Source organism: Somniosus microcephalus, chromosome 1 (genome assembly GCF_052327205.1).
Source record: "Somniosus microcephalus isolate GS21.2 chromosome 1, FLI_Smic_1.0, whole genome shotgun sequence".
Lineage (NCBI taxonomy): Eukaryota > Metazoa > Chordata > Chondrichthyes > Squaliformes > Somniosidae > Somniosus > Somniosus microcephalus.
The window spans coordinates 405,125,017-405,197,105 of record NC_140987.1 but is presented as its reverse complement, the minus strand read 5'-3'; positions in this window follow the sequence as shown (position 1 = coordinate 405,197,105).

Sequence of the window (72,089 nt, the reverse complement as noted above, 5' to 3'; positions counted from 1 at the left end):
ATGATCGGTTAGTAGAGTAAATTTTTGACCGTGCAGGTAGTGATTGAACTTCTTCACCCCCCACACTAGGCTGAGGGCCTCTCTGTCAATCTGAGCGTAGTTACGCTCGGCAGAAGTTAACGAGCGTGACGCAAAAGCTATCGGCCTCTCTAACCCATCAAGGAACTTATGTGACAGTAGCGCCCCAATGCCGTAGGGAGACGCATCACACGCCAGTCTGATCGGCAGTGCTGGGTTGTAGTGAGCCAATACTTCCCTTGAAGTGATTAAGTCCTTACTCTTCTGAAAAGCACGCTTACAATCATCGCTCTATTTCCATGCTACCCCCGTTCGTAGCAGGGCGTTCAGTGGGTGCAAAATTGTCGACAAATTCGGCAAAAACTTATGATAGTAATTCACCAATCCGAGGAATGACCTCAGTTGCGACACATTTTCAGGTGCTGGGGCCTTAACAACCGCTTCAATTTTGTCAGGGGACTTATGTAACCCCTCTTCATCAATCACGTGGCCACAATACGATATCTGTTTCTTAAAAAATTCGCACTTGGGGCGGTTGGCTCGCAGCCCATGTTCCCGTAGTCTAGTGAGCACCTGTTCTAGGTTGTTAAGGTGTTCACTGTCATCTTCACCTGTTACAAGGATGTCGTCCAAGTAACACTGAGTCCCCGGAATCCCTTGCAGGACTTGTTCCATCGCTCTTTGCCATATCGCCGGAGCCGATGCTACTCCGAATACCAATCGATGATACTGGTAAAGACCTTTGTGAGTGTTTATCGTGAGATACTTCCTAGAGGACTCTTCAACCTCCATCTGCAAATATGCTTGTGCTAGGTCAATTTTTGTAAAACGCTTCCCTCCAGACAGTGAGGCGAAGATGTCTTCTATCCTTGGAAGAGGATATTGTACTGTGTGAAGGACAGGGTTCACCATCACCTTGAAATCCCCACAGATGCGAATCTTACTTGGCTCTCCGGACTTATTGCTTAACGTTTTCTTCATGACAGGAACGATGGGTGTCACCCACTCGCTCCAGTCGACCTTAGACAACACGCCCGCCTTCTCCAGATTCTCCAGCTCTGCCTCGACGGCTGGGCGAATTGCATATGGTACCGGTCTTGCTTTGAAAAACTTGGGAACTGCATTCTCTTCTATTTTTAGCGAGGCGGTTACGCCTTTAAGCGTGCCCAGTTCTTGTTGAAATACCTCTTTGGCGTTAGCTAAGATTGTTGACAATCGGCCAGGAGTAACGTCTTCATCTTTTTTACCGTCCACCGTCATTGCATGAATGGAATGCCAATCCAAGTTTATCTTCCTGATCCATTCCCGTCCCAATAACGGTGGTCCACCATTTGGCAGTATGTAGAGATACAATTTCCATATTTTCTTGCCATTGTATTCGACAGGCACCCTTATTTTTCCTCTGGGGTATACTTTTTGCCCCGTATACGTCGTCAAGACGATGGATGTCTCTCTCAAGGGTATGTGTGAAAATAGCCGCTCGTAGTCTCGTCGATTCATGACGGTTAGCGCTGATCCTGTATCCAATTCCATTTTAACTTGGGACCCTGCTATCGTGAGGGTGACCCAAATGGTTCGGTGATCCTCTTTTGCGATTACATTGTGAAGTTTGAGACAGCTTAGTCTCCTGTTCTCGGATTCACTATCGCTCATCTGGTCTTCGGAACTACTGTCCGTCATCTTTTGTACTTTCTTGTACGGTTCCTTAGTAGCCTTTTTGTTGTCGCTGGTCTTCTTCCCAGACCTGCAAACTCATGCAATGTGTCCAATCTTCCCGCATTGTCTGCATATTTTGTCTTTGGACCAGCAGTCCTTCTGGTCATGGTTAGTTCTGCCGCAGCGATAACATTTTGCAAATCCCCGTGTCATTTCGTGGGTGCCGTATTCCTGTGGTTTTTGTTGAATTTCTGCAGCTCTCCTGGCTGCTGCTTCATACGATACTGCCACGCTGAAAGCCTTATCTAGCGTCAGCTCTTTTTCTGAGAGTAACTTCTTCTGTGTTCCTTCACTCAGGAGTCCACAGACAAATTTGTCCCGTAGGGTATCTGCCAGTCCTGCTCCGAACTGGCAGTGCTTTGATAGCTTGCGTAGTTCCGTAAGATACTCAGCATTGCTCTCATCTTTGTGCTGAGTTCTCCTGTGGAATTTAAATCTTTCTGCTATCAACAGCGGTGCAGGGTTTAAGTGTTCCTGTAGGACAGCAACAATTTCGTTAAAACTCTTCGCCTTCGGTTTGGCTGGAGTAATCAGGTCCCGCAATAGGCCGTATGTTCTAGCGCCCATTAAGTTTAGCAATATCGATGCCTTTTTCCCCTCCGCTATTTCGTTTGCCTCGAAATATACCTCGACTCTTTCCACATACGTGGTCCAGTCCTCTAATGTATTATCAAAAGCAGTGATACAGCCAGTCTTCGGCATCTTGCAAATCTAAAATGGTGCCTCCCGCGCTTTGCCTTCTTCCCCGATTTAACAAAATGGCGCCTCCCGCGCTTTGCCTTCTTCCCCGCTGTTGTTAGCACTGCTTTCCACGGTTTCTTGCGCGTTAAATATTGATTCTTTTTCTTTTATTATTTTCCCGTCGTGGAGCGGACCCTCTGGGACACTTCCCTCCCTCTTCTTAGGTCCGAACGCTGCCCGGCTTCGAAGCACCAGCCGCGCCCTGTGTGCTCCACCCTCTCTCTCTCTCTTTGCCTCCCGACTCGCTGCCTGGCTCTGTTGAAAAGCCACCCGATCGAGCCTCAGCCCGCCGCAGCCCAGGAAGGATCAGAGCACTACCTGCCACCAGCCCGACTAGCTGGGAAACCACAGACTGGTGAACCGAACCTGGCTCTTGACAGTCTCTCCTGCAAGTTTTCAAACCGATGATTGATGGTCGACGCCCGTTTCTCGAGCTACTTTGGACTCAATTTTTTTTTTTTTCTTTCTTCTTGCTCCGACCTTCAACAACGTCGTCTGAGGTGCTGCCGAGTTGCAGGTAAGTTTGTTTCTTACTCGTCGCCAGTGTTAAGTCCGTGAATGATTGAGACACGGACCAGCAGGAGTGAAAACAAACAAGTCTTTACTGGTGGAAGTCAATAGTGAAAACTAACAAACAGAGGCTCTCTAGCGCCTTTTATACAGGGGTGGTCACTGCCGGTACTGCAGTCTGAGACCAGTTATTCTCTTAAAGGTACATACACAACAATATGGAGCAGTGAAGTGTTATTGCTGCGGCAGAACAACACATGACCATAAGGATTGTTGGTTCAAGGACCAAGTGTGCAGACAGTGTGGAAAAGTAGGACACATAGCAAGAGTTTGCAGGTCGGGAAAGAAAACCAGCAGCAAGAAATCTCCACAGGAGAAGTACAAAAAGGTACATAAGGTGACGGACAGTAGTTCAGACGAACAGAAAAGTGATACAGACTCCGGAAGCAAGGAGCTGGGTTGTCTGAAACTACATAATGTAATCAAAATGGAGGATCACCAAACTATCTGGGTCACGCTCAAGATAGACGGAGTCCAAGTAAAAATGGAATTGGACACAAGATCAGCCCTAACAGTCATAAACCGAACGGACTACAAGCGGCTAGTCTCACATATACCCTTGAGAGATACAGAGATTGTCTTGAAGACGTACACGGGGCAAAAAGTCTACCCCAAAGGAAAAATAAGGGTGAACGTTATATACAACGGCAAGGAAACACCAAAAATGGACCTATATGTATTGCCAGATGGAGGACCACCACTACTAGGATGTGAATGGATCCGGAAGATACAGCTAGATTGGCATTCCATACAAGCACTGACTGTAGATGCCAAAAAGGATGACGACGTCACACCTGGACGACTGTCAAAAATGCTAACTGACGCACAAGAAGTGTTCCAGGAGAGACTCGGAACACTAAAAGGCATAACAGCGACGATCAAAATAGAGGAAAATGCAAGCCCAAAGTTTTTTAAGGCCAGACCGGTGCCTTATGCGATCCGCCCAGCCATCGAAGCAGAGCTGGAAGGTTTGGAACGTTCTGGAGTACTGTCCAAAGTGCACTGGAGCAAGTGGGCTACACCCATCGTTCCTGTAATGAAGAGGTCGTTGAGTAATACGCCTGGGGAACCAAAGAAGGTTCGCATCTGTGGGGACTTTAAGGTGACAGTGAACCCAGTCCTTCACACGGTACAATATCCGCTTCTGCGGATTGAAGATATTTTCGCCTCGCTATCTGGAGGAAAACGCTTCACTAAGATTGATCTGGCTCAGGCGTACCTGCAAATGGAGGTAGAAGAAGCCTTGAAATAGTACCTCACGATCAACACTCATAAAGGTCTCTACCAATAAAACCGGCTGGTGTTCGGGGTAGCATCAGCTCCGGCTATTTGGCAAAGGGCAATGGATCAAGTCCTGCAAGGGATTCCAGGGACCCAGTGTTATTTGGACGACATCCTGGTCACGAGCGAAAATGACAGTGATCACCTCGCCAACCTGGAGCAGGTGCTCACTAGATTGAAGGAATATGGGCTCCGAGCTAATCGCCACAAATGCGAGTTCTTCCAGAAGCAGATCTCGTATTGTGGCCACGTTATTGATGAAGAGGGGTTACATAAGTCCCCTGAAAAGATTGAGGCAGTAGTCAAGGCTCCAGCACCGGAAAATGTGTCACAACTGAGGTCGTTCCTCCGGCTGGTGAACTACTACCATAAGTTCTTGCCGAATTTGTCTACAGTACTACACCCACTGAACACCCTACTGCAAACGGGGGTACCATGGAAGTGGAATGACGAATGTAAACGAGCTTTCCATAAGTGCAAAGAATTGATCACATCAAAAGAGGTGTTGGCTCATTTCACCCAGCACTACCAATTCGGTTGGCGTGTGATGCATCACCCTATGGTATTGGAGCGGTGCTGTCGCACAAATTCCCGGACGGCTCGGTGAGGCCAGTAACCTTTGCGTCTCGGTCACTAACCTCAGCCGAGCGCAACTACGCCCAGATTGACAGGGAGGCCCTCAGCCTAGTGTGGGGAGTGAAAAAGTTCAACCACTATCTGCACGGGCAGAAGTTCACCTTGCTGACTGACCACCAACCACTTGTCTCCATCTTTAATCCTAAGAAGGGCGTTCCGGTGATGACTGCGCAACGGCTACAAAGATGGTCACTTTTTCTAGGGGCGAACCAATATGAAATAGAGTATAAGGGCACAAAACAGCATGGAAACGCTGATGGGCTATCACGCCTGCCACTGCCTACTGCGGAGGAAGCACCAGCAGTGGACCCTGTCGAAATATTTTATTCGACTATAATTGAACGCTTGCCAGTAACTAACGCGGATATAGAGAAGGAGACCCGAAATGACCCGACACTGTCTCGGGTATATGACTTGACGGTGAAGGGATGGCCAACACATGGCGACTCACTGTTGCCAGCATTCTCATCCAGAAGAGAACAGCTGTCAGTATGCCAGGGGACCTTGATGTGTGGATCCCGAGTGGTAATTCCACCCAAGTTAAGGGAGAGAGTGCTCAATGAGCATCACGAAGGCCATCTGGGAGGGGTGAAAATGAAAAGCCTTGCTAGGGCTTATGTGTGGTGGCCGGGGATCGATCAGCAAATCGAGGACCTGACAAAGAGCTGCTCAGGATGCCAGAAGGTCCAAAATGCACCACCACATGCCCCTCTACACCCATGGGAGTGGCCCTCCTCTCCATGGCAATGGGTGCATATTGATTTTGCTGATCCATTCATGGACTCAATGTTTTTAATAGCCGTGGATGCGCACTCAAAATGGCCTGAGGTGATCAAAATGTCCTCCACCACCATGGAGAAAACGATTACAGTCCTACGGACCATATTTGCCAGGAACGGCTTGCCAGAGCAGATTTGCTCTGATAACGGACCCCAGTTTGTGTCCGAAGAGTTTCAGAAATTTATGAAAAGGAATGGGGTAAGGCATTACACATCCGCCCCGTATCATCCAGCCACAAATGGATTGGCTGAGAGGTTCGTACAAACCTTTACAAAGGCAGTAAGGACCATGTGCGATGACGACATTCCACTGCAGCATAAGATGGACAATTTCCTGTTAGCCTACAGAAATGCGACACGTGCAGTCACCAACCAGACCCCGGCCATGATGTTCTTTAACCGAAGGTTGAGATCTCGTCTAGATTTGCTCAGACCAAATGTACGAAGAGATGTTGAGAATAAGCAATTCCAGCACATCAATGAGAAGCCGACAAGGAGCTTCAATGTAGGGCAACCAGTCTTGGCCCGCGACTACCGAACAGAGAAATGGCAACCAGGAACGATATGCACACGGCAGGGGCCACTAATGTACACAGTGGATGTTGGGGAGAACATTGTGAGACGCCATGTCGACCAGATCCTAGAGTCACAGGAACGAGTCAACCCCATGTCTCGCGTACCTGGTGATGAACCCGACATACAGGTAGCATCTACCCCAGAAACAGTAGCATCGGAAGTTGATGAACCAACCGACGACAGGGGGCCAGAATCGCCTCCGCACCAAGAGCAAGACACTCAGGAAAGGCGCTATCCAGAAAGGATCAGGAAGCCGCCCCAAAGACTGAATTTATAAATGGACTATTTTCAGTTAATGTTGCATGTTAAAAGTGTTAATTGTTAAATGAATGTTATGGTACTGTTAATCTAAAAGGGGAGAAATTGTAGTGTATGTACCTTTAAGGGGAGAACTACTTTTTACAGCTCCTGTATACTGTAGTACCGGCACTGACCACACCTGTATATAAACCCTGAGTAGGGATCTGTACTGTTAGTTTTAGAGTAACCCTCATCCAGTAAACACCTGTTGATTGTTCCTCTGCAGTCTCTGTCTATTTATTGAAGGACACCATACATCAAGATTCACGGATTTAACAAAGTCGAGGATTTTGTGGACCATATTGGTATTCTTGTCTTCCTGTGAAAACTTGCTAGTAGTACAATTCTGGCTTATTACATTGTGGAAGACCAGATGCACAAGACTGCAAAAGGGAGCATCAAGGGCACAGTCAATTCATTCACGTACCTGCCCACCACTCCAGGCTAAAAAACATTTGTGCAAGGACCTGCTCAGCCCGAGCAAAGATGCGGTCACTGAGTCATTTCACTTGGTGCAAGATGATCTTCAGCCACAGTCAGCAGATAGTGCCTGTAATGTATTATCACATGGTGTGTCACATGGTTTAGTATGAGCATGCTCAGTTCGTTCTGGCCTAGTAAACAAGCACCTTGACTAGCAACTCATCCTGTCTCTGTCCTTCATTTGTTCTACCCACATATATTACATTTTTGGTGACGAGAATGGGATCCCAAAGCCATTTTTAGGAATCATGGAAGGACACAGTGTTCAACTTTAAGAGGGAAAAGTTAAAGGTGAATTTGTGACACCTAAACTGAATTTTTGCGATGTTTTACTGTTAATGCTGATGCAGAATCATTTATGGTTCACCTTTGCGTGTATGTATTCACAGCAACTGCGGCATTGATTCTCACATGTACACAGGTAGCGTGCTGAGTCACTTTTCAATGGGATCGGGACAATCATGGCCACACCTATGGGATTCATCAGAAGCTTCGGCATGTCTGACCGAGCTCGCGAACCATTCAGTTCTTACATTGTGCAGATGGAGATGTTTTTTAAGGCCAATAACATTATTGAGACCGAAGGTGCAGATGAGAATGTTCAAGCTCAAAATAAAGTAATTCATGAATGTAAAAAAGCAATTTTCCTAATGAAGATCGGGCCAGATGTCCACGGAACGTTAGCAAACCTCCTCGTGCCAGGGAAAGCAAAGGATGTGTTGTTTGAAGACATTGTTGAGAAACTTGAGGACCATTTCGAGTCAAAGCTATTAGAAATAGTAGAGAGCTATAATTTTGGTACCAGAAACTAAAAGCAAAGTGAAACCATCAGTGAGTACATTGTAGCTCTTAAGAACCTGTCTTTGCATTGTTACTTCAGCACATTTTTGGATCGTGCGTTGCAAGATAAGTTTGTATGTGGACTGGTAGATGAGCGCACACAGTCCAAGTAACTGAACACTCCGAACCTAACATTTGACATAGCGTGCAAAATTGCACTATCTTTGGAGATGGCATCTAAGAATGCTAGAGAGCTCTGTCCAAATCAAGTGACTCGTCCAGCTGAGGTCTACAGTCACAAAGCCACCACCAAACCTAAAGTTATGAGACCAAGTCAAAAGCCTGTCAGAGAGAGCAGTTCAGTGAATTGTTATCGCTGCAATGGAAATCACTAACCACAGTCCTGCCAATACAGAAGTGCAAAGTGTTTTCACTGCCAGAAGCAAGGCCATATTTCAATAGCTTGCAGAGCTGGATCAAAAGGAGGAAGTAAGAACCATTCTATGGCAATGCAAAGCAGCGACAACAAAAGGGAGGAATTCACAATATTGAAGTGAACACACCTGATGTTGAAGAACTAGGCATCTACAGTATCTATGCCACTAGCGGCAATGCTAGCAGTCATGAGAAAGACTTCTGTACAAAACCTTTGATCACTGACCAATATATTGATACGTGTATTGACATGGTGGCAGACTGCTCTATCATGAGCAAGGACACATATGAGAGTAAGTTTAATCAAATACCACTTACAAAGAGCACCATAGAGTTAAAAATCTACTCCAGAGAATTCCTAGAGACATGTGGGCAAATGGAATGTACAGTTCAGCACAATGGCCAGTCAGTAAAGCTGCCTATTATTGTAGAGCAATAGGGCAACCCTCATGGGCAAAAACTGGTTGAGAAAGTTAAAACTAGACTAGAAAAACATCTTTAGCGTAGATGCTTCAAAGAAGCGACTCGACACAATGTTGAATAAGCACAAAAGCATGTTCACAGACAGTAATGAGGGTATCACTGGGTATGACGTGCATATCCGCATCAAGTCCAACGCAAAGCCTGTCTATTGTAAGGCAAGGCCGGTACCCTATGTGTTGAAAAGTCAGGTGGAGGAAGAGCTAGCGAAGCTGAGAGAGAATGAAGTGCTAGTAAAAACTGACAAAAGTGAATGTGCTACTCCGATTGTGGTAGTGCCCAAAGCAGACAAAACTGTACGCTTGTGTGGTGAGCACAAAGTTACTATCAACCAAGCAGTTGATGATGAGCAGTACCCATTACCTACATTGCAAGATTTGTATGCAGCACTCTCTGGGTCAAAGGTTTTCTCTAAGCTTGACCTAATGCAAGCTTACACTCAGCTGAATGTTGACAAAGAGAGTCAACAGTATCGCACCATCAACACACACAAGGGACTCTACTCATACACCAAGTTGCCAAATGGTGTAAAGACCTCCCCAAAATCTTCCAGGCTATGATGGATAAGATTTTGCAAGGAATTCCAAATTGCTTATGCAATCAAGACAATGTGCTGATCGCAACAAGTAGCAAGGAAGAAAATCTAGAAGTGTTGGATTTAGTGCTTCAAAGGTTGAATATCTACAATGCCAAATTGAAAAGGAGCAAATGTGCTTTTGTGCAGCCCAAGGTTGTGGAACTTGGTCTGAAAGTTGATGCAAATGGCTTGCAACCAGTTAAGGAAAAGGTTGATGCTGTCACCAATGCTCCAAAACCACAGAATGTGTCTGAGTTAAGATCTTTCCTTGGAATGGTCCAGTACTATGCACGTTTCTTACCTGAGTTAGTGACCATGTTAGCTCCATTGTACAAGCTCCTCAAGTAGGTTGTCCAGTGGCGTGGACAAAAGTACAATAGGAAGCTTACGACACTTGTAAGAGAAGTCTCTCTAGCGATGCTCTACTTGTGCACTACAACACAGAGCATGAGCTTAAGTTAGCGTGTGATGCTTGTAGCTATGGTGTGGGAGCTGTCATAAACCATGTAATGGATGAGGGCCAAGAGAAACCAATCACGTTCGCATCACGAACCCTCACAAAGAGCGAAAGAAACTATGTGCAAATTGAAAAGGAAGCACTTGCCATAGTGTTTGGAATCACGAAATTCCAACAGTTCTTGATTGGCAGAAAGTTTACGCTGATAACCGATCACAAACTGTTCCTAGCAATATTGGGGCCCAAATCTGCCATCCCTGCAATGGCTGCATCAAGAATGCAACCTTGGGCTGTGCTGTTGTCACAATATGACTATACGATTGAATATCGCACTTCAAAGCAAAACATAATCGCAGATGCATTGTCTAGGTTGCCACATGAAGACTCGTGTTGGGAATGAAGGTGAGATTTTCATGCAGGGTGCAGTTGACAAAGATTTTCCCGTGAATGCAACTGAGATTGCAAATGAAACCCAAAAGGACTCAGTACTGAAAAGAATGTATGAAACACTTTGAATGGATGGACTGATTAGTGTGTGGACACAGAATTGAAACCATTCCATAACCGTCGTACTGAATTGTCTTGTGAACAAAGTTGTATCAAGTAGGGAAACAGAGTGGTGGTACCTTCTTCTTTGAGTTCGGAACCAGAACAAAACAGCCCGAAAATTGGTTCAACACCAAAACCTTTTGTAAGGAGATCAGGAAGGCTCCACAAACCGGTTATTAAACTGGATTTGTAATTCATTTTGTAGACTTTGTAGTTAATTTAAAAGAAAAAAAAGCCAGGAGTTTTTGTTATGTGGTACATGTAATGCTGGGAAAGGTAGGACCATAGTTTTGTTGTATTTGATTGGAGAATACATACTTTTTTTGAAGGGGAAAGCAGTGTAATGTATTGTCACATGGTGTGTCACATTTAGTATGAGCATGGCCTAGTAAACAAGTACCTTGACTAGCAACTCACCGTGTCTCTGTCCTTCATTTGTTCTACCCCCGTATATTACAGTGCCATTAGGTGGAAATCAAGATAACAACTACTTTGAACATCTTTACTACCTTCAGCTTGTCACATGACGCTTGACCATTATGTGATAACTGCTGCATTTATGATGTGACTGATGCTATTTACAAGAAGATACATTCATTCACACAGATCTGCATGGACCACCGGCAGCAAGAGAAAGGACAGTTTGGTCTCATTTCCCAGAAGTTCAGGTTATTGCTGAATGCACACATGCAGCTGTTTGTGCATCTGCTCATCAGTGGACTGAACATGAACAGGATGATCTTATACTCTCTCAATGTGCAGATAGTTTGCTCAAAAACATATTCTAGGCCTTGGCATCTCCATGTCTTATATTCCAAAAAGCATGTGCCAGTCATTATATTATCTCAACATCATCCGACAAAGCAGTCTGCTTAATTGGCACCCCATCCACTAGCTTAAACATCCATTTCCTCCATCATTGGCATACAGTGGCTGCAGTGTGTACTGTTTACAAGATGCACTGCAGCAAGTCTTCAAGGCTTCTGTGGCACCTTCCAAACCTGCGACCTCCAACACCTAGATGGACAGCAGGTGCATGGGATCACCATCACCTTCATGTTCCCTTCAAAATCCTGGCACTCCCTACCTAATAGCACTGTGTGAGTATGTTCACCACTTGACTGCAGTGATTCAAGAAGAAGGTTCACCACCACCTTCTCAAGGGCAACTACAGATGTACAGTAAATTCTGGCCTTTCCAGCGATGCCCATATCCCAAGAATTAATTTACAAAATCCCAGACTGGGAGTACTTGATGTTAACACTGAGTGACAAAAATGGAAAAAGTCCTCCATTTCACAACATTGACATCTCTCCCCTTGACAAACCAAAATATAGCACAATTAATATGACAAGAAACACCTCAAGTTCCTGAAATACTTTGACAGCTTGTGTCAGCTCCTGGATACAAGCGGGATCAGAGGAGAGCTACAGAGCAAGCCTAGCAACTGTCTTCTACTGTGATCTTATCAGACAGCTTGATCAAGGTGGCAGTTAACAGCCTTAAGGTCTTTGGTGCACACATTTTTTTTTGCTTATTTTATCAATAAACATTATGGGCTGGATTTTGATACTGGAGGCGTGTAGGAGGCGGGACTACAACTTTTGAGGCTGTAGTCCCGCCTCCATCTAGTTGTGGTCAACCCACGCGATTTTCACTTCATTGACCTTGTTGAGCCCGCCCAGCAGGCTCAGCAGGCCAATTAAGGGCCACCCGGCAACAGGTGATGTCACAGATTGACATTTCATCTGTCAAGAGCTTTTGACAGATGAAATATCAGCGTTTGACAGCTCTTTGAAGCTGTCAAACACTGACAATCTATACTCTAAGTTAATTCCTTCCTCTCAGGCTGATTTAGAGATCTCTCCAGAACAGAAGGCTGAATGCTGCAACTTTTGACAGCTCGCGGCCATTCTGCTTTCTGTGCCAGTGAGATGAGGGACTCCCCAGACCTGAAGGAATGAAGGCTGTAAAGGTAAGTAAAGGTAAGTAAAACTTCTTTAAACACTTTACACAGACCAAACACACTTACCTCTGCACTCATGCACCCATCACTCACCTGAACACTGGACATCTCGAACCCTCCAAGCCCTTCAGCCCGATGGTCCGCCTCGCTAACTTGGTGTGTTTTGGAGCCGTCGGGAATCCCACACTTCAGGAATAAAAATAGGGATTAGGCTAAAAACTGCCTGTTAACTACCTGTTAACAGGCGGGGAGGCGGCTCCCAGCACAGGTCGGGTATCCGCCTCCTTTGAAACTGGCATGGAGGCGGGTTGGGGGCGGGATGGGTTCATGCCCCCCGATTTCGCGATTTTAACCCCCCACACGCCTCCAATCCCGCCTCCACTGCCCAATGAAAATCCTGCCCTATGACTGTCTTGTAGAAGTTGATGCTTGCTGCCATGATAGCACAATTTTCATGGCCGACTATGCTAATGGGGACAGCACGTGGATACTTGACAGCTCTCCTCCTGTGCATGTCTGCTCCCTAGTATTGCACACCAACATACCCTGCAGGAAGAAAGGGAGTGTGTTAGTGTGTGGCTTAGTGAAAGGTTGTGAAGATGTGGGTGTCAGGGTAAAAGAGTGTGAGGAAGTGAGGGGAGTGATTGTGAGGACAGTAGCAGGATCAGAATGTGCAAGTAGCAGCTGAAAGAGGTTGAGTTAAGTGTACTGCCGTAATTGGTGGAGAGTGATGGGAAGCAGAGAAGGAAAGACTTGTGAGCGCTGGTCTACAGTTGTGTGTAGGAATCTTACCATAGTAGCTCTGATCTGATCACTAAACTTTTTCCAGCATTGCAGCCAGTTCCTGTGTGCTATGCTTCGGATGGTAATCTGCCCTGCCACCTCTGCCCACTGGTGCTGCGCAACTTGCCTAGTCACCCTTCTGCCATCTGAAAAGAAGAGCACCTCCTTGCTCCTGCTTGCCTCCTCCGCCAACACCTCCAGAGCTTTATCTGAAAACCGGGTGGGGGGGTGGTGAGGGCCTTCCTGCACCTCCCCTACCTGTCATTTCCACTGTCCAACTGTAATTCAGTTCAATGCAGCCAAAGTGCACCTCCTCTTTAAGAGCCCGATTTTCCACCCTCAACACCAGTTGTACTCGTGCCTCTCCCTCATATGATCAGGCATGTGGTCCGACCACATTGCCCATTTCGCACCTGTTTTGCTGCTGCTCAAATTTCTCCCCTTTGACACTTTGCTCTGGTATGGTTCTATCGGTGTTACTTGCCTTAGCAAGTGGCCATTGTGGTAAACCACTGTTATAGTTATCACTGTATATTGTTCTCACTGTTCTCACTGTCACATCACTACACGAGGTCGCCTCTTGTCGCACTGTTATACCTGGGCTGACCACCTCCGACTCCGCCCATTACCTGCCCAGGTATAAAGGTAGCTGACTGGCTAGTATTCCTCCCTGTTGGATCGGATCACCCACGAGGGTGGGCTCTGTTATTTAGCCAATAAAAACCTTCAGTTACGTTCTTAACTCGTCGCCTTTTATTGGACTAATTGATAGGCATATCAATTTTATTGGCTAAATTTTAAAGATGTCTGATAATGAACAGCAACAGCAAGGAGCTCACCCAGCAGCACAGAAACAGCAGCCTCCAGACAACGGGCCACACCAGCCGGCTTGGCTGCAAGCCTTGAAACCACCATACCTGGATCTAAACCCACAGGCACCAAACTCAGCCAACGACTTCAAACACTGGCTGGACTGCTTCGAATCGTACCTGGAGGAAGCCGTCGTCCCTCAGAGATCCAAACTAAGAGTCCTGAAAGCCCAAGCGAGCCCGAGAGTATATACACTCATCCAGGACATGACTACGTACGACGACGCCATCAACCTACTGAAACAGCAGTACCGGAGCCCGGTAAACTACATGTACACTAGGCATCTCTTAAGATCTCGCCAGCAACAGCCAGGAGAATCGATAGCTGAATTTTCACGAGCGCTGAGACAACTCGGCAGGAACTGTGACTTTAAAGCGGTGACGGCTACTGCGAACATGGAAGACAATGTCCGCGACGCCTTGGTGAGAGGCCTACGTTCCGACTACACACGGCAAAGACTGCTTGAAGCTAAGGACATAGACCTGGACAAGGCCGAAGCCCTCGCCCTCACCCTAGAGGCCACCCAGCAAGACCAGGAAGCGTTTGCCAGGTACTATTCGCGACCCTGGGACTCGGGCCCGACCCCCACCCCACCACCCTTCACAGCGCTGCCCCCGGGACCTACCTCAGCGTCTGCATCACGGATCCGACCGGGCCCGCTAGCCCCGGTACCGGCCCCGACATCAGGCAACCCCGATCGGGCCGCTGGCTGCTTCTTTTGCGGCCAGGAGAAGCATCCGAGGTCGCGCTGCCCAGCCAAAAACTCGACCTGCAAAACCTGCCTCAAGAAAGGCCACTTCTCCAAGGCCTGCAGAAGCAAATCCTCAGAAGCCAGCAGTGCCTCATGCAAACCCTGGGGGCGGCCATCTTTGTGCGGGGCAGCCGAAGCCTGCAGAGCCTCATGGGAAAACCAGGGGCGGCCATCTTTGTGCGGGGCAGCCGAAGCCTGCAGAGCCTCATGGGAACAGCAGGGGCGGCCATCTTTGTGCGGGGCAAACGATTTAAACAGAGCCTCATGTGAACTACGGGGGCCGCCATCTTCGCCGCCATCTTGTCATGACAACGACGCGCTCATCTACACCCTAGCTTCCGTGACCCTGGATCAAGCCCGCCCGCACCACCTGGCCAGCTCAATGATGGACATCAAAGTCAACGGCCACGCCACGATCTGCCTGTTCGACAGCGGAAGCACGGAGAGCTTCATCCACCCAGACACGGTGAGCCACTACTCCCTCCCCGTCCTGCCAACGCGCAGCCGCATCTCGATGGCATCGAGGTCGCACGCCACAGACATCAGCGGCTACTGTGTCGTGACATTGTCGGTTAAAGGGACAGAGTATAAAAATTTTAAACTCCTCGTACTCCCCCAGCTGTGCGCTGCCGTCATACTAGGGCTGGACTTCCAATCCCACCTCCAAAGTGTAACCCTAGCATATGGTGGACCCCTCCCCCCACTCACAGTCGACAACCAGCGAAAGTTAAACCGCCCACCGCGTAACACCTGCAGCCTATCCACCCTCAAGGTACCGCCACCTTCCCTGTTCGCTAACCTCACCCCCGACTGCAAACCTGTCGCTACTAAGAGCAGGCGGTACAGCGCTGGGGACAGAGCCTTCATTAGCTCTGAGGTGCAGCGACTCCTGAAAGAGGGCATTATTGAGGGGAGCAGCAGCCCCTGGCGTGCCCAGGTGGTGGTAGTCAAGACCGGCGACAAAAATCGCCTGGTTATCGACTACAGCCAGACCATAAACAGATACACCCAGCTGGACGCATACCCCCTCCCCCGCATATCGGACATGGTCAATGAGATTGCACAATACCGCGTATTCTCGACCATCGACCTCAAGTCGGCCTACCACCAACTCCCCATCAGCCCGGAGGACAGCCAGTACACCGCCTTCGAGGCGAATGGCCGCCTCTACCAATTCCTTAGGGTCCCCTTTGGTGTCACCAACGGGGTCTCGGTTTTCCAACGGGAGATGGACCGGATGGTTGACCAGAACGGACTACAGGCCACTTTCCCCTATCTCGATAACGTCACCATCTGCGGCCGCAACCGGCAGGACCATGACGTGAATCTGGAGAAATTCCTCCGTACGGCCCAACGGCTGAACCTCACCTACAATAAGGAGAAATGCGTGTTTAACACAGCGCGCCTTGCCATCCTTGGCTGTGTAGTAGAGAACGGAGTCATCGGCCCCGACCCCGAAAGAATGCGCCCCCTCATGGAGCTACCCCTCCCCCACTGTCCAAAAGCACTTAGGAGAACCCTGGGGCTTTTCGCCTACTATGCCCAATGGGTACCCAATTATGCGGACAAAGCCAGACCCCTCCTGAAAACCACATCCTTCCCCCTCACGGAAGAGGCGTGCGCGGCCTTCTCCCTCATTAAGGGAGACATAGCCAAGGCCACAATGCACGCAGTGGATGAGTCAATCCCCTTCCAAGTGGAGAGCGATGCATCCGACTTCGCCCTAGCCGCTACCCTTAACCAGGAGGGTAGGCCGGTAGCCTTCTTCTCAAGGACCCTACAGGGCCCCGAGACCCGACACTCGTCGGTCGAGAAGGAAGCCCAGGCAATTGTGGAGGCAGTACGGCGCTGGAGGCACTACTTGGCAGGCAAACGATTTACCCTCCTCACCGACCAACGCTCGGTTGCCTTCATGTTTAATAACAAGCTGAGGGGCAAGATCAAGAACGACAAAATCTTGAGGTGGAGAATCGAGCTTTCCACCTATGATTATGAGATCTTGTACCGGCCCGGTAAACTGAACGACCCCCCTGATGCTCTTTCACGCATTACATGCGCCAGCGCGCAAAGTGATAGACTTCAGACCCTCCACAATGACCTCTGCCACCCCGGAGTCACCAGACTCTACCATTTCATTAAGGCCCGCAACCTGCCATACTCCATCGAGGAGGTCAGGACCATGACCAGGAACTGCCAGATCTGTGCTGAGTGCAAACCGCACTTCTATAAGCCGGACAGAGCAAGCCTGATCAAGGCCACCCGCCCCTTCGAGCGTCTGAGCATCGACTTCAAGGGGCCCCTACCGTCATCCGACCGTAATGTGTACTTCCTCAACATCGTTGATGAGTACTCCCGTTTCCCCTTTGCCTTCCCCTGCCCAGACATGACCAGTAACACGGTCATTAAATGCCTGAACAAACTCTTCGCCTTGTTCGGGTTCCCGAACTATATACATAGTGACCGGGGCGCCTCCTTCATGAGCGAGGAACTCCGTCAGTTCCTATTGGAGAGGGGTATTGCAGCAAGCAGGACCACCAGCTACAACCCCCGAGGGAACGGCCAGGTGGAAAGAGAGAACGCGACGGTATGGAAGGCCACCCTCTTAGCCTTAAAGTCTAAGGGCCTCCCAACCTCCCGCTGGCAAGAGGTCCTCCCGATTGCGCTGCACTCCATCCGGTCACTACTTTGCACTGCCATTAACACCACCCCCCATGCTCGAATGTTTGTCTTCCCCAGGAAGTCGACTACGGGAACCACCCTACCAACCTGGCTGACCTCTCCGGGACCCGTCTTGCTGCGAAAGCACGTGAGGGCCCATAAAACGGACCCCCTGGTCGAGAAGGTGAACCTCCTGCACGCCAACCCCCAGTACGCCTATGTGGCTTACCCAGACGGACGGGAGGACACTGTCTCCTTACGAGACCTCGCACCCTCACCCCCCCCTCCCAACCCCCCGAGTCCAGCCGAGGTAGACGGCATGCCGGAACCCCACGAGCCTTTGCCGACTACGCAGACACCAGCTTTAACACCGGATAATGTAACACCGCCGCTGCGACGATCGGAGAGGCTAACGAAGCCTCCGGACAGACTGACATACCAGAGCTGGTAATACACTTCACCCCGCCGGACTCTAATCTAAACAAGGGGTGAATGTGGTAAACCACTGTTATAGTTATCACTGTATATTGTTCTCACTGTTCTCACTGTCACATCACTACACGAGGTCGCCTCTTGTCGCACTGTTATACCTGGGCTGACCACCTCCGACTCCGCCCATTACCTGCCCAGGTATAAAGGTAGCTGACTGGCTAGTATTCCTCCCTGTTGGATCGGATCACCCACGAGGGTGGGCTCTGTTATTTAGCCAATAAAAACCTTCAGTTACGTTCTTAACTCGTCGCCTTTTATTGGACTAATTGATAGGCATATCAGCCATTCTTCACATGTAAGTTCAGACAGTGAGCGTCAGCAGACTGTTCAACAATTAATGATATCACAGCCTAACCTGATCCTATCCTAAGCCAACGTCCACACGTGGGCATTTCCCAGCAGAATTGACTAGGCAGTGGCTTATTTATCCCTTTCTTAGCCCAGAAGACAAGTTGTAAAGCCCTAACTGTCTCTGCTCAGACCGGATAATTCAGCATTGACCAGAGATCAAACCTGGGACCTTCTTGATCAGCGTGGCATAATTCCACAATGCACTTACCCACCAAGCAAGCAGGAAGCTATGTTTGATGCAATGGTATAAACCAAAGTGGAAGTAGAGTCAGCTGTCAGTTTGTATTAGAAATTGAGTACATCAGAATTAGCCCAAGTCAAGTGTTCGCAGGTTGATAAGATGACTAAATACTCCAAGCATTGCTGTATGTGAGTGAGTGAGTGCACATATTCATGTGTGTGGAAGCATTTTCAGCTACATTTTGTGAAAATAATATTTCATGAACTAAGTTAAAGTAGCTTCACTCTTCTAACTGTTTAATTATTAGGGAGGTACAGTAGGTTAGATTGCTGCCCTATAACCTTCTGTGACATGAGTTTAGAATCCAGCATGATCTGGGCAGTGAACGACCGCTTTCTCTGAAGAGGGAATTAGATTTGGGTTACTCTATTTCGACTGTTTGGAACCTAGAGTTTGAATTGTGTGCACAGAATGACCAACACATCAAATGGGCTTCTGGGTAGGTTAGTGCAGACAAAAACCCTTGAATCATTTGAGAAACAGCTGGAAGCGGTAATTGAGGGCTATCGGCTCTTTCTGAATGGACAATCCAAGAAATAAAGGTTTTAAATTGGCCGGAAATAAAGGTTCTAAATTGGGGGAAGGCCGATTTTAATAGGATAAGGCAGGATCTGGCCAAAATGGACTGGGATCAGCTACTTGTAGGAAAATCCGCATCGGAGCAATGGGAGGCTTTCAGAAGGGAGATTGAGATCATACAATGGCAACATGTTCCCGTAAAGGTCAAGGGTGGTTCCAAAAACCACAGGGAACCTTGGATGTCAGGGGATATACGAGAGTGGATTAGGAAAAAAAGGAGGGCTTTTGGCAGATACAAAAGGCTAAAGACGGGGGAAGCCCTAGAGGAGTACAAAAAGTGCAGGGGGATACTTAAAAAAGAAATTAGGAGATCAAGGAGGGGCCATGAAATAACACTGGCGAGCAAAATAAAGGAAAACCCTGAGATGTTTTATAAGTATATTAAGGGTAGGAGGATAACTAGGGAAAAAATAGGGCCCATTAGGGACAAAAGTGGCAATCTGTGTGTGGAGCCGGAAGATGTAGGAGGGGTTCTAAATGAATTTTTTGCATCTGTTTTCACTATGGAGAAGGACGATGTAGACATAGAAATAGGGCGGGGGGACTGTGATATGCTCGAACATATTAACATCGAGAGGGAGGAGGTATTGGTGGTTTTAGCAGGCCTAAAAATGGATAAATCCCTAGGCCCGGATGAAATGTATCCCAGGCTGCTGTGTGAGGCAAAGGAAGAGATTGCGGGGGCTCTAACACATATATTCAGAACCTCTCTGGCCACAGGGGATGTGCCAGAGGACTGGAGAACCGCTAATGTAGTACCATTATTCAAGAAGGGGAGTAGGGAAAAACCGGGGAACTACAGGCCAGTGAGCCTAACATCAGTGGTAGGAAAATCATTGGAAAAAATTCTGAGGGACAAAATTAGTCTCCACTTGGAGAGGCAAGGATTAATCAGGGATAGTCAACATGGCTTTGTCAAGGGAAGATCATGTCTGACTAATTTGATTGAATTTTTTGAGGGGGTGACTAGGTGTGTGGATGAGGGTAATGCAGTGGATGTGGTATACATGGATTTCAGTAAGGCCTTCGATAAAGTCCCACACAGGAGACTGGTCAAGAAGGTAAGAGCCCATGGAATCCAGGGTGCCTTGGCACATTGGATACAAAACTGGCTTAGTGGCAGAAGGCAGAGGGTGATGGTCGAAGGTTGTTTTTGTGACTGGAAGCCTGTGGCCAGTGGGGTACCACAGGGATCGGTGCTGGGCCCCTTGCTGTTTGTGGTCTACATTAATGACTTGGATATGAATGTAAAAGGTATGATCAGTAAGTTCGCGGATGATACAAAAATTGGTAGGGTGGTAAATAGCGAGGAGGGTAGCCTCAGTCTGCAGGACGATATAGATGGGTTGGTCAGATGGGCGGAACAGTGGCAAATGGAATTTAACCTGGAAAAGTGCGAGGTGATGCACTTTGGGGGGACTAACAAGGCAAGGGAATACACAATGAATGGTAAGACCCTAGGCAAGACGGAGGGTCAGAGGGATCTGGGTGTGCAAGTACACAGATCCCTGAAGGCGGCGGAACAGGTGGATAAGGTGGTAAAAAAGGCATATGGGATACTTGCCTTCATTAGCCGAGGCATTGAATATAAGAGCAAGGAGGTTATGATGGAGCTGTTTAAAACACTGGTTAGGCCACAGCTGGAATACTGTGTGCAGTTCTGGTCGCCACACTACAGGAAGGATGTGATCGCTTTGGAGAGGGTGCAGAGGAGATTCACCAGGATGTTACCAGGGCTGGAGCGCTTCAGCTATGAAGAGAGACTGGGCAGATTGGGTTTGTTTTCCTTGGAGCAGAGGAGGCTGAGGGGGGACATGATTGAGGTGTACAAAATTATGAGGGACATAGATAGGATGAATGCTGAGGAGCTTTTTCCCTTAGTAGAAGGGTCAATAACTAGGGGGCATAGATTCAAGGTAAAGGGCGGGAGGTTTGGAGGGGATTTGAGAAAGAACTTTTTCACCCAAAGGGTGGTTGGAGTCTGGAACTCACTGCCTGAAAGGGTTGTGGAGGCAGGAACCCTCACAACATTTAAGAAGCATTTGGATGAGCACTTGAAATGCCATAACATACAAGGCTACGGACCAAATGCTGGAATATGGGATTAGATTAGACAGGGCTTGATGGCCGGCGCGGACACGATGGGCCGAAGGGCCTCTATCCGTGCTGTATAACTCTATGACTCTATGACTCTAAGATGCACTAAGTGGCCACGCACATCTGTTTCTATCTTGTGAACAAGGGACAGATGACGTAACTGGGCTATGCTATGGTCAAGGGCACTATTCTATCCCCTCTAGATCTGGGGATCATAGTGAGGCCAGAGATAGGGTGAAAGTCTCCTTTCTCTAATTGGTAATTCACTATTTTACCACTTCTGAGGTTCAGGCTGAAATAAAGGCCAGACACAGACAAGAATGAAAGTCTCCTTCCCTTTCTTCTGACTCCTTCAAATCTGCCATCATCACCCCTCTCCTCAAAAAAACAACGCTTAACCCCTCCGCCTTGCAAACTACCGCCCCATCTCCAACTTCCCTTTCCTCTCCGAAGTCCTTGAACGTGTTGTTGCCTCCAAAATCCGTGCTCATCTTTCCCGGAACTTCATTTTTGAACCCCTCCAATCAGATTTCTGGCCCTGCCACAGTACTCTTGTCAAAGTCAAAAATGACATCCTATGCAACTGTGACAACGATAAACTATCCCGCCTCATCCTTCTTGACCTGTCTGCAACCTTCGATACAGTTGACCACACCATCCTCCTTTAAAGCCTTTCCACCGTCGTCCAGCTGAGTGGGATTGTGCTCTCCTGATTCCATTCTTATCTATTCAGTCGTAGCCAGAGAATTACCTGCAATGGCTTCTCTTCCCACTCTCGCACCGTTACCTCTGGTGTCCCGCAAGGATCTATCCTTGGCCCCCCTCCTATTTCTCATCTACATGCTGCCCCTCGGCGACATCATCTGAAAACACGACGTCAGTTTCCACATGCACACTGACGATACCCAGCTCTACCTCAGCACCAAATCTCTCGACCCCTCCAATATCTCTAACTTTAAGAATGATTATCTGACTGGATAAGCAGAAATTTCCTCTAACTAAATATTGGGAAGACCGAAGCCGTTGTCTTCGACCCCCACCACAGACTCCATTCCCTAGCCACTGACTCCATCCCTCTCCCTGGAAACTGTCTGAGGCTGAACCAGACTGTTCACAATCTTGGTGTCATAGTTGACCCTGAGATGAGCTTCCAACCACACATCTGCACCATCACTAAGACCACCTATTTCCAACTCCGTAACATCGCCCAACTCCGCCCCTGCCTCAGCTTATCTGCAGCTGAAACATTCATCCAAGCCTTTCTTACCTTTAGATTTGACTATTTCAAAGCACTCCTGGCCAGCCTCCCACGTTCTACCCTCCATAAACTTGAGGTCATCTAAAACTCTGCTGCCCATGTCCTAACCGCACCACGTCCCGTTCACCCATCACCCCTGTGCTCGCTGACCTACATTGGTTCCCAGTTAAGCAACGCCTCGATTTTAAAATTCTCATCCTTGGTTTCAAATCCCTCCATGGCCTCGCCCCTCCCTATCTCTGTAATCTTCTCCAGCCCTCCGAGATATCTGCACTCCTCCAGTTCTGGACTCTTGTGCATCTTCGATTTTAATCACTCCACCATTGGTGGCGTGCCTTAAGCTGCCAAGGCTCTAAGCTCTGGAATTCCCTCCCTAAAACTCTCTGCCCCTCTACCTCTCTTTCCTCCTTTAAGGCGCTCCTAAAAATCTACCTCTTTCTGCCCTAATATCTCCTTATGTGGCTCGGTCTTAAATGTAGTTTGATAATCGCTCCTGTGAAGTGCCTTGGGATGTTTTACTGCGTTAAAGGCGCTATATAAATACAAGTTGTTGTTGTTTGACTGTTTACCTGCCTATTTCACTTTCTTTCTCTGTTTCACCCTTTCTCTTTTAAGCACACTCCTCCCTGTCCCTATGAGGGAAGGATTGCTCTGGTCTTCATGTGTAGTGACATTGTAAATACATTCATAAAGATTCTCTGCAGTCAGTGTTTCTAGTTAAGTCATAAATGTATTCCCACTAAACATAGCAACTGAAGCAATTGTTCCCCTCCATCTGATTAAATAAGCTTGAGAAAATATTGATTAATTTCTCCACTGTCCCAAATAAAATATTATTCTATACCCACAAGGGATAATTGTATTAAATAACTCGTGGTATGAAAAAATTGAGCTCCACCTGCCAAATATCATGTAATTAATTTAAACCTGTAAATTTGAGTTTTTGTGTCTGAGCCATTCTATTGTTGCTCAGTACATTGTATAAGTACAGACTCTTTCTCAAACAGAAGCACATGGACTCACAGTCCGAGAGCAATCTGGAATGAGTTAAGTAAGACAGGCATGCCATACAATTTCCTTTGAGGAAACAAGACCTGGGGCTGTAATTAGTGTTTCATTACGCACAATTCCTTGCTGTAATCCAAACATAAATTAACCCTGTCCACTGCTGCAAACAGCTCAAAATGCTAAAATATGGAAATAAAAACAAGGGTTCAGCTTTTATTTTATGCTGGTTCTCTCTCCTCCTCTGCTGAAGGTCATAGGTGCCAGTCACCCTCCGGTACCTCACCCCACACAGCCATTTTTCATGTGCAAGTCCAGTCATTGAATGTCAGCAGGCTATTCAACTGTGGGCACATCACAGCTGAGCCAGATCTTGTCCTCACCAGACTCCCACATAAGCTCACTTTCCAACAGTAGTCACTGGTAACTGGTAACAACCAAGGGCAGCAATTCTGGCTGAATTTTCCCCTCTCTATCTCAACGGCACTAAGGCCTTTCGTAGTATTCCTATTTGCTGAGATCAACTAATAGCACAGATCAAGAATAAAAGCTTTTGTTCTGTATGGCTCAGAACCACCTTTTTTTAAATCTTGGGCGCAGAATTGATTGGGAAAAGACTTCTATGACCCTGCTTTTAACTGTTCACCATGATGGTTAGATTTGGACAGAGTCATCTCTGGCACAGAGGACATTGTGTGGTTTGAAATCTTCGCTGGGTCTTCGCAGGGTTAAGAGAGTCTAGCAGGAATGCATAGTTTAGGAAACATTCCACTTTTGCTATGCTGTGGCAACCTTTTCAATTTGCTTGTTTTCCCTTAATAGCAGCAAGACAATGGTGGGCAAGTTTAAAAGGTAATACACTGTCAAGAAACTATGGAAAATATCAAAACATTTTCTTCGTGTCTAAAGGGTTTTAATCAAAAATGACATCTTCAGGAAATAACAATTGCCTGAGCAGCTTAATACAGGGTACTATTCAACTGATTTCTGCCTTGGCAAGAGTACTGATTAAAAGAGCTATCTGCATGAGCAGTGGGGCGAGAGAGAGGAAGGTGTCTGTATTCAAACACTGAAGAGTTCTGATGTAAAGTCATCTTCAGCACAGCACAGAGGAAGAAGTGTGTCAGACCTAGCATTTCTATTCTTCCTTCTCCAGCAGCTCTCACAGTTAATAATCCTCTCTGCGAGTGTTTAAACAGAACTGTGTTACTCAGGGAAAAAGGACAAAGCACTTCTCACAAAGAGAGGAGCAGGCAATGATAGTGTTGGGTCTTAGGACTGGTTTGGCATCTAACAACTGCATGAAGCACTCGCAGGTCAGTTACAGAGTAAAGCATCCCCTACACTATCCCATCAAGCATTCCAAGCCAAGTACAGCACATATTAAATTCAAATTAAAACTCCTTGTGCCCTAACAATTTGCCTTAACCCTATCCTCCATAGATGTACCATAATTTAACATTTCCATTTCTCTTGCCAGCTATCCTTAACTCCTATTTGGGTGAGACTGGGGATTTAGCAACAATTTATTTTCAAATTGGAGGCAGCTTTGTGCTGTGGGGTGTATGAAATTCATTGATGGTTCTCCAAAGGCATTTCCACAGGACTCTAACAGCCAGTAGAGAGAAGATTTTCATCCCACAGTCTGTTGGAATTAGGATCCAAGCACCTGGAATGAAAAGGCAGTGTTTTCACTCACTATATCATCCACCCCTTCTTTTCTCGGCTTTCTAAATCTAAATTTTATCTGAAATTATAGGGGCAACGCAGTGGCCGAGAAATTTGATCGGAGTCCGAAAATGGGTGCAGAGGGCATAGGGTTCGTGATTCATGCATCTGTTTGCCTGGTCCCAGCCGACATTGTGAAATTGGTGCTCCGATCTCATTCAAATATGTTTGGCTTGTGGCCAGCGCTACCCATGCTATTCATTGGCTGCACACCTGTTTGGTGTGGCTGGAAATCGGGCATCTCTGTCCCCACTTAAAGGCAGCCAGCAACTCTTAAGGAGGAGATGCACTCTGACTGCAGACAGCAGAGAAACCTCCTGAAGACAGAAATGGCTGGAAGAAGAACTGAAAGGGCACTCAGATTCTCTGATGCTGCTTTGGAGGCCTTGGTGCAGGTGATGGACAGGACATGAGCAATCCTGTTCTTCCCTGGGGTGACAGAAAGCCCTCCAGGCAACACCTTTGCCACCAATGGGAAGAGGTCACTGAGGAGGTCAATGAGCTTAGCTCCCAGAACATAGTTGCAATGTCAAAAGAAATTCAATGGCCTCACCAAAGTTGTCACGGTAAGAATACTGTTATCTTACTCTCTGCTCACACTGCCACCACCTCCAGCCTCACTACCCACATTATTCCCACCCCCAATTCCTTTCCCCCTCCTTCAATCACTGCACAACACTTCACTCCACCTCCTTCTCATACTCACACACTAACCACTATTGCAACCCCCACTTCCCCATACAACACATATTACACACTGCATATGAGCTACTCTGCCATGACAGGCACTTTCTCTAAACACCTCGCAAGGATGTTACAAACAATCTTTTCTTTCTTGCAGGTGAAGCTCGCCAACATCGCCATGGTAATGATCTGAACTTGCCCATATTCAGGTCCCTTCAGGTGGAATGCTGTTCAGGTGCACTCTGCCATATGTTCTCAGAGGTGAGGAGGAAGGAAAATTGGCCTCACACTGTCACCAAGGAGAAGCACTGGGCAATAAATATTAGGCACATGTGGAGAGGATTGCATATCCTTTGGTTTAATTGAAGGACTTGCCAATGATTGCCTTTTGTACAGCTCTTGCTGCCTGAAAAGATGGTTCAGTAGGATAACATCTTCATCTTGAGTTGCACTTGCTGGGGTTGGTTTTTCTACTCCACCTGCTCTAAACTTATGTCTCTTTGGATAAATATGAGGCAGGTGCAGGTGGAGAATCCACCTGATGGAGTTGTGAAACATGCAGTAGGGTCTATTCTAAGATGCCTTCTTACCTAATGTTCCACCCTCCAATTTTCATTCTGCTCTGGTGCCATCAACAATGCCAACTGGAAAATGTATTCTTTGGGTGCCAAGTTGGTGATGTCCAAGTTCCAGTAATGGATTTAGAGTCTTTTATTAGAGGAAGACAATGGACGATCTCTTTGTGGTTATAAACTAAAATTTGAATTTGATTTTTTTTGTGTCTGTGTTTTAGAGGTACTGGTCCATATTTCCACTTCTCCCCCATCCCTAAATAAGGCTCAAATAACCATTCTGTCCTGTTCAGTCAAAATAGTGGCATGACCTGGCTCTCGAACATCCTCTAAAGAGTTACCATTTAGTGTAGAATGGTGATTAGCAACCTAGTCACAGTATTGACAATGTCTGTAACAGATGTCATACTGAAGCAATAAAACTGTCTGGGACACTGCCTTAACCCTCGGGAGCATTGAATTCAAACCCAACCCTGAGCGAATGGGGGAGGGGAAGGATAGAGCCTGGAAAAAATCAAAATGTTTGACTGTCTCTTTTTGTCCAGTCATTTGTGCAGGAACTAGGTTAAACCTGTCAGCCAGAGGAGTTTGGAAGTAATAGAATAATAGAAATTACTGCTCACTTTCCAGGAGGCAGCAAATATTAATTAATTACTATTAATCTAGTTTGGCATTTAAGCACGTACCGATCTACAATTGACAAAGGAAGAATAATTACTATGGTATGCATCATGTATAAAGCCAACACTTGCATATGTGTCTGTCATACATGAGATAATACACAATTTGTACAGCAGGTGCTTGCTGTTCAAAAACTGCTTTACTCATGTGACATTGCGGGCCACTGAAAACTGGCTACTCTGCCATCAGCACTGCTTGCTTTGCTCTCCAATATCGGCTCCTTTACCACAGTCAATGTATTCCTTGCCTTATTTCCAGTTATACTGGAATTAACAGCTCAGAATTTGACTTTAGACTTTTCCCCTCACCTTCAGCTCAAGCATGTTATGCCCTGTAAGTTGCTGGAAGTGTGAACTGATAACGGCATGGCGAAGGCAGTGGGGAATATGGACCTTTGTGAACGATGGCACCATCAGTCTAACTCCTTAACCAATGAGATTTCAGGATTGAGAAAGAAACAGAGGAATGACAGAAAAGGAAATATGGTGAATTAGTCCAATTAGATACAGAAAGAGAAATAAAGAGAGGGAAAGAAAGATTGGATTAAGAAAGAGAGAAAAAAAGAGACAGAAAAGAAAAGTAAGAAAAAAAATCATTTTAAATTTTGATAATAGCTAAGCACAATTTACTACCTGCAGGAATGAGACTATAGTTCCCTTTCTGGGCTGGAGAGGTTGAGTGGCATTGCAGGAACATAAATCTCGTCATTATGAAGGTCCTTATGCTGTTATGTTCTAGCCCTAACTTTCTGTGGCGAGTTTAATTGCCAGTTTGTGATGAAATAACTCTGTGTTCCGATATTTGTACTTATACTTGTAATGTCTGGAATGTTCCACCAGGGGGAACCACTAATGCTCCTCCCTGGCCCCGCCCCTCTTCTGGTATGTTCTACCAAGGGCTCAGTCGATGATGAACTCTGTTAACTCTGCCATGATTCTTACTTAATAAAAGCCTTGGCCTAGAAATTCAGTATAGCCACTTTTGGGGCGGTAAAGTCGGGCGGCCGCTAAAGTTTGCGCCCGGCGCAAAGTCGAGCCCCCTTCGCCGATATTCAGTCGCATCGCCCTAAGAGGTTGCTGCTGCGCTAAAACAGGCGATGCACGACTATCATTAGGCACTAAGCCGGCAGCCCGGGGCGCTAACACCGGAAGTTGGGCGCAGGTCAGGTGCGGCGAGCTGCTGATTGCCGGCAGACACTCTGGCTCCGGTGAGCTCTTAAAGGGGGAGGGTGGATTGTTTTTTTGAAAGGCCGAGACTAGTGTATTTGTGTTGGGCTCCTCCTCCTCCTCCTCCTCCTCCTCCTCCTCCTCCTCGTCTTCCAGAAGGAGTGTTGCAAAACGGCTGCCTATTCTACTGCAGGAGTGCCCTTTAATTTGCGCTCCCCGCGGTCCGCATCGGCTGAGCATCGTTCGACTCAACAGTCGCTAGGGCCGCCAGGCGCACAATGGGGCGGCGCGAGTGAAGTTCCGGTTCCGGGCGCACAAAGGGCGTTGCATGACGAAATGACGTCATGATCTGCGCGCGCAGATGAGCGTGCGCAATGACTTTGCGCTGGCGCTAAATGTCTACTGAAGTTGGAGCGAGGCGCAGATCGCGCTGCGCCCGGGCGCTAAGCGCCTAGCGCTCGAGATCTACTCCTCCTAAGGCGCTAACGGCTGGCGCAGCCAACTGAATTTCTAGGCCCTTCAGTCTTAAACTTTAACTTCACGGATTCGGGCAGTTATTTGGCACATCACAGTTAATGCGCAAATGCAGCAATTTCATGAAACTCACAGGGAGGTTGAGGGTGAGCTGCTGTTTTCTTGAGGCTAACGGTGGAGCGGCACAAATCGCGGGGAGTCTCTTTCTCGTCACAAGTTGCTGGACGATTTACACATCAATAACGGCGAGCGCCATTAAACTCATTGGGGGAACCATTTGGTTGGTTAGCGCCTCCCGTTAGCGCTTCCGGGGGGCACTAACGGGGCACTAACGGCTTACCGCCCGAGCGCTGCAATTTTAGCGCCACCCACGAAATTGACCTGGTGGTTTGTGGTGGCGCTAAACACTACCGCCGCGATCTCCTGTGCCCGGAGATCGTGATGTCATCGAAGCGCGTATTGCCCCGGTAGCGCCCCGGACCGGAAATTGATTCTCACCCCCTGCATTCAGCGCCTGGCACTAGGAACAACAGGTAGAGGGGGACGGTTTGCAGTCAGCTGGGAGCTGGGGGAGCGCTATTTAAAGGCGTGCGCTTCCTGCTTTTTCCTGTTGGCAAAAGATTCTGCATACGCAGGTTGAGAGGGAAAGATGCGCCTGGAGACATTTAACGCTGTCCTACAAGGAGTTTTGTTCCTCAGCAAGACTTTTCAGGTTCCCATTTCTGTCAGCTTTATTACTACCACATTTAGACGATTAAATAAGGGCTGTACTAGCACAGGGCCTCGTCCTGCAGCTTCACCATCGGAGGCAGCGGAGGTGGAGAGCGAGAGTGGAAATGTGGCCAGAGGGAGGAGGGCCAACTGGGCTCTGCACAGAAGACCTCACCCTCCCAGGGTATTCTGGGAGCAATTCTCATATGTCCATCTGTCCAAGGAGCAGTGTTTTAGAAGGCTCTGCATCAGCAAGGAGGTGGTCACAGAGCTCTGCCACCTCCTGCAGCCAGAGCTCCAACCTCAACTCAGGACCAGGATGTTTCTGTCGGTGGCAGTGAAGGTGACGGTGGCTCTCAATTTCCAGGCCAGCAGCTCCTTCCAGGCTTCAACAGGGGATATTGCAAACATCTCCCAGTTTGCTGTCCATTGTTGCATCGGGGAGGTCAGAAATGCTCTGTACAAAAGGAGAAGGGAGTACATCTCTTTCCCCATGACCCGAGACAAACAGCATGAACGCGCATGTGGCTTTGCTAGGATAGCGGGCTTCCCCATGGTTCAGGGCGCCATTGACTGCATGCAAATGGCATTGTGGGCACCGCATGAGAATGGAGAGGTTTTCCGCAACCGCAAAGCCTTCCAGTCTCTCAACGTCCAGTTGGTTTGCGACCACAGGCAGCGCATCCTCGCCGTCAATGCCCGCTAACCTGGCAGCAGCCACGATGTATTCATCCTGCGCCAGACTGGTGTCCCAGAACTGTTCCTACTACCGTGTCAACCTCGTGGCTGGTTCCTCAGGAACAAGGGCTACTCACTCTGCACCTGGCTGATGACACCGCTCCGTAACCTCAACACTCCTGCTGAGCTTGCATACAATGAGAGCCATAGCAGACAATCGGTGTGCTGAAGCAACGGTCCTGGTGTCTTGACCACTCTAGAGGAGCCCTGCAGTACTCCCACAATCGAGTATCGGTTTTCATTGTTGTGTGCTGCATGCTGCACAACCTCGCCATTCTGAGGACCCAGCCATTGCCACCAGGGATTGGTGGACCACCTCAGGAGAAGGAAGAGGGAGAGAAGGAGGAGAAGGTGGAGGAGGAGGATGAAGAGGAGGATGAGCAGCAACAACGTGGGAGGGAGACGCTCAATGTTGCCTCTGCAAGGGCCGTTCGTGAACGCCTCACAAGACACCGCTTTTGATGAATGATGGAGAAGATGGCTTTTGGGATCAACAAGCACATCATTACAGTCATCCCGCAGCCCCGCAGCCCCGCAGCCCCTATTACCGGGCAAAGCTCCAATGAGTAACATGAGGAGATTTGTAACGTTCCAATAAATGTTTTTATTTTTTTTGACCAACTGTGTCTATTAAGCACAAGCAATAACAAATAAACACAACAATTCATTAACAAACAAAACTGGTTCTTACCACATCGAAATAAGTCTTAACAGAGCAAACAATATATTGACATATGCATCCAACTTTGGTACAAACACTCCCCTCATATGTTAGAGAAATGTCAGTTATTCGCCCTTCGAGAATGATTTCCCTCCCCTTCGTATGTCCCCCCTCCTAACCCTACTGCTCCTCCGTAATGTGGCCCCAATGGCTGCAGCAAGGCTGGCGGAAGGCTGCTGAATGCTGGATCCAGAGGCTGCAGATGGCCTTGAAGGATACCCTTGACCAGCTCTGGGCCTGGAGGCCCCGGCTGCAGACTACACCAACTGCGTGGGCGCCAGCAGTCTCAGCTGGCTGTGTTACAGGCTATATGGCAAGTGCAATGGGGAAGTGACAGTGGTGGGAGCAGGAATGCTGTCATCCTGAGAGACGACAGCACCTTCCTGCTTGACCAACACACTGTCACTCCCATGGGACAGTACCTCAGCATCCGGAGCAATCTGCTCGAGCACAGATTGCTGGCCTGCTGCGGCACCGTGAGATCCCCGGTGGCCTGTGGGCGACCCAGCGACGATGGCAGCAGTCAGCACTTGCGTGACATCAATCTGAGGCTGCATGAGAGCAGTCTGACATTGGATGGCACCAACCAATGGCTCGATTCCAGCACTAAGCCGTTGCGTTGCCTCAGCCTGTGCTGCAACAGATGCTGCCACCTCACCCATTACACGCGGCATGGGGTCTGAGTCCCCACAGTCCTGTGCAGCAGAACTCGTGCGCGCACTCACCCTCCTGGGAGATGGCCCCCAAGCCTCCCTTCCCCCATGGCGTTGCTGCAGCCCACTGTAGTCCCGGAGCTTCACCCACATCAGATCCAAATCCTCTGCTCCCCTCCAGTGAACGCATGGCCCCAGTATCGGATGTCTCACCCTCAGGAGACACAGGTCGTGAGGTGCTGGCTTTGTGTTCCTCCTCATCTCCCATGTTGCTGCCACTGGGAGGCTGAGGGACAGGCTGGTCAGCTGGTGGCTCACTATCTGAAAGCAGGAAGGTACAAGAGTGGGTTTAACGTAAGGGCTGGGGGGCAGGAAGGGAGCAAGGAATGGAGACAATATAGTTAGATGGAAAGTGAGAAGGGCTTGTGTTGTGAGGGGGAAGTGGTATGAGAGAGGAGAGAGAGATGATGAACATACCGTTGCTGTCCCCAAGGGGGTCGACCTCTCCAACTGCCACAGCGCCCATGACAAGACTGACGATGAGTTTGTGCACTCGCTCCTCCAGCTGTGTGAGGGGGTGCAGCTCCATCTGACCTCCTCCTGTGCATTGTTGCTCCCTCCGGTTATGTGAAAGCTTGGCCTGCAAGAAAAAGGACAGCGTGTGAGTGAGTGTGCAGCCATGTGTTTGGCAGATATGCTTACCATAGTTGAATAGCTGTTAATGTCTGCTCTGAGGTAGCGTCCCGTTCCCCGATGTTAGCGCTCTAAGAGAGGTGTGTAGCACTTGATTTAGTGTTCCAATCACCTCCAGGGGTGCTGGAAATGTATTTCCCGGTTGGCGGCAATAATTTGTGCCGAGCGCTAAATTTTGTGCCCAGCCGATATTATCGCCCCAAAATGGGCAGTATCAAATTTTTCCCCCATTGATATTTAGTGAGCAAATTTGGCCTGATATTGTGGTAACAACCTTAGAGTTATGAAATACTACTGTGCAGTTCGATGTGACTTGGCAGATTATTTTACACATTCCATCCTTTATGCCGATTCTTAGACACAGAAATCATTTTGATAAGCACTTTTGTGACCACCAGGGAAGGAGAATATCTGTTCATTGTTTTCACGCTTACAATGCTATGACCAAGCAGCAAAATTACATGTTGATTTGTTTTAATGCTAATTGTATCATTGCTTCATCGTGTTAAGAACATAAGAACATATGAAATTGGAGCAGGAGTAGGCCATTCGGCCTTACGAGCCTGCTCCGCCATTCAATGAGATCATGGCTGATCTTCTGCCTCAACTCCATTCACCGGCCCTATCGCCATATCCCTTGATGCCCTTACTAGTCAGAAATCTATCGACTTCTGTTTTGAATATACCCAATGACTGAGCCTCCACAGCCCTCTGTGGTAGAGAATTCCAAAGATTCACCACCCTCTGTGTGAAGAAATGTCTTCTCATCTCAGTCCTGAATGGCCTACCCTTTATCTTGAGTCTGTGGCCCCTGGTTCTAGACTCCCCAGCCAAGGGAAACATTCTACCAGCATCCACCCTATCAAGCCCTGTAATAATTTGTATGCTTCAATGAGATCCCCTCTCATTCTTCTGAATTCAAGAGCATACAGGCTTAGTTTACTCAATCTCTTCTCATACAACAGTCCCGCCATCCCAGGAATCAATCTCGTGAACCTTCGTTGCACTCCCTCTATGGCATGTATAACCTTCCTTCGGTAAGGAGACCAAAATTGTACACAGTACTCTAGGTGTGGTCTCACCAAGGCCCTATATAATTGGAGTAAGACTTCTTTACTCCTGTACTCAAATCCTCTTGTAATGAAGGCCAGCATACCATTTGCCTTCCTAATGGCTTGCTACACCTGCACATTCACTTTCAGTGACTCATGTACAACGACACCCAGGTCCCTTTGAGCATCTGCATTCCCCAATCTTTCACCATTTAGGAAATACTCTGCCTTTCTGTTTTTTCTACCAAAGTGGATAACTTCACATTTATCTACATTATATTCCATCTGCCATGTTCTCACCCACTCACTGAGCCTGTCGAGATTCCCTTGAAGCCTCTTCACATCCTCTTCACAACTGACACTGCCACCTAGCTTTGTATCATCAGCAAATTTGGAAATGTTACATTTAGTCCCCTCATCCAAATCATTGATATAGATTGTGAATAGCTGGGGCCCAAGCACCGATCCTTGCGGTACCCCACTAGTCACAGCCTGCCATCCTGAAAAAGACCCGTTTAGCCCTACTCTTTGTTTTCTGTCTGTTAACCAATTCTCAATCCATGCTAGTATATTACCCCCAATTCCATGTGCCCTAATTTTGTTTACCAACCTCTTGTGTGGGACCTTATCAAAGGCCTTCTGAAAATCCACTGGTTCCTCTTTGTCTACTCCACTAGTTACATCCTCAAAGAATTCCAATAGGTTGTCAAACATGACTTCCCTTTCATAAATCCATGTTGACTCTGCCCAATCTTACTATTAGTTTCTAAGTGCCCAGTTATTGCATCCTTTATAATAGATTCCAGCATTTTCCCAACTACTGATGTGAGGCTAACAGATCTGTAGTTCCCAGTTTTCTCTCTCCCTCCTTTCTTAAATAGTGGGGTTACATTTGCTATCCTCCAATCTGCAGGAACCGTTCCAGAATCTATAGATTCTATAGAATTTTGGAAGATGGCAACCAATGCGTCCACTATCCCAATGGCCACCTCTTTCAAAACCCTAGGATGTGGGTCATCTGGTCCTTGGGATTTATCGTCTTTTAGTCCCATTAATTTTGCTGGTACTGTTTTTTTACTAATAATAATTTCTTTAAGTTCCTCATTCTCGCCACACCCTTGGTTTACTCTTGGCAAACACACCAAAAATAATTTACGAAGCATTTTTCAAGAGACACAGTGCTCTATAAATCCATTTTGTAAAGCCATTTGACAAAGCAAATAGATTTTTCTATCTAAGTCCAGTAATTCAAACTAATGCCAATGATTTTGCAGATAATACATTTGCTTCCAACTTGCAATAGTGCTGAGACATGAGTCCCATGGCAGGGGATGCGGGGAGAAGCCAATTAATATTAACGAAGGCAGCACACTCTGCAGCTCACCTTTTGAATATCCAATTACTAGTAAAGTTTTTAATGGGAGAATCACAACTGATTAAAACATTGTGATCCTCATGCAGAAAAATAACACAAAGGATCAAGATCACGTTTTCACAGTTGTAGCATCACAGTGACAAAGAATCACAACAGAGCAGCTTCAACTTATTCCGTGGGCTACAAAAATATTTCATTAACATACTTTTTTTGAATAAAAACATCTTTTAAGTATTATAAATAATGAGCTATCATGGACAGCCAAGCAACTTGACAAGTATCCCAATACAAAAGCAAAATACTGCGTATGTTGGAAATCTGAAATAAAAACAGAAAATGCTGGAAATACTCAGCAGGTCAGGTAGCATCTGTGGAGAGAGAAACAGAGTTGTTGGGGGGAATTCTCCCAGCCCTGGGGAGGCGGGTTTGGAGGCGAGACTGCCAGGAAAATGGCTGAAACTGGAAGCAGGTATCGACCCCGCTCCCAACCCGCCTCCGTGCCATCTTCCTGGGAGGCGGGTCCCCGAGTCGCGCAGGGACCTGTCTCCTCAAGGCGGAAAGGGGATTGCAGCCAATTAACTGCCTGTTAACAGGTATTTAACAGGCAGTTTAGAGGCTTATCCCCATTTTGCTCCTTCAACGCCTGCGAACCTCACCAGGGTCAGCAAGGCGAGCAGTGGGTCTGCAGGGGTGAGAGGGATCGAAAAGTGCACTGTGGAGGTGAGTGATGGATGCAAGTGTGGAGAGGTAAGTATGAGAGGTGAGTGTAAAGTGTTAGAAAAAGTTTACTTGCCTTTGCGTCTTCCTGCAGGCTTCAACCCTTGGGGATCCGGAGGTGCCTCATCTCAATGGCAGAGATGTCAAAATGGCTGATGCATTCTCAGATGCTGCAGCCACCTGATTTCTGCTGAGGAAAGAGGTTTTGGTGAGTCTTTGTGCAAGGACTCACCATAGAACAGAGATTGTCAGTGTTTGACAGCTTCTCTAAACTGTCAAACGCTGACAATTCATCTGTCAAAAATACGTTGACGTCACCGGCTTTCTCTTAATTGGCCGGCTAAGCCCGCAGGGTGGGCTTAACAAGATCAATCAAGGGAAAAGAGCGTGGGTTGGCCGGACGTCGTTGGGGCGGGACTAAAACCCGACAACCAGCAGTCCTGCCCCCAATGCGCCCCCATTGAAAAAACCCAGCCCAACGTTTCAGGTCAATGACCTTTCGTGAAAACTGGAAAAAGTTAGAGGGAAAAATTGGGTCACACCCCCTTTTAGGGCACTAACAGGAGGCGCAAATCAACCAACATTTTCCCCCTTAGAGATTTGCACCATCATGCCTTTTGCCATTTAATCTCTCCTGCCTTCCATCCTATCACAGACCTTCCCTTTTGTTCTTTTCTCCCCTCCCCCCATTCCCTGCCTCTGCACTTGCTTAAAACCTGTTATATTTCTAACTTTTTCCAGTTCTGACAAAAGGTCATCGACCTGAAAAGTTAACTCTGTTTCTCTCTCCATAGATGCTGCCTGACCTGCTGAGTATTGCCAGCATTTTCTGTTTTTATGACAATTATCCTACTTGTGAGGTAACTATTAAGTGATTGTTTCTGTACTGGTATTTGCGCAATTAAAATGCCGTGACACAGTTGACAAAGACATGGCAGCAGTGAGGCTGTGGTTCCAGCAGTTAATTCCCCAGTAGAAGTGCCCGAGTTGTCATCATTGTGGCTGGCTTATTCCTGCAAGGCACCCCATTATGATGTGAAACAGAAGAGCTTAGATTTCCACTTGAAGAAATAGTTGCTGACCATAAGGACATTGCAATACTTTGAGAAAGCACTTAAGGCTGAGATTACTTATGATAAGCACTTACCAGCTTTTACCAGCTTTCTGTTGCCCACCAGCCTCCAACCTTGCCCTCTTCCACAGGTTGACCTCTCTACCGTCCCATGATTTAAAACACCTCCTCTTAATGTGCAGTCAGGGTTTTCAGTGTTGCTGCTCCGCCCCAGTTGTATTTTTTTTTGCACTGGTTACAGGTCATCTTTTCCTTTGAAGGGAGCGAAGACAATTTTAAAGGCATGTGAGTGACATGGACACATTCCCTCATATAAATGCATGATAATGTGTGTGGAGGTGCATTGGTCTTTTAAATCAAGTGTCCTTGAAGACCACCAGTAGCCCCTGAGGCAGACAATGTGAGTTTGCAGAATGGTTTTGAGACAAGAAGGTGGGGGTTAAATTGGATTGCACCTGTTTATGGCCTATTGCGAGCCACGTGGAATCAGGAGAGCACAGCAGCTCCTCCTGACTCCATAGGAATTCAAAAAAAAAGTTTAAACTTGGTGGCAGTCTCAGCAACCGCTTAAGAACCCTGATCGGAGGATGCGGAGGAGAACGGTAGCGTAGTGGTAATGTCACTGGGCTAGCAATCCAGAGACCTGAGCTCAAATCCCACCATGGCAGCTGGGGAATTTAAATTCAGTTAATTAAATAAATCTGCAATAATTACGAGTATCAGTAATGATAACCATGAAACTACTGGTTTGTTGTAAAAACCCATCTGGTTCACTAATGTCCTTTAGGGAAGGAAATTTGCCGTCCTTATCTGGTCTGGCCTATATGTGACTCCAGACCCACAGCAGTGTGGTTGACTCTTAACTGCCCTCTGAAAGGGCCTAGCAAGCCACTCAGTTGTACCAAACTGCTACGAAAAACAATAACAAGAATGAAACTGGATGGACCACCCGGCATCGACCTCGGCACTGACTACAGACACGGCAATGGCACACCCAGCCCAGTCAACTCTGCAAAGTCCTCCTCATCAACATCTGGGGACTTGTGCCAAAATTGGGAGAGCTGTCCCACAGCCTAGTCAAGCAACAGCCTGACCTAGTCATACTCACACAATCATACCTCTCAGCCAATGTCCCAAAATGGACAGACCCACCAGGGGTGGTGGCACAGTGGTATACAGTCGGGAAGGAGTGGCCCTGGGAGTCCTCAACATTGACTCGGGACCCCATGAAGTCTCATGGCTTCAGGTCAAGCATGGGCAAGGAAACCTCCAGCTGAATACCACCTACTGCCCTCCCTCAGCTGATGAATCAGTACTCCTCAATGTTGAACACCACTTGGAAGAAGCACTGAGAGTAGCAAGGGCACAGAATGTACTCTGGGTGGGGGACTTCAATGTCCATCAACAAGAGTGGCTCGGTAGCACCACTACTGACCGAGCTGATCGAGTACTGAAGGACATAACTGCCAGCCTGGGCCTGCGACAGGTGGTGAGAGAACCAACATAAGGAAAAAACCTACTTGACCTCATTCTCACCAATCTACCTGTAACAGATGCATCTGTCCATGACAGTATTGGTAGTAGTGACCACCGCACAGTCATTGTCGAGACAAAGTCCTGTCTTCACACTGAGGACACCCTCCATCGTGTTGTGTAGGACTACCACCGTGATAAATGGGATAGATTCAGAACAGATCTAGCAGCTCAAAACTAGGCATCCATGAGACCCTGTGGGCCATCAGCAGCAGCAGAATTGTATTCCACCACAATCTGCAACCTCATGGCGCGGCATATCCCTCACTCTATCATTATCATCAAGCCAGGGGACCAACCCTGGTTCAATAAGGAGTGTAGAAGAGCATGCCAGGAGCAGCACCAGGCATACCTAAAAATGAGGTGCCAACCAGGGGAAGCTGCAACACAGGACTACATGCATGCTAAAAAGTGGAAGCAGCATGCTATAGACAGGGCTAAGCGATCCTGCAATCAACGGATCAGATCAAAGCTCTGCAGTCCTGCCACATCCAGTCGTGAATGGTGGTGGACCATTAACATAGAAACATAGAAGATAGGAGCAGGAGTAGGCCATTCGGCCCTTCGAGCCTGCTCCGCCATTCAATGAGATCATGGCTGATCATCCAAATTCAGTACCCTGTCCCTGCCTTCTCCCCATATCCCTTGATCCCTTTAGCCTTAAGAAATATATCCAACTCTTTCTTGAATATACTTAATGAACTGGCCTCCACCACCCTCTGTGGCAGAGAATTCCACAGGTTCACCACTCTCTGGGTGAAGAAATTCCTCCTCATTTCAGTCCTAAATGGCTTACCCCTTATCCTTAGACTATGACCCCTGGTTCTGGACTCCCCGGCCATCAGAAACATCCTTCCTGCATCTAGTCTGTCCAGGCCTGACAGAATTTTATAGGTTTCGATGAGATCCCCTCTCAATCTTCTAAACTCCAGTGAGTATAAGCCCAATTGACACAATCTCTCCTCATACGTCATTCCTGCCATCCCAGGTATCAGCCTGGTGAATCTTCGCTGCACTCCTACATGGCAAGAACGTCCTTCCTCAGGTAAGGCGACCAAAACTGAACACAATACTCAAGGTGTGGTCTCACCAAGGCCCTGTACAACTGCAGCAAGACATCCTTGTTCTTGTACTCAAACCCTCTTGCTATGAAGGCCAACATACCATTTGCCTTCTTAACCGCCTGCTGCACCTGCATGCTTACCTTCAGCGACTGGTGCACAAGAACACCCAGGTCTCTTTGCACTTCCCCTTCTCCCAATCTATTGCCATTCAAATAATAATCTGCCTTCCTATTTTTGCCACCAAAGTGGATAACCTCACATTTATCCACATTATAGTGCATTTGCCATGTTTCTGCCCAATCATCCAACCTGTCCAAATCGTACTGGAGTTTCATGACATCCTCCTCACAGCGTACCCTCCCACCCAGCTTTGTGTTGTCTGCAAATTTGGAGATATTACATCCAATTCCCTCGTCCAGATTATTAATATATATTGTGAACAGCTGGGGTCCTAGGACCGATCCTTGCGGTACCCCACTAGTCACTGCCTGCCACTCGGAAAACGACCCGTTTATTCCAACTCTTTGCTTTCTGTCCGCCAACCAGTTCTCTATCCAATCAATACCTTGCCCCCAATCCCATGTGCCTTAATTTTGCATGCTAATCTCTTATGCGGGACCTTATCGAAAGCCTTCTGAAAGTCCAAATACACCACATCCACTGGTTCTCCCTTATCTATTTTACCAGTTACATCCTCAAAAAATTCCAGTCGATTAGTCAAGCATGATTTACCTTTTGTAAATCCATGTTGACTTTGTCCGATCCAGTCACTGCTTTCCAAGTGCTCTGCTATTACATCTTTTATAATGGACTCTAGCATTTTCCCCACTACCGATGTCAAGCTTACTGGTCTATAATTCCCCGCCTTTGAATAGTGGGGTAACATTAGCTACCCGCCAATCCATGGGTACCGTTCCAGAGTCTATCGAGTTCTGGAAGATGACCAGCAATGCATCTACTATTAAACAACTAACGGGGGGAGGAGGAGGCTCCATGAATATCCCCATCCTCAATGATGGTGGAGCCCAGCACGTTTGCAACCATCTTCAGCCAGAAGTGCCGAGTGGATGATCAATATCAGCATACTCCTGAGGTTCCCACCATCACAGAAGCCAGTCTTCAGCCAATTCGATTCACTTCACGTATTATCAAGAAATGGCTGAGCGCACTGGATACAGCAAAGGCTATGGGCCCCGACAACATCCCGGCTATCGTGCTGAAGACTTGTGCTCCAGAACTAGCCGTGCCTCTAGCCAAGCTGTTCCAGTACAGTTACAACATCGGTGTAGATTTTAAAATGCTGAAAGCCTGTTTGGCCCAGTGGTAAGGGCATGAAACGGTTAAACTTCGAGGCACAGAAAAGGTGCCAGTCATTAAAGTCTGCAGTTCTTGGAGAACACATTGATGCTGGACAATGAAAGCTTTGGCTCATGATTAACTCTGAAAAGTACATTGACATTGAACTGTGAGGCCTTGAATCATGATTGGTTTCAATGGGAAAAATTAACATCTGGACAATGCTCTGAGTTTAACTGAAACAATGGGGTCACAATCGACTTCCTGACATGAATGGAAGATACAGGAGTCCCGAGCAGACAATCAGCCAAACCGCCCATCAACTGTAATAGAAATCATATTGAATATGCGTTACAGAAAGCGGGAGAGGGAATAAGGAGTTATCTTTGATCTCACAACTCTGTACACCTCCGGTGATTGAATTACAGGTTGACGAGATGTGAATGTCGGACAGTTCAGCAAACCGACAACCAAAACTGGTTGGGGGAGGCCCAGCACGGGGCCAGGTGATTAAAAGAACTATAAGAAGGAACCACACCCACAGCTCTCTCTCTTTCGCTCGGAATCTCTCTCTGGGAAGCTCTCTTTCGCTCGGAAGCTCTCTCGGAAGCTCTCTTTCTCGGAAGCTAGCTCTGACTAAAGCCAGGTGTAAGAAGGAAGGGAAGACGGTCATCTCCAGCTCCCAGCCTGCAATCGACGTCAGCCACGACCAGCCGGACGGTTGATTGTAAGTATTCAGTTGACTCTACAAGGGGTTTGCGCTGTGTAGGAAGCTGCAGTCAGATAAAGGGAGATGGGGACAGGTCATCTCTGATCCAGGCCTACAATCCACAACGGTAATGACCGGCCATATGGGTGATTGTAAGTTTCAGCCAAATCTCATCAGGTTTTTGTCTGTGTTTTGTTGGTTTTAATAAACTAACAGTTTTGGGTTGAACCTAAACCTTTGTGTCAATTACCATTTTGTTCCTGTAAAACCCAGAGTCAAAGAACCCTTGTAAGGACGAGGAAACCAAACACCTTACCCCGGCATCTATCCGACAATGTGGAAAACTGCCCAGGTATGTCCTGCGGTCAAAAAGCTGGACAAATCCAATCCGGCCAATTACCGCCCCTTCAGTCTACTCTCAGTCATCAGCAAAGTGATGGAAGGTGTCATCGACAATGCTATCAAGCGGCACTTACTCACGAATAACCTGCTCACAGATGCCCAGTTTGGGTTCTGCCAAGACCACTCGGCTCCCGACCACATTACAGCCTTGGTCCAAACATGGACAAAGGAGCTGAATTCCAGAAGTGAGGTGAGAGTGACTGCCCTTGACATCAAGGCAGCATTTGACCGAGTGTGGCATGAAGGAGCCCTAGTAAAACTGGTCAATGGGAATCGGGGGGGAAATGCTCCAATGGCTGGAGTCATACCTAGCACTAAAGAAGATGGTGGTTGAAGGTCAATCATCACAGCCCCAGGACATCGCTGCAGGAGCTCCTCAGGGCAGTGCCCTAGGCCCAACCATCTTCAGCTGCTTCATCAATGTCCTTCCCTCCAACATAAGGTCAGAAATGGGGATGTTCGCTGATGACTGCACAGTGTTCAACGCCATTCACAACTCCTCAGATAATGAAGCAGTCCATGCCCGCATGCAACAAGACCTGGACAACGTTCAGGCTTGGGGTGATAAGTGGCAGGTAACATTCATGCCACAGAAGTGCCAGGCAATGACTAGCTCCAACAAGCGAGAGTCTAACCACCTCCCCTTGACATTCAACAGTATTACCATCACCGAATCCCCCACCACCAACATCCTGGGGGTCACCATTGACCAGAAACTTAACTGGACCAACCACATAAATACTGTGGCAGCAAGAGCAGGTCAGAGGCTAGGTATTCTGCGGTGAGTGTCCCACCTCCTGACTCCCCAAAGCCTTTCCACCATCTACAAGGCACAAGTAAGGAGTGTGATGGAATACTCTCCACTTGCCTGAATGAGTGCAGCTCCAACAACACTCAAGAAGCTCGACTCCATCCAGGACAAAGCAGCCCGCTTGATTCACACCCCATCCACCACCTTAAACATTCACTCCCTCCCCCACCGGCATACCATGACTGCAGTGTGTACCATCTACAAGATGCACTGCAGCAACTCGCCAAGGCTTCTTCGGCAGCACCTCCCAAACCCGTAACCTATTCCACCTAGAAGGACAAGGGCAGCATGCGCATGGGAACACCACCACCTCCAAGTTCCCCTCCAAGTTACACATCATCCTGACTTAGAAGTATATTGCCGATCCTTCATCGTCGCTGGGTCAAAATCCTGGAACTCCCTAACTAACAGCACCGTGGGAGTACCTTCACCACATGGACTGCAGCGATTCAAGAAGGCGGCTCACCACCACCTTCTCAAGGGTAATTAGGGATGGGCAATAAATGCTGGCCTTGCCAGCGACGCCCACATCCCATATACGAATTTTTAAAAATGCTCAGCAATTGCCCCGCTCAACGCAATCCAATTTGGTAGAGAGGGCCAAAAACAGGTATTAGGCCCATTATTTACATATGTAAGAGGCCTAACATTTGTTTTAGGTGGCCGCCTCGGATGCCTGAAAAATGACCTGACCGATTATCGCAGCAGACATCTTTCAGGTATCCTTGGGATGCAGGAGATTGATCCCTGAAATTGGCCCTCGTTACACATGTTTTATGCCCATAAAACGGAGCAACAAGGTCCAATATCTCCCCAGTGTTTGAGTGTTTTCAGAGGTTACCCCTTGCAGAAGTGGGTTCCCCTGACACTTAGACACTGAGAGAGATAGAGTATGAGAAGTAAAGGGAGGACTAAAGGCTGTCTGAGTGGTAGAGGATGTGTATTGACAACAGTGCAATGACTTACATCGGTTACCCTTGTGAGGTCATTGCGTTTCTCCCTGCACTGTGTGGCAGTTCTTGGGGTGGTCAAGGTACCTCCTTTCAAGCAGCCTGCACCACCCTCTTATTGGGCCTTCTACTTCAGTCTCCAACAATCATGCCCTTCTGTCCCTGACCTGCCAAAAGGACCTCCAGGGGTGCATCCAAGAATCAGGGAGCCCTTCCAGCTGCTGACACCCCTGAGGCTGCTGATTCTTGCAAATAAAGGATGCTGCCTTTTAACTGGTTTCTGCCTTTTAAAGACTGCACCAGAACTTGGTTTCCCTCCCTCCTAGTGACAGGAAACCTTTCAGGAGTAATATTGCTGCTCCAAATTGGCCATGCATTGCAAATGAGGGACATGGAAAAAAATTGCAGAAGTGGATTTGCATTCCCGTTCCACCACTAAACTGCCTACAGGAGTGGAATCCAGGCCTCACTTTCTTAAACAAAGACTGGCGAAAAGAAAGGGGACCGAGGACCAACATTAGGCCAAATGTAGATCATCAGAAAAAAACCACAAAATGACTTGACTCAGGGCCATTGGTTTAGATTAGGTATTTGATTTGGCTCCTACGCTTGTCATTAATTTCACGTATCACCAGCAATGAAATTATTTTAAATCCAGAATATGTATTTTGTTTGCTTCCAGATTTATCTTGCTGTCCTTGTCCCACTCTCAGTATCCAACCATTGGAACTGAAAAAGGGAATTAATATAATGTGGACAATAAAATTAATGATGGAAATCCTGTATTTGAACTTTGGAACATTGAGTTCTGATAATGGATCCATTAACTGCCAGAATGTAAAATGTGCACTGTTAGGTCAAGTATTTATTGCAAGGCTATTGGCTTCAGGCTTGTGACCTGTGATGTCTATAAGTTAATGAGATCCTAGTGACCTTTTAATGCTTTTTTGTCATATTATAATGTCTGTAACGTTTTTGAGAAATATCAAGATGTTGAGGTCAAAATGTAAGTACAAACCATTAAATGGAAAACATTCACCATCAGTTTCCATTATGCCAGTAATAAGCTATGCTCCCTGTCAGTACTTGGCCTATTCTTTCCCTTCTTACCACAGACTTGGTCTCTCTTCCAAAAGTGTCTGTTGTGCTGCTGCTCCCACCCTTAGAACTGAACAACCCAGGTTTGGAGAAGTCAAAGTTAAAGTTTGGATCCTGAAATATCGATATTGACCATCTTTTTTTTGGAGGCCAAAGTGCTGAAGATCTACATTGCCAACATGTCTGCTCTTCTCCTGCCCATACAAGACTGATGTATATGAGCTTGCTCCTAGGCGACATTGCCGAACTCGCACAATATCACTTGAAAGGTAAAACTCATATGGTTTTACTTATACATTTTTTCTTGCGATACAGACCTGATTTATTTTTGAAGTTATTGTTTTCTGATCAAGTTTATCCAAACTACCCAGATTCTGTAATATCCCAAATCTGAACTGAACTTTTGATCTTCCTACACACGTTGCACCACCCAGTCCATCATCAGAGATGGGATTACTTGTCAGCGCACCACCAAGTCCCCCTTCGCAGAAGAGAGGTGGTTTACAGTGAACCAACCTGTGAGCCATCAGAGAAAGAAGACATTTTCAGTGCACCAGCCATTTCTCATCAGAGAAAGTAAATCACAACACTGCATCACCCAGTTTCCCACCAGGATGCATGCTAGAAATATTGGAGAATTAAAATGATATTATTTTAATGACAGCGCTACAATACCATTAATTGATAAGGTGGCATGATAGCCAGCCATGCCCTGAGACCTGGTGGCAGAATAAAGTCAGGATTGGTTGACTACCTTCACAAGATCGCAAGGTAGAAGCAGATGAGGAAAGCTATTTTGCCTATCCCATCTCTTCCATTCAGAAAAAAACCATCACAGCATCCAGCTGGTTCCAGAAATACTCTATCCAGAAATCCATTCCATATACTCTTTGTGCAAAGAAAAGCCCCTGACATAAATTTGCATTTCATTCATTTAAACTTATGCCCCAGTTTTCACGATTGGACTTACTTTAAAATCATGGTCCAGATTTTCCCTCTTCTATACATTTACTAAATCATATACCTCTATAGAATCATCTCTCAGTTGCCTCCCTTCAAAGGTGAAAAGCCCTAAGGTTTGATGCTCATTGAACTTTCTCCTTGTCAGAGCAAGATCATGAGATATGAGTCCGCTGGTTCTTTAGTCAAGGCAACCAACTCTATAGCCTCTCCTGGGCATTACATAGGATTTACAGCACAGACACAGGCCATTCAGCCCAACAGGTCCATGCCGATGTTTATGCTCCACACGAGCCTCCTCCCACCCCTATTTCATCTAACCCCATCAGCATATCCTTCTATTGCTTTCTCCTTCATACTTATCTAGCTTCCCCTTAAATGCATCTATGCTATTCACCTCAACTGCTCCTTGTGGTAGCAAGTTCCACATTCTAATCACTCTTTGGGTAAAGAAGTTACTCCTGAATTCCTTATTGGATTTATTATCTTATGTTTATGTCCCCTAGTATTGGGCTCCCCACAAGTGGAAACATCTTCTCTACGTCTACCCCTATCAAACCCCTTCATAATTTTAAAGACCTCTATTAGGCCACCCCGCAGGCTTCTCTTTTCTAGAGAAAAGAGCCCCAACCTGTTCAGTCTTTCCTGCTAGGTATAACCTCTCAGTTCTGGTATCATCCTTGTAAATCTTTTTTGCACCTTCTCTAGTATCTTCAGAGCCATTGCACGCCAGTTCGCTGGCAGGCTGCTCAGTGCAACTCGCATTTCCTGATGTATGCCCATCAGCCTTCTTCAGTAACCTGGGCCCTCAAAGTCTGCATCTGAGTCCTCTGCAGCTGAGCTAGTATGTGATTGCGATCTCTGGCATCTGATTGCAATCACTGACCTCTGGCACCTCTGGCCTGTGGCCTCCTTTCGCCTGCCCTACCTTCTACACACATGAGCCCGGTGATTCACAACAGGAAAACCTCTCCTCTAACCTACCCTCTAAAGTACACATGGTGCCAATATCTGAGCTTGCACTTGCTACGGTCAGATCGAGTGACGCCGCATCTTCAGCAAAGCTGGCCTCCTCTTCCTGAAGTGGCACAGGGGCCTTGACATTTTCACACCTGAAATGAAAGAGAGGGACAAGGGCTAGCTTATAGTGTGAAGTGAGAGCAGAGAGAGATGAGTGGGTGCTAAAAGCAGCTATGGTTTGTATGCTTCAGTGTGCAGCGTGAGATAAAAGTAAGTAGCGATAAAGAGAATCAGGTGTGAAGACACGCTCCAGCATTCCCAGTCACCATGGCCATGACTCTCCCCTGCCTGTGGTGGTCAGCACCATTTCTTCCAGAGAGGCAAGGTGTGCAGGCGGGCTCAACCATGTCCTGCTGCATGTTGTGTGCAACCCTCTCCTGCAAGAAAGAACAGAGTGTGTTAGTGACAGCCCTGTCAGGTGTTTTGGGATCTGCCTGTCATGGTGGAATATTCATATGTTGTGTGGAAGTTATGAGGTGTGGGGAAGTGAGGATTGCAATAGTGCTGAGAGTAGGAGGTGCAGAGTGTAGGAGATAGGAGGAGAAGGAGTTGGAGTGGTGTAGTGCAGTGATTATAGGAGAGTGCAGGGAAGCAGAGGGAGGGAGGTATTGTGAGTAGTGTGGCTGCCGGTGTGAGGTGAGTAATTGAGGTGAGAGGTCAGATTCTTAGCTTAACAACTCTGGTGAGGTTATTGAATTTTCTTCCACATTGCAGCCATGTCCTGGGAGTGTAGCACCTGACATTGACCTCCTCAGCGATGTCTTCCCACTGGCGGAAATGTTGCCTGGAGGGCTTTCTGCCACCCTGGGGAAGCAGGATCGCCCTCCTCCTGTCACTAGCCTGAAGTAGGGCCTCCAAAACTGCATCCAAGAACCTGGGTGTCCTCTCTGTACCTCTTCCAGCCATTTTATTCCTTTGAGAAGGTTTCCCTGCTTTCTGCAACCAGAGTGCACCTCCCATTTAAGAGGCACTGGCTGCCTTTAAGTGGCATCAGTCAAGCCTGATTTTCCACCCCCCAAGCAGGTGTGTGGCCAATACAGTGAATGCATAGCTCTGGCTGCACACCGGACTCATGATAATGAGATGGCAGCGCTAATTTGCCATGGTTCCTGTGACCACATGCAGGCACGTGCAGCTCGTGCCTCACCTGCTGCGTGCCCATTTTCAGGCACGATCGAATTTCGAGGCCATGATGTCTGAAGGCTCTACCACTGTAGTGTATGTGCCTTTAAGTCAGAACTACTTTTACAGCTCCTGTATACTGTAGTACCGGCAGTGACCACACCGGTATATAAGCTTTGCGCATGCCTCTGTACCCCCAGTCTAGAGACTACCCTCCTCCAGTAAAGACCTGTTATTTGTTAATGTACAGCATCCGTGTGATTATTTAATAAGAGCATATCCACTGAACCATGGATCCAACAGTGGCGACGAGTGTCGATTCGAATCTACCTGCAACAAAAAAAAAAATAGTCGAGGCCAGGAACACGGGCGTCGACCACGAGCAACCGCCCAGCAGTCAGGCAGAGATCCAACTTCGCAGGGGAGGCTGTGGAGAGCCGGGCTTGGTTCCCCAGCCACAACGAGCAGTGAGAGACCGACGACAGGTCCAGCGCAGACCCTTCCCGAGCAGCGGCGGCTGGAGCCGACCGACGGCGGAGAGAGAGCCGAGCAGCGTCGATGGGGTAAGACAGAGGATGAAGAGTGCAGGGCGCAGCCGGGGGTTAAACACCGAGCGGCGTCGAGGAAAATAAAACAAACCAGAGAGAGAGAGGGTAAGAAACAGCCGGGTTCTAGACTGAGCAGCGTCGAAAAATATAAAAAGAAGAACGCGCAGAGCACAGCCAAGTGCTCACGGGCTGAACAGGGTCCGCGGGGCGAAGAAAGGGGAGAAGCCATTGAGCCGCAGAGAAGAAGGAAGAGCGCGGGAGGCGCCATTGAGCCGCGGAGAAGAAGGGAGAGAGTGGGAGACGCCATTGAGCCGCGGAGAAGAAGGAAGAGCGTGGGAGACGCCATTTTTAGAAGCCGCAGCAGAGAAGAAGGGCGAGTGCGGGAAGGAAGGAAAGCGCGGGAGACACCATTTTGTGCCAGCGGAGAAGAAGGGGAAGCGCGGGAGGTGCCATTTGTGATAGTTAACGCACACCCAAGGATGCCGAAGAGTGGCAGCATCTCTACGTTCGACAATGAAGTCGAAGATTGGGCGACATATGTGGAACGTATTGAGGTGTACTGCAGGGCGAATGAAGTGCCAGATGCTAATAAAGCACTGGTTCTGTTAAATTCCATGGGTGCAAAAACTTATGGGTTACTGCGAAATCTAATAACCCCAGAGAAGCCAGTAAACAAGAATTTTGAAAGCATAGTAGAAATCCTACAGGACCACTTAAACCCCACACCGCTGCTGATAGCAGAATGATTTAAGTTCCATGAAAGGAACCAACACAAAGACGAAAGCAATGCTGAGTACTTAACGGAACTGCGCAAGCTATCGAAACACTGCCAGTTTGGAGTGGGACTAGCAGACACGTTAAGGGACAAGTTTGTGTGTGGGCTACAAAGTGAAGGAACCCAGAAACGGCTTCTATCAGAAAAGGACCTTACGCTGGACAAAGCTTTCAGTATGGCAGTATCACACGAAGCAGCGGCAAGGGGCGCTGCAGAGATACAACAGAGACCGCAAGAATATGGCACCAATGAAATGTCCTATGGAACAGGGACGTGCTATCGCTGCGGCAGAACAACACATGACCAGAAAGATTGTTGGTTCAAGGACCAAGTGTGCAGACAGTGTGGGAAAGCAGGACACATAGCAAGAGTCTGCAGGTCTGGGAAGAAAACCAACAGTAAGAAATCTCCACAGGAGAAGTACAAAAAGGTACACCAGGTGATGGACAGTGGTTCAGACGAACAGAAAAGTGACACAGACTCCGGAAGCAAGGAGCTGGGTTGTCTGAAACTACATAAGGTAACCGAAATGGAGGATCACCAGACCATCTGGGTTACATTCAAGATAGACGGAGTCCAAGTGGAAATGGAATTGGACACAGGGTCAGCTCTAACAGTCATAAATCAAAGAGACTACAAGCAGCTATTTTCACACATACCCTTGAAAGCTACAGAGATTGTCTTGAAGACGTATACGGGACAAAAAGTCTACCCCAAAGGAAAAATAAGGGTGAAAGTGACATATAAAGGCCAGGAAATACCTAAAATGGATATATATGTATTGCCAAATGGAGGACCACCACTGCTAGGACGTGAATGGATCCGGAAGATACAATTAGATTGGCATTCCATACAGGCACTGAAGGTTGAGGCCAAAAAGGATGACGACGTCACACCTGGACGACTGTCAAAAATGCTAACTGATGCAAAAGAAGTGTTCCAGGAGGGACTAGGAACACTAAAAGGAATAACAGCAACGATTAAAATAGAGGAAAATGCAAGCCCAAAGTTTCTGAAGGCCAGACCAGTGCCTTATGCGATCAGACCAGCTGTTGAAGCAGAGCTGGAAGGGTTGGAACGTTCAGGAGTACTGTCCAAAGTGGACTGGAGCGAGTGGGCTACACCCATCATTCCTGTAATGAAGAGGTCGTTGAGTAATACGCCTGGGGAAGCAAAGAAGGTCCGCATCTGTGGGGATTTTAAGGTGACAGTGAACCCAGTCCTTCACACGGTGCAATATCTGCTTCCACGAATTGAGGATATTTTCGCCTCGCTATCTGGAGGTAAACGCTTCACCAAAATTGATCTAGCCCAGGCGTACTTGCAAATGGAGGTAGAAGAAGCTTCGAAACATTACCTTACGATCAACACTCATAAAGGTCTCTATCAATACAACCGGCTGGTGTTTGGAGTAGCCTCGGCTCTGGCTATCTGGCAAAGGGCGATGGATCAGGTCCTGCAAGGGATTCCAGGGACCCAGTGTTATTTGGACGACATCTTGGTCACGGGCGAAAATGACAGTGATCACCTCGCCAACTTGGAGAAGGTGCTCACCAGATTAAAGGAGTATGGGCTATGAGCTAATCGCCACAAGTGCGAGTTTTTCCAGAAACAGATCTCGTATTGTGGCCACGTCATCGATGAAGAGGGGTTACGTAAGTCCCCTGACAAGATTGAGGCAGTAGTCAAGGCTCCAGCACCGGAAAATGTGTCACAACTGAGGTCGTTCCTCGGGCTGCTAAACTACTACCATAAGTTCTTACCAAATTTGTCTACGGTATTACACCCGCTGAACACCCTACTGCAAACAGGGGTACCATGGGGAGTAAAAAAATTCAACCACTATCTGCATGGGCAGAAGTTCACTTTGCTGACTGACCACCAACCACTTGTCTCCATCTTTAATCCTAAGAAGGGCGTTCCAGTGATGACTGCACAGCGGTTACAAAGATGGTCCCTATTTCTAGGGGCGAATCAATATGAAATAGAATATAATGGCATGAAACAGCATGGGAACGCTGATGGGCTATCACGCCTGCCACTGCCTACTGTGGAGGAAGCACCAGCAGTGGACCCTATCGAGATATTTTATTCGTCAATAATTGAACGATTGCCAGTAACAAACGCGGATATAGAGAAGGAGACCCGCAATGATCCGACGCTGTCTCGGGTATATGATTTGACGGTGAGGGGATGGCCAACACATGGCGACTCACTTTTGCCAGCATTCTCATCCAGAAGAGAACAGCTGTCAGTATGCCAGGGGACAGTGATGTGTGGATCCAGAGTGGTAATTCCACCCAAGTTAAGGGAGAGAGTGCTAAATGAGTTACATGAAGGTCATCTGGGGGGAGTGAAAATGAAAAGCCTTGCTAGGGCTTATGTGTGGTGGCCGGGAATCGATCAACAAATCGAAGACCTAACTAAGAGCTGCTTAGGATGCCAGGAGGTCCAAAATGCACCACCACATGCCCCTCTACACCCATGGGAGTGGCCCTCCTCTCCATGGCAACGGGTGCATATTGATTTCGCTGGTCCATTCATGGACTCAATGTTTTTAATAGCAGTGGATGCTCATTCAAAGTGGCCTGAGGTGATAAAAATGTCTTCAACCACTACAGAGAAAACGATTGCAGTCCTACGGACCATATTTGCCAGAAATGGTTTGCCAGAGCAGATTTGCTGTGATAATGGACCACAGTTTGTGTCCGACGAGTTCCAAAAATTCATGAAAAGGAATGGGGTAAGGCATTACACATCCGCCCTGTATCATCCAGCCACAAATGGATTGGCTGAGAGGTTCGTACAAACCTTTAAGAAGGCGATAAAGGCCATGTGCGACAATGAAATTCCACTACAGCATAAGATGGACAATTTCTTATTAGCCTACCGAAACACGACACATGCAGTTACCAACCAGACCCCGGCCATGATGTTCTTTAACCGAAGGTTGAGATCTCGTCTGGACTTGCTCAGACCAAATGTGCGAAGAAATGTTGAGGACAAACAATTCCAGCACATCAATGAGAAGCCGACAAGGAGCTTCAATGTAGGGCAACCAGTCTTGGCCCGTGACTATCGAACAGAGAAGTGGCAACCCGGAACGATATGTACAAGGCAGGGGCCATTAATGTACACAGTGGATGTTGGGGAGAACATTGTGAGACGCCACGTCGATTAGATCTTAGCGTCACAGGAACGCGTCAACCCCATGTCTCGAGTACCTGGGGATGAACCCGACATACCGGTAGCATCTACTTCAGACCCAGTAGCAGTGGAACCCGATGAACTACCCGAGGAAAAGGGGTCAGAATCGCCTCTGCACCAAGAACAAGAACCTCTGGAAAGGCGCTATCCCGAAAGGGTCAGGAAGCCGCCCCAAAGCCTGAATCTATAAATGGACTTTTGTTGTTTAATGTACATGTTGAAATGTTAATTGTTATTTGAATATTAGGGGTATTACTAATCTAAAAGGGGAGGAATTGTAGTGTATGTGCCTTTAAGTCAGAACTACTTTTACAGCTCCTGTATACTGTAGTACCGGCAGTGACCACACCGGTATATAAGCTTTGCGCATGCCTCTGTACCCCCAGTCTAGAGACTACCCTCCTCCAGTAAAGACCTGTTATTTGTTAATGTACAGCATCCGTGTGATTATTTAATAAGAGCATATCCACTGAACCACGGATCCAACAACCACCAGTAGTGGTGTGGAGGGAGGGAGAAATCAATAGGAGAGAAAAACTGGAGAGCAAAGGTGTGCTGTGTTGTAGGGCTGAAGGAGATTGCAGAGGTGGAGTGGAGTGAGATCATGGAGGGGTCAGAAGACAAGAATGAGGATTTTGAAATTGAAGCACTAAAGAATAAGGAGCTAGGGAAGGTCAGGGAGGTGAAATGTTAAATCTTTAAACAAGTATTATTTAACATTTATATTCAGAAAAAAATCGTAAATATTTATGTTCAAAGATTCATAAATGATAATTTTCTGAAAACATTGAGCACAGATCTACATTAAAACCGCATTCTGCGGTTTTAAAAACAACATTCTCTTTTAGTAAAGATCTGCAAAGTTTTATTTCCTCAAACCTCATCTTTTTCATTTCACTCCTGCCCCCTTGTATGGCAGACACTGTTTCTCAACCATTAGGCAAGGGAAGGTAGCAAGGGGATCTAACCCCAGATGTCTGACAAGAGGTGCACAAAAGGATCCCATGGGAAATGGCTCTTGTCCTGTGAGGCGGGGTAAATGTTGTCTGCAGGAAGCAGCAGGGCAGGGTTCTTTGGCGGAGATGTGAGATTGCATGAACACTCTGAAATTTTGCTTGATTACCTTTGTAGATCAGGCAATATTTATGCAGGCCTTTCCCTCAGGAGATTAATTCAGTGGGGTAGAAAGTACTGCCAACACTAATGATTTTTTTAATTTATTAATCTTACACACTTTCAATGCGTGTCTTTGCTAGGATGGAATGGAAGTAGAAAAGTAATTTCTCTCACTCCCCGTCCTTTTATCATCATGAATCAAGAGTATTAAATCAATAATGGAAAATCAACTAACTAAATTACAAGTGTCGATAATGTTGGGTAGACTCTGTGATCGGATAGGTTATCACTTGGGCTTGATGGACCAAATGGCTTTTTTTCATTTCATGTTTTCATTATCCTATTTGTGCTGCCATACTCCAGGACCCAGCAACATGACTTGAATACGATCCTGCCTCTTTATCGTTAGCCCTTCAATTAATTTTTAGTTAAAAAGATTGCAAACACTTCAGAAAAAAATTGGAAAAATCTGAGTCCAATTTAATATTAAACACTGCCATGTTGAGTGTGTCTGGTGGGCATTCTTAAATGGGGATCAAGGGCATGGGACTGCATGGAGGGTTAAGGTAGCAACTTAATTGTTTATATTCTGTAGATTTGCACCTCTGACAGACTTAAAGAGGACCCTAGGGATAACAATAGGAATCAGGCAATCTCCTTCTTAAACGAAAAGTTAATTGTCTGGCCAAGCTTGAGGTCCCAGTGTCTCGGTTTCACTGCTGCGACATCGAATCAAACTGCTGCCCACTGCTGCAGCCGTGTTGTTTCTCATTTTGCTCTGCTTCTGCTTTGTTGGTTTAATAATTCTCTATAATTTGGTTAATTAAGGTTCATACTTTGAGAAATGTTTTTGCAATTTCCTATGAACGTTTGTGGTTTTCAGATCTCCCTCTCTGGGCCTGAGGCTTGGATTATGGTGCTGGTGGGAGAGTTCAGAATCCTTTTGCAGCTGAAGTGTTTTCTTAACAATCGCCCTTGGAAGTTAACCCCTTCCCACTTTCACAGGGCACGGTGGCAGCAGTCACTGTCTCTAAGTGGGTCATATATTATTTGAGCACATATCCAAACACTTCAGTTATGACTTTGAAGCGTGCCAGTAATGTGGACAAATAAGAAGAAACATACAAAGCATTAAAATGTATCTATATTTTTGAAAGCTTTGTGTCTTTGTCTTTGTAAGAATGTAATAGTGTAGATTGTAGAGTGCTTCAGCATTGCTGACAGCTTATGCTAACCACGTGATCACATAATTAGAACAAACAAAGCACATGCCAACAATCAATCAATTTCACAAGAACACTTAATGCAGTCATTTATTTTGTATTTGCTCTACTTTCACTATTTTACCTCACTTCCCTAATATTAAATTATTTACTCCACTTTTATTTCTAGCTTTCTATTTTTAAGTTATTTATAGTGTTCTTTGATTTCTTTTTCTCCCACATGGTCAGGTCCGGGACAACTCCATCTCTCTCCTCTGCATGACCCGAGCACAGTCATACACTGAGAACCCAATCTGCTCAGACTTCCAGGTGAAACAGCGATTTACTTGTACTTCTTGCAATCTAGTATACTGTATTCGCTGCTCGCGATGTGGTCTCCTCTACATTGGGGAGACCAAATGCAGATTGGGTGCCCACTTTGCGGAACACCTCCGTTCAGTCCGTAAGGGCGACCCCAAGATTCCGGTCACCTGTCACTTTAATTCACCGCTCCAATCCCACTCAGACCTCATGATCCTCGGCCTCTTGCATTGTTCAACGGAAGCTCAGCGTAAGCTCGAGGAACAGCACCTCATCTTTCGATTAGGCACTTTACAGCCTTCTGGACTCAACATAGAGTTCAACAATTTCAGATCATAACCTCAGCCCCTATCATACAGCTCCTCAAATTTGGCTGCCCTCAAAAGTTTGTCACCATCCTCCACCTGCTTCATGACGACATGCAAGCCGTGATCCTGACCAACGGTTCCACCACAGACCCAATTCACATATGAACCGGGGTCAAACAAGGCTGTGTCATCGCACCAACGCTCTTCTCGATCTTCCTTGCTGCAATGCTCCATCTCACCCTCAGTAAGCTCCCCACTGGAGTGGAGCTAATTTTCAGAAAAAACGGGAAACTGTTCAACCTCCGTCACCTCCAGTCCAGATCCAAGGTCGTCCCATCCTCTGTTGTCGAATTACAGTATGCAAACGACGCTTGCGTCTGCGCTCACTCGGAGATTGAACTCCAGACTGTAAAGTCCGCGCCTCAATAATACACGGACTTCGGGAGAACAGTTTAACAGGTACTTTACTGAACAGGAGTGATGCGCCTCAATAACTTCAAGGCTCAAAGTTAACTGGATAAAACAAGGCTTTTATTAGCAAAGAAAGATGCCTGTGTCTTCACCTAGCTTCACCTAGCATTCTGCTGCAAGACAAGCCTGGGCTTGTCTTAAGTAGGGCCAGGTATGGGCGGAGCCGACACACCCAATGGGGAGAAAGGGGGCGGTGCACTATATACAATACAAGGTAAAACACAGGAGCAGGCAATAGAAACACAGGAGCAGGCAATACAATATATGTAGCTAAATACAGAGTCTAATGAATGACATATTTCATCACATTCACCCCTTCTACAGATTAATCTGTCCGGAGGTGTGATAGTCCTCTGTGACCGACGTAACGGTTGTGGTGCCGCGGGTGCGGCTGGGTGTCCCGGGTGACCTCCTGGGTCTCTGCCGGGGGTGCCACCGGGGTTGTTGAAGGAGTAGGTGGTGGGGGTACCGTTGGCTGGTGTTCTTCCGGGGGTGATGAAAGAATAGTGGGTGGAGTGGGTGGGTAATAGTTGTTGTGGTTGTTGTCGTTGTTGCTGTTGTTGTTGTAGTCGTTGTCGTTGTTGCTGTTGTTACCGGCTGGGGCGAGGTCTTTTATGGACACAGTGTCCTCCCGTCCGTCGGCGTGCCGGACATATGCATATTGTGGGTTGGCGTGGAGCAGGTGCACTGGCTCCACGAGAGGGTCCGTCTTGTGGCCCCTCACATGCTTCCGCAAAAGTACCGGACCTGGGGTGGAGAGCCATGACGGTATGGATACGCCTGAGGTGGATTTCCGGGGAAACACAAACATTAGCTCATGAGGCGTGGCATTAGTGGCGGTACACAATAGTGACCGTATTGAGTGGAGCACATCTGGGAGGACTTCCTGCCAGCGGGAGATCGGGAGGCCCTTGGTCCTTAGAGTTAGGGTGACTGCCCTCCATACTGTCCCGTTCTCTCGCTCCACCTGACCGTTACCCCGGGGGTTGTAGCTGGTGGTACGGCTCGTGGCAATCCCCTTGGACAGCGTGTACTGGCGTAGCTCTTCACTCATGAAGGACGCCCCCCTATCCGTGTGGATATAGCTTGGCATACCGAACAGGCAGAACAGGCTGTTGAGGCATTTAATGACCGTGGCACTGGTCATGTCTGGGCAGGGGAAGGCGAATGGGAAACGGGAGTATTCGTCCACAATGTTCAGGAAGTAAACATTGCGGTCGACGGACGGGAGGGGGCCCTTGAAATCTAAGCTTAGCCGCTCAAAGGGCCGTGTAGCTTTGATTAGGTGGGCTCTATCAGGGTGGTAGAACCGAGGCTTGCACTCAGCGCAAGTGTGGCAGTTCCTGGTCAGAGACCGAACTTCCTCAATCGAGTAGGGTAAGTTGCGGGACTTTATGAAGTGGAACAGCCGTGTGACCCCTGGGTGGCAGAGGTCGTTGTGGAGGGTCTGTAGCCGATCCCCGGTGGCGTTGGCACACATCCCTCGTGAGAGGGCGTCGGGGGATTCGTTAAGGGCCCCCGGCCGGTATATGATGTCGTACTCGAAGGTGGAGAGCTCGATCCGCCACCTAAGAATCTTATCATTTTTAATCTTCCCCCTCTGTTTATTATTGAACATAAACGCTACCGACCGCTGGTCGGTAAGTAGGGTGAAGCGTTTGCCGGCTAGGTAGTGCCGCCAGTGGCGCACTGCCTCCACGATGGCTTGGGCCTCCTTTTCCACGGAGGAGTGTCTGATCTCGGGCCCCTGGAGGGTCCTCGAGAAGAAAGCTACGGGCCGCCCCGCCTGGTTGAGGGTGGCCACCAAGGCAAAGTCATTTTTTTCAAGATTTCAACGGCCAGCGGGCGGGTGCAGGCAGCTCCTCCTTAACTGAAGGAGGAGGCCTGCACTTCCGCAGCCTGCCGCACCGCATCGGGTGCCGCAGCGCCGGAATTGCGCCGCAATGCGGCAGTCAGCGCCCATTTCGAGGCGCTGACACCCTCCTGTAGCGCCGGCAGCCGTTTGGGCGCGGCGCTACTGAATTTTTGGCGCGCGCAGGGGGACTTAGCGCCGGCGCTAAATTTCTGGCGCTAAAGCCCTGGCGCGGCGCCAACTGAATTTCTAGGCCTTTGTCTTTTTTTCTTCTCCCCCACATGGCAGCTGTCTTTCATTCTGCCAGCACAATTTACACTTCATCTAGAGCCATCCTTTGTTTCTTAACCTGTTCCATTACCATCTCCTTTTGCCTTGAATATCTCTTAATGTCTCTTAACCTCTTCCGCCTTCTATCCTATCACAGACCTTCCCTTTGGTTCTTTCATCCCCTTCCCCCTTTCCAAGACTCTACACTTGCTTAAAAATCTGTTCCATTTCCTGCTTTTTTCCAGTTCTGACGAAAGGTCATCGACCTGAAACATTAACTGTTTCTCTCTTCACAGATGCTGTCTGACCTGCTGAGTTTCTCCAGCATCTTCTGTTTTTGTTTCAGATTTCCAACATCTGCAGTATTTTCTTTTTGCCAAGACTTTCTGCTCTGCCTACCTAAATCTCCCATCACCTCCCTTCTCCATCCATTTCCTCTCTTTTCCCTCTGTCTCCTCCAAGCTTGAAGACACACCAAGGCCCTCACCCGTACAGCATCGGTCTTCTGCCCAATCTAAAACTCCCCTCCCTTTTTCATGCAGCCACACACTGAGATCCCAACCCACTTAGTCTCTCTCCTCAGCCTGACTGACTCAGGCTCCAAAAGCTTACCTTTGTTCGACCTCGGCTTAAGAACATAGGAAAGGGTGTAGGCCATTCAGCTCTTTGAGCCTGCTTCGACATTCATTAGATCATCGCTGATCTGTACCTGATCTCCATTTACCCGCCATAGCTCCATATCCCTTGATATCTCCCCTGTCTCCTCCACCTTCACCTCCAACAACAAGCGCGAGGAGCTCATGGCCTTCTTTATCTCTAAGATTGAGACCATCCGATCAGCTGCCTCTGTCACTTCCCTTCCTTCCCCTAGCCCACCGGGCCAAACTTCCTCTAAGGTTCCCCCCTGCCCTAGACCTGAATTCGCATCTTTCTCCAGTTTCTCTCTGATCTCCCCTCATGACATCTCTGTGCTCATCTTGTCCATGAGACCCACTTCTTGCTCCCACCAAACTGCTGACCACCCAACTTCCTTTTCTGGCTCTCTTGTTAGCTAACATTGTTAACAGTTCTCTTTCCTCAAGTACTATCCCCCTCTCCCTCAAATCTGCTATTATCACCCCTCTCCTCAAGAAAGAAACCCTTGACCCCTCCGTCCTTGCAAACTACCACCCCATCTTTAATCTCCCTTTCATCTCCAAAGTCCTTGAATGTATTGTTGCCTCTCAAATCCATGCCCATCTTTCCCAGAACTCCATGTTTGAATCCCTCTGATCAGGTGTCCGCCCTTGCCGCAGTACCGAAACAGCTCTTATCAAAGTCACAAATGATATCCTTTGTGACTGTGACAAAGGCAAACTATCCCTCCTTCTCGACCTGTCTGCAGCCTTTGACACAGCTGACCTCTCCATCCTCCTCCAATGCCTCTCCACCGTCGTCCAGCTCGGTCTATCTAATCATCGCCAGAATATCACCTGCAATGGCTGCTCTTCCCGCTCCTGCACCATTACCTCTGGTGTCCCCCAAGGATCAATCCTTGGCCCCCCTCCTATTTCTCATCTACATGCTGCCCCTCAGCGACATCATCCGAAAACACGACATCAGTTTCCACATGTCACCACCGCTTCAGCAACTGCCCGTGTCCTAACCCACACCAAGTCCCGTTCATCCATCACCCATGTGCTCGCTAACCTACATTGGCTTCTGGTGGAGCAATGCCCCGATTTTAAAATTCCCATCCTTGTTTTCAAATCCCTCCATGGCCTCGCCCCTCCCTGTTTCTGTAACCTCCTCCTGCCCTACAACCCTCTGAGATATCTGTGCTCCTCCAATTCTGGCCTCTTGGGCATCCCCGGTTTTAATTGCTCCACCATTGGCGGCCGTGGTTTCAACAGCTGAGGACCTAAGCTCTGGAATTCCCTCCTTAAACCTCTCCACCTTTCTACCTCTCTTTCCTCCTTTACGACGCTCCTTAAAACCTACCTCTTTCATATGCCCTAATATCTCCTTAGGTGGCTCGGGTAAAATTTTGTTTGACAACGCTCCTGTGACACACCTTGGGACATTTTACTACGTTAAATACGCTTTATAAATGCACGTTGTTGTTGTTGATTTTAAAATTCTCATCCTTGTTTCCAAATCCCTCCAACGGCCTCGCCCTCCCTACCTCTGTAAATTCCTCCGGCGCTACAACCCTCCGAGATATCTGCGCTCCTCCCAAGCCTGGCAACTGTCTGAGGCTGAACCAGACTGTTTGCAACCTTGGTGTCGTACCCGCACCATCACTAATACAGCCTATATCCACCTCTGTAACATCGCCCATCTCCACCCCTGCCTCAGCTCATCTAATGGTGAAACCCTCATCCATGCCTTTGTTACCAACGCATTCCGCGCCGGCCTCCCATCTTCCACCCTCCATAAACTTAAGGTCATCCAAAACTCGCTGCCCATATCCTACTTCACCACCACTTCTCTCGACCCCTCCACTGTCTCTAAGTTGTCAAACTGCTTGTCTGACATCCAGTACTAAATGAGCAGAAATTTTCTCCAATTAAATATTGGGAAGACCGAAACCATTGTCTTCGGTCCCCACCACAAACTCCGTTCCCTAGCCATTGACTTCATCCCTTTCCCTAGCATCTGTGTGAGGCTGAACCAGACTGTTCGCAACCTTGATGTCATATTTGACCCTGAAATGAGCTTCCAACCACATATCCATGTCATAACTAGGACCGCCTATTTCCACCTCCATAACATCACCCGTCTCCATCCCTGCCTCAGCTCATTCGCTGCTGAAACCCATCCATGCCTTTGTTACCTCTCGATTTGACTATTCCAACGCACTCCTGGCTGGCCTCCCACGTTCGACCCTACGTAAACTTGAGGTCATCCAAAGCTCTGCTGCCCGTGTCCTAACTTGCACCAAGTTCCATTCATCCATCACCCCTGTGCTTGCTGACCTATATTGGCTCCCGGTTAAGCAATGCCTCGAATTTTAAAATTCTCATCCTTGTTTTCAAATCCCTCCATGGCCTCACCCCTCGCTATCCCTGTAACCTCCTCCTGCCCTACAACCCTCCCAGATATCTGTGCTCCTCCAATTCTGGCCTGTTGCACATCCCCGATTTTAATCGCTTCACCATTGGCGGCTGTGGCTTCAGCTGCTGAGGCCCGAAGCTCTGGAATTCCCTCCCTAAACCTCTCCGCCTCTCAACCTCTCTTTTCTCCTTTAAGATGCTCCTTAAAACCTACCTCTGCCCTAATATCCCCTTATGTGGCTTGGTGTCAAATTTTGTTTGATAACGTTCCTGTGAAGCTCCTTGGGATGTTTTACTATGTTAAAGGCGCTATATAAATACAAGTTATTGTTGTTTAAAATAAAGGTATTGGTGCAGCTCCCAAGAAAGCGAGCATTCATTTCTAATTGGCAGTGCTGCTAGTCGCAAACAAGTTGCACATTGAGAGTGTGGGATCTTCCTTGTTCAGTTAGCTAGGTAGGTATTGTGTAAGGGAGCTTGTAGGGCCATGTAGGTGCAATCTGTTAGTCTGTAGACGGTCAGAAATCCTGCTACTCTATAAATTTGCAGTGCCCTCTCATATTGCCCCCTCTTGTCCAGGGGGAAAGAGATGAGATTGCTTTCTCTAGCAAATAATACATCCATTACTTGCTTCATGCATCTGTGCACAGCTGGTTTGTTAATGCGAGTGATGGCTTCAATAGTAGCCTGGAATGAACTCGTTGCATAAAAGTTAAGGGCAGTTGTGATCTTGACAATCTCTGGCAGTGCATTGCCTCTGGTGGAGATGGGTTATAGGTCAGTTTGTAGCTTGCAGCATAATTCAGTCATGACTTTCTTTGTAAAGTGAAGTGTCCTCTGAGAAGTATGCATGCCTCAGCCAGAATACTCCAGTGTGGGGGTACGTGCGGATGGTTTCTGTGTGATTCAGGTGCTGGCCAGCATTGCTCTGTTGCTGCTCCTCTCACCCAAAAGCAAAGATATAGGGGCATTCTCATTGAAAGCCCTTTGTGTCCTGTGTGAATTGGTTCAAGGAAACTAGCACTCTCACAGCAAATGGCACAAGAACAGGTAAAATTGTATTTGGCTGTAGAAAAGGAAAGCAATAAAAAGATCATAAATTACCTTTGAACTGCTGCTATGTGTATACCTGCTGGAGTTTTTAAGTGCTTTTCTGCCATCTCCAAAGCATCTAGTAAGCCTAGACACCAGTTTTATGAAGAAGGAACAGGAAATAGTGTAAAGTGAATGAAAAAGATGGAAAATGAGTAATCAGGGTCAGGCATGTTCTGAGTAAGTCTCTGCTGAAATCTTCTATGGACCCTGAAACCAGCCTTTAGTTTGGTTTTGTTACCATTGAATTGTTCAATGCTTGGCTTTTTATTCTTGAAGGTTCCCGCTCCCAATTTTTTCCCAGCAAGATTTATCATTGCTATGGTGAAAATACTGGAGAAAGCAAGATTTCATCTGGCTTTCCGTTGGGTTGACACCCAGTACTAGGTCAGATGGGGGTGGAAAATTGAGCAGGGACCCCTTACGCTGAATTTTTGCCATTTTCACTTCTCCCGGACCCTGGAATCACCTGTCCAAATACAGACAGGTGCATTCAAAATGAGACAATAATGATACAGTGATGTCAGATTCCCCTAGCAACGCTGGACTCTAAGAACGACAAAACAGTACAGGTGTCCAGCATTGCTAAGGGAAGCATGACGCATCACATAGATTAAATGGTGCAAAGCAGTCAAGTGAGTTGATGGAAGAACCACCAATGAAGACATCCAGATCTATAGAGTACTAGTGTATGAACCCTGCAGTAGTAGCAATTTACCAGCAAAACCAGAGAGAGCTTATAAACACAGGCTTATATTCCACAATAAAGTGGAAGTGTTAGTCCATATTATAGAAAATGACAGATTGCATTGAGCAAGTTCTTTAAATGTCAAGATGCCTTCCTAAACTACTGTGCTTTCTTCCTATAATTAGTGGGCTGACTTAACGCCTTCTGTTGGTGACTCTGCTTTGTCACTCAGTCCTGGTTCCCCATTGTGTGTACCTTAGGGGAGGCTTAATTGAGCTCAATGCCAAAATTATTTTTATTTTTAAATAACAAAACCGATCTTCGATGTACTAAAATGCAGAAATCATTTTTAACACAGAAGATGAAAGCCCAAACAAATATTTTCCTGATAAATGTTGGAGATCAAACATTGGCCCGGATATTGCTGGGAAAGTAATAGTGAGGCTTATGCACAAATTGGACAGCAACTTCCAGCTAGTGCACATGCGCAGTTAAATGCGGAAATCTGGAAGTTGCTATCCGAGATGTACCGCTCCACCATAAACTGCGCGAAAACGGCATCTCCCCTTCTTTCTTCTGATTTGAATGTATTGAATGGTGTGAAGTTCCTGAACTGATGTCATAGATACAGACTAAACTCACTTGTCTCTTTTGTCTCTTTTACTTAATCCAATCTTTCTTTCCCTCTCTTTATTTCACTTTCTGTATCTGATTTGACAGGGGGGTGTATTTTGCAACCCCCACTGGTGCGTGTGAGATGTGTACGCGCCCATAGGGGCCGCGCAAGTGGCGGGTCTCGATATGTGAAGCGCATGCGCTGAAATCCGGCACTTGCGATCTGTCAAGAATTCTCGCGACACATCCTCTGCATGCCCAAGAAAAGTGCCTCTGCGGGTGGAGAGTTGCGTTTTTTGCACAACTTCCGCCCGCTGAAAGCCTGTCAAATTCTTACATCTGGTAAAAGCAGGAGTAAGGCCTGCTTTTACCAGCATAAGAGTTTAAAAAATTTAGAAAAATAACATTTTATCTCTCATTTATAAATTAAAAATATTCTTCCAGAAGGTAAGTTTATTTTTAGCCCTGTAAAAACACTAACTTTTTGTTCAAAAAATGTAAATTTTGTTTAAATTATTTAAATATAAATGGCATTTTAATTATTTTTAAATATGTAATTAAAAAAAAATTGTTTCATGTGTTGGTGTATTTTGTAAGTGATCCCCATGCATACTTATGGGAGTTCAGTACGTACGGAACTGTCAAAAGTATGAATGGGGATTCTCTTCTTTTATTGGTTGGGCCAACCCACCTGATCCCAGGAGCGCCTACGAACCGCAGGTGCCCCTGAGATATGTAGGGCTCTGCCCGTGCAAACCCGGAGAGGCCCAGGAGCGCAATCTGCCATTCTTCCCGGGCCACCAGGTTCTTTCGTAGACATTTTGCAGGTCGGAAACCTCCGATCGCAAATGTTGGCCCATTGAATTTACTATTCTAACCTGATTCAAACTCTGAGCTGCTCATTAGCAATTCTTCAATCTGATTGGTTAAGGAGATGCACAGTTGATTGCCCTGTGCACACAGATCCCAGATGCCCCGTAGAGGGTGCTGCACTGGTTGAATGTTTGGCTGACAGCAACTTGCCATGAAAAAGTCCACAGAAAGTCTACGGGCAAGTGCAGGTCTAATGAATGGCTAGCACCGTTCCTTCACCGTTCACAGCAAAATCCGGCCCATCATTTCCAGGCAGCTATCCTCAGTTTTTGTTTTGTTTGACATATATCTTAACTGCTTGTGAGGCTGCTTATGGATTCATAATGATTATTCACAGCCAAGAAGGAGGTAAATACTATTTGCGAGTCCCTTCTGTTTCCCAGCTCCTTTGCTCTATTAGTGGTTGGATACCTCACACTGTTCTCCCTCATTTAGATTTTTTAAAATCTTTTGCATTTGCTTTGCTTCTTTTTTATTTCTGATCTTCTTGTGCTTCGTTAACTCTCACTCTGCATTTTGTTGTAAGTTCATGTCTTCTAATTTGCTGTTTAAATTCACACTCCGGCCTGGATTTTCCTTTTCCTGCCCCAGGAGGGTCAGGTTGAACTTCCACCCATGGTCCTAAACCTGCCACGAGCATTTTCCTGGGTCAGGACTGTTTACATATGCAGGGCCACCCCTAGCAGGATCTCCACCCTGACCAACAGGAATACCCGGCAGTACTGCAGCATGAACACCACTGCATCTTCCAAAGAAGCAGAGGCCAGGTTGAAGGGAGCACAGAGCTATTTTAATGTTCAACTTCAAACTAAGCCATTCAGTATAGAAAATTGCTGTGTAATCTAATCAACGTGTTTAAAATGTTAAAACTTTCCTAGGCAAGATACGGATAAACTATTTCCTCAATCAAGAAGGAGGGGACAATATCTTAAAATTAGAGCCGGGCTATTTAGGAGGGAAATCAGGAAGCACTTCTTCACACAAAGGGTAGTGGAAATCTGGAACTCTGTCTCCTAAAGGACTGTCGATGTTAGGACAACTGGAGCTTTCAAGTCTGAGATCAATAGATTTTTGTTAGGTAAGGGTATCAACAACAACTTGTATTTATATAGCACCTTTAACGTAGTAAAATGTCCCAAGGCGCTTCACAGGAGTATTGTAAAACAAAAAATGTTGACACCAAGCCGCATAAGGAGAAATTAGGGCAGGTGACCAAAAGCTTGGTCAAAGAGGTAGATTTTAAGGAGAATCTTAAAGAAGGGAAGAGAGGTAGGGAGGCGGAGAGGTTTAGGGAGGGAATTCCAGAGCTTAGGGCCTTGGCAGCTGAAGGCACGGCTGGTGCTAACAGAGCGCTAGAGCATTATCGCTGGGGCGAGGTGAATCCAGCACCACATGCTAAATCCCGCCCCCCGTAGCGCCACCGGTAACAGTTGTCGCCAGGAGCGTCAACGCCAGGTGAGTCATGACATCAGAGAGTGTGCGTCGCTCACTGACCTCCCGATCTGCAAAATTGATTGTCACACCTACCTTAGTGCCTGGGAGAGCTGGCGTGAAGTACCAGGAAGCTGGCTCCAGGGATGCTATTTAAAGGGATCAACAATAATGACTCGCAGCTGTCAGGTTAGTGCAGTTTCAGTGGTTTCTTGTCAGTTTCACATACTCCAACAGTTTCATTCAGTAATTTCAGGAGTGTTGTGTCAACTAAAAAGTAGCTACATTTATTCTTAAAAAAATCAAATTGTTACACTTAGCAACATTAACGGGAGCTGTACTGGCATAACACATCGCCCTCTAGGACCTATGGCGGAGAGAGCGTAGGCACTGAGAATGACAGGAGTATGTGCACAGAGAGATGAGGAGGGACATCAGGGCTCTCACCAGGAGGCCTTACCCTCCGAGGGTATTCTGAAAGCACTTCTCCTACCTTCAATGCAGCGAGGAGCAGAGTATTAGACAGAATAAAAACAGAAAATGCTGGAGATAGTCAGCAGGTCAGGCAGCATCTGTGAAGAGAGAAACAGAGTTAACGTTTCAGGTCGATGAACTTTTGTCAGAACTGGAAAAAAGCAGGAAATGGAACAGATTTTTAAGCAAGCATGGGGGTGGGGAAAGGGGGGAGGGGATGAAAGAACAAAAGAGAAGGTCTCTGATAGAATAGAAGCCAGGAGAGGTTAAGAGACATTAAGAGATATTCAAGGCAAAAGGAGATGGTAATGGGACAGGTTAAGAAACAAAGGATGGCTCTAAGTGAAGTGTAAATTGTGCTGGCAGAATGAAAGACAGCTGCCATGTGGGAGAGAAGAACAGAAGGCACAAACAAAAGGTGTGGATAAAAAATATATATATGATAGGGGCCAGGTTATGATCTGAAATTGTTGAACTCTATGTTGAGTCCAGAAGGCTGTAAAGTGCCTAATCGGAAGATGAGGTGCTGTTCCTTGAGATTACGCTGAGCTTACATGGAACAATGCAAGAGGCCGAGGACGGTGAGGTCTGAGTGGAAGTGGAGAGGTAAATTAAAGTGACAGGCGACCGGAAGCTCGGGGTCCCCCTTAGTGACTGAACAGAGGTGTTCTGCAAAGCGGTCACCCAATCTGCGTTTGGTCTCCCCAATGTAGAGGAGGCCAAATTGTGAGCAGCGAATACAGTATACTAAATTGCAGGAAGTACAAGTAAATTGCTGTTTCACCTGGAAGGGGTGTTAGTATTAGATGGCTCCGCCTCACCAAGGAGGTGGTCACAGAACTCTGCAACCTCCTCCAAACAGACCTCCAGCCTCACACCAGGATGACTTAAAGCCCACATCCCCTTTACTCACCACATCCCCATCATTCCATCCCTTTCGCAGGCCCTTTCACACCACTAAACTGAAATGACAGACACCATAAAAGAATGGTAAATGAATTAATAAATTCGCCAAAAATCAGTGAACACATATTTACAACAAAAATATTAACTATTCCCCCTTGTGCAATGCCTTAGTGCCTCTCATTATTGTGCCTTTGCCGACTCTAGAGCTCCTATGAAGTGTTGGCCCAGTGGCTGCAGCAGGGCTGCTGGAAGGCTGCTGAGTGTCCATGTGGGAGACTTCAGATAGCCTTGCAAGATGCCCTTGACCAGCTCTGGGCCTGGGAAGGCCCGGCTGTAGACTGCACCACCTCAGTATGGGCGGCAGCCGTCTGGGCTGGCTAGATGACAGGCAGCGACAAGGGCAATGGCGGAGTGACAGTGGTGGAAGCAGAAATGCTGTCATCCTGAGAGAACACAGCAGGTTCTTGCTCCACTGACCCACTGCCACTCCCCCGGGGCAGCACCTCAGCATCTCTAGCAATCTGTTGGAGCACAGATTGCTGGCCTGCTGCGACACCGTGAAAGCCCCGCTCGACAGTGGTAGACCCAGCCACCATGGCAGCAGTCAGTGTTTGCATGGCAGCAAGTTGAGACTGCATGAGAGCAGTCTGAGATTGGATGCCACCAAGCATAGACTGCATTACAGCACTAAGACGTTGTGTCGCTTTCGCCTGTACTGCAATGGAAGCTGCCGGCTGGCCCATCACATGTGACATCAAGTCTGGGTCGCCACAGTCTCTCTAGGAGTCTACCATCCTTTGCAGACTGGAAATGATGGGCTCCATGGTGTGCGCAGAGCCTTGTGCAGTGTTGGAGACGGACTCCTCCACGCTCCTTATCATTGTCGAGAGGCTCTCGGCTACCCTTGCCATTGCACCTATCATCTCCGTGTGCATGCCCATTACCCTTCTTCTAAATGCCTCCCCATCGAGTTCCTCATCCGAGTCCCGTGCAACAGAACTCACGTGCGAACTCGCCCTCCGGGGAGCTGGCTCCCGAGCTACCCTTTCCCCCTGCCTTGCTTCAGCCTGCTCGTATCTCACCCTGTGCAAATCCTGCTACTATATTAGCCACTAAAGAACGCGTAGTACCAGTATCTGAGTTGGTGCCTGCGGGTGACACATGCAGTGACGTGGTGTGTTCTTCCTCCTCCTCTTCCGCCTCACTCTCTACGGTGCCCTCAGGAACAGGGTGCTTGCTCATTATCTGAAAGCATAAAGGCACAAGAGTCGGGTTAAGGTGAGGGGAGGGGACAGGAAGGGAGACAGGCATGCATACAGCATGATTAGCTGGGAACTGCAAAACGCTTGTGAGGGGGAAGTGGGATGTGAGAAGAAGGAGTAGGGATGAACATACCATTGTTGTCCCCAAGGAGGTCAACGTCGCCGGTGGCCACGGCGCCCACCATCTGGCACCCAATAATCTGCAGCACTCTATTCTCCAGCACAGACAGTGGTTGGGTGGCAGCTTGTTCCCCGCCTGTGCGCTCCTGCTCCCTCCTGTTGTGAGACAACTTGGCCTGCAAGAGAAAGGAAGGTGTGTGATTGAGTGTGGAGCAATGTGTTTCGGTGATGTGCCTCCCATAGTTGAATAGTTGTCATTGTGTGCAGGGTGTGAGATGTGGGTGTGAATGTTGGTAGGTAGAGATTGTTGGTGGGTGAGTGCTGTGGGTGTGATGCTTTGGGCGGTGTGTGAAGACTGGTTCAGATGGTGGTATGTAGCATTTGTTGGAGCATTGACTCACCCTGACCACCTGAGTGAGATCGTTAAATTTCTTCCTGCACTGGGTGTGGGTCCTGGGGCAGAATAGGCTAAGAACTGATTTAATAGAGGTTTCTAAAACTATGAAAGTTTTTGATAGACTGCATTAAGAAGTACTGTTTCCTTTAGTTTAAATTGTCATTAAGAGAGAAAGTAGGGTAGAGTAGGGGCTGGGAGAAATGTCTTTACTCAAAGGCTTGCTGGAGCATGGAATGCTTTGCTGCAGAGAGTGGTTCAGGCTGACATCAGTGCACTGTTTAAAGGATAATTGGATAAAAATTTGAAGCAGTGGAAGATACAGACCTCTCGGAAAGAGCAGGGCAGTGGGGTTTCTTGAAGAGCCCACACGGACACAAAGTGCTGAAAGGCCTCTTTCTATGCTGTGAACTGCTATGGTTCTATATATGCCATGGCCACATCTCTTTAAATGGTTTTGTACAAGTTTAGGGTTACATTCGCACTTGATTTGGCACCCCACCCTCTTCCAACCCCCACCCTCTTCGGCAAGCTCCTAACACAGGGTCCAATATGAGCCAGGAGCTTATATCCAAATAAATTATTTGTGCTGACCCTGGAAATTCGCAGGAGTTCGGCCTTCCACGAAAGTGCTGGTTGAAAAGCCTGCCACACCCTGGTCCTACAGCCTTAACGCCAGGAACTGAAAATTCGCCAAGGTGTCTCATCAGCAGGGTAAATGTTACTCACCAAGTGACTGTATAAATTGCTGTTTGCACAGCAAGATAATTACATACTGTGTAACTGTAAGGAGTTGATATTTACAGAGCAGGTACCATGTACAATCTGCCCTATCATCAAATAATTTACATTTATTTAATCACCTGAGGGAAGGGTCTGCCTAAATACTTCTTTCACCCTCCCCCAAGAAAACAGACAAGCTGAACTGTGGAATATCTATCCATCCCTACTATTCCACTCTGGCCGGTTGCCTTCTGCAAATGGTATTTCATTGGTCCCACCACAGCAGGAACTATTCTTTTCCATGGAGCATTTCATCATCTCAGTCTAGTCCTATCCCCTGTAACCTTCAATTATATTCAAAGTATTTACTTTACAAAATATTCTTTTTTGCTGGAGTTAATAAGTGTAGCATTAATTGCTTTGGTTGGGACTCTGTTCTTATTCACTGTGACGGCAGAGGGGATTTTTCTCATCGCTCGGGGCTTGTTAATTTTATGTTCATGTCTTCTGGTTCTATGCTTATTGTCCAAGATAAATATCTTGCTTCCATCTACATTAGCTACCCCCCTCAGCATTCTGAAGGCCTGAATCATGTCCTCTTTCAATTGTGTACTCTAATTAAATTAAGTTCAGCTCTGTGAGCCTCTTTTAATATCTTGGAGCCCAAAGGCCCAGAATCATCCTTGTTACTCTGAAATGTCCCCAAAGTGCCTTTGTCATTGTGGAGGTCTGAAACTGCACACGTTACCAAAGTGACCTCACCAATTGTTCACATAGGCCCCCAATGCATTAGCTTTCACTGGAATGAGATTCCACATAATGCAGGTAAAGATGAAGGAATCGGCACGCTAATGTGCCTTATAAGCTGGCAAGTTATTTTTCTTTTCAGCCTTACCAAACTTTAACAATACTCAACTTTAACGATGTTGAAGCGTTCACAACCCGTGCCAAGTGAATGATCCATCTCGGCCTCGTCCTGAGGTCCCCACCATCACAGAAGCCAGTCTTCAGCTAATTCACATGATATCAAGAAACGGCTGAGCGCACTGGATATGGCAAAGTCTATGGGTCCCGACAGCATCCCAGCTGTAGTGCTGAAGACTAGTCCTCCAGAACAAGACGCGCCTCTATCCAAGCTGTTCCAATACAACTACAACACTAGTATCTACCCGGCAAAGTGACAAATTGCCCAGGTATGTCCTGTCCACAAAAAGCAGTACAAATCCAGTCCAGAACATAGAAACATAGAAGATAGGAGCAGGAGTAGGCCATTCGGCCCTTCGAGCCTGCTCCGCCATTCAATGAGATAATGGCTGATCATCCAAATTCAGTACCCTGTCCCTGCCTTCTCCCATATCCCTTGATCCCTTTAGCCTTAAGAAATATATCCAACTCTTTCTTGAATATATTTAAAGAATTGGCCTCAACCGCCTTCTGTGGTAGAGAATTCCACAGGTTCACCACTCTCTGGGTGAAGAAATTCTTCCTCATCTCTGTCCTAAATGGCTTACCCCTTATCCTTAGACTATGACCCCTGGTTCTGGACTCTCCGACCATCGGGAATATTCTACCTGCATCTAGTTTGTCCAGACCTGTCAGAATTTTATAAGTTTCGATGAGATCCACTCTCATTCTTCTAAACTCCAGCGAGTATAAGCCCAATCGACCCAATCTCTCCTCATACGTCATTCCTGCCATCCCAGGGATCAGCCTGGTGAATCTTCGCTGAACTCCTTCCATGGCAAGAACATCCTTCCTCAGATAAGGCGACCAAAACTGCACACAGTACTCAAGGTGTGGTCTCACCAAGGCCCTGTACAACTGCAGCAGGACATCCTTGCTGCTGTACTGAAACCCTTTTGCTATGAAGGCCAACGTACCATTTGCCTTCTTCACCGCCTGCTGCACCTGCATGCTTACCTTCAGCGACTGGTGCACAAGGACACCCAGGTCTCGTTGCACTTCCCCTTCTCCCAATCTATTGCCATTCAGAGAATAGTCTGCCTTTCTGTTTTTGACACCAAAGTGGATAACCTCGCATTTATCCACGTTATATTGCATCTGCCATGCTTCTGCCCAATCACCCAACCTGTCCAAATCATCCTGGAGTTTCTCGCTATCCTCCTCGCAGCACACACGCCCACCCAGCTTTGTGTCGTCTGCAAACTTGGAGATATTACATCTAGTTCCCTTATCTACCACCCCATCAGTCTACTCTCAATTATCAGCAAAGTGATGGAAGGTGTCATCGACAGTGCTATCAAGTGACACTTACACACCTGCTCACTGATGCCCAATTTGGGTTCTGCCAGGTCTAAACATGGACAAAAGAGCTGAATTCCAGAGGTGAGGTGAGAGTGACAGGATCGGACAAAGTCAACATGGATTTACAAAAGGTAAATCGTGCTTGACTAATCTACTAGAATTTTTTGAGGATGTAACTGGTAAAATAGATAAGGGAGAACCAGTGGATGTGGTGTATTTGGACTTTCAGAAGGCTTTCGATAAGGTTCCGCATAAGAGATTAGCGTGTAAAGTTGAGGCACATGGGATTGGGGGCAAGGTATTGACTTGGATAGAGAACTGGTTGGTAGACAGAAAGCAAAGAATTGGAATAAACGGCTCTTTTCCGAGTGGCAGGCAGTGACTAGTGGGGTACCGCAGGGATCGGTCCTTGGACCCCAGCTATTCACAATATATATTAATGATCTAGCCAAGGGAACTAGATGTAATATCTCCAAGTTTGCAGACGACACAAAGCTGGGTGGGCATGTGTGCTGTGTGGAGGGTGCCGAGAAACTCCAGGATGATTTGGACAGGTTGGGTGATTGGGCAGAAGCATGGCAGATGCAATATAACGTGGGTAAATGTGAGGTTATCCACTTTGGTGGCAAAAAACAGGAAGGCAGATTATTATCTGAATGGCAATAGATTGGGAGAAGGGGAAGTGCAACGAGACCTGGGGGTCCTTGTGC